General features: G+C 47.5%; 1 protein-coding gene across 2 annotated transcripts; it reads left to right on the top strand.

Moving 5' to 3' along the window:
- Positions 1 to 30,113: 30,113 nt before the first annotated feature.
- Positions 30,114 to 64,143, top strand: LAPTM5 (lysosomal protein transmembrane 5). Of its 2 annotated transcripts, none has more exons than XM_030539084.1 (8): positions 30,114 to 30,308; positions 41,663 to 41,756; positions 46,821 to 46,897; positions 47,702 to 47,830; positions 50,047 to 50,172; positions 53,232 to 53,327; positions 61,182 to 61,274; positions 63,468 to 64,143. In XM_030539084.1, exons 1-8 carry the CDS (start codon positions 30,231 to 30,233, stop codon positions 63,540 to 63,542), a joined length of 768 nt encoding a protein of 255 aa, XP_030394944.1. In that variant the 5' UTR covers positions 30,114 to 30,230; the 3' UTR covers positions 63,543 to 64,143. The 2 variants fall into 2 exon arrangements, with proteins under 2 accessions (XP_030394944.1, XP_030394945.1); XM_030539085.1 differs by lacking the exon at positions 30,114 to 30,308 and adding an exon at positions 38,667 to 38,882.
- The last annotated feature ends 7,193 nt before the right edge of the window (positions 64,144 to 71,336 follow it).

Genomic DNA, 71,336 nt, shown 5'->3' with positions numbered 1-71,336 from the left:
TCTGCCCAGCTGAGCCCATTTATTCTCAATTCACTCCCTGGCTTTGCAGCCTAATTAGTAGCTTGGACCCACCCATCTGGCCCCTAGGGTTGCCAACTTTCTAATGGCACCAAACCAAACACCCCTTCTCTGCCCCTCCCCTGAGGCCCTGCCCCTTCCCTGCTCACTTCATCCCCCCTCCCTCCATTGCTCGCTCTCTCCCACCCTCATGCACTTTCACCAGGCTGGGGCAGGAGGTTGAGGTGTGGGGGGAGGGTTCTGACTGGGGGTGTGGGCTCTGGGTTGGGCTCAGGGATGAAGGGTTTGGGGTGTAGGACACGGCTCCAGTCTAGGGCAGGGGATTGGGGTGCAGAGGGGTACGGGCTCTGGGCTGGGGATGAAGGCTCTGGGTGGGGCCAGAAATGAGGGGCTCGGGTGTGGGAGAGGGCGCTGGGCTGGGGCAGGGGGCTGGAGGTTCATGAGGGCATGAGGACTCTGGCCAGGGTGCTGGTCCTGGGGTGGGGCCGGAGCTGAGGGGTTTTGGGTGAAGGAGGGGACCCAGGGCTGATGCAGGGGGTTGGGATGCAGGAGGGGGTGCGGGGTCCTAGTGGTGCTTACCACGGCTCCCAGGAAGCAGCCATCAGGTCCCTGTTGCCTCTAGGCCCATGGGCAGCCAGGGATGCTCCATGCGCTGCCCTCGTGCCTGTAGGCACCACCCCCACAACTCCCATTAGTTGTGGTTCCTGGCCAATGGGAGCTGTGGAGCCAGCACTCGGGGTGAGGACAGCATGCGGAGCCTCCCTGGCCACCTATGTGCCTAGGGACTGCAAGGATCTGGCTGCCATTTTCTAGAGCCATGCAGAGCTAGGGCAGGCATGGAACCTGCCTTAGCCGCAGGCCCTTGCTGACCTGCCTGATCAGCAGAGCCATCAGGTCCCTTTTCAACTGGGCATTCTGGTTCCAGACCAGACACTTGGCAACCCTAGGCTCCACCCAGCTCTTGCCAGGCCATCACAGGCCTCTAGGGGAGGACAGAAAAGAGAAGTGGTGACTCAGAGGTGGCTGAGGTCACCCCATCCATGCATAGATAGCTGCAGGAGGGAGGGAATCAGGCTCTGGGCATGTGTGACTCTAAGAACCCCTCAGTGCCAACTAATGAAGGGTTCACTGTTCTGTGACAGGCCTGACAAACTCATTACACCCAACACACTGATTTCACAGTATTTATCCAAAAAGGGTCAAGTGAGATATCTAACAACAGCTTGTGTCAGACTGAGCCTCATAATCACCGCGAGATGTTCGGACTGTTGATATTTAAGGCCTGGCATCTATGTATTGAAAATAAGTTTTAAAAAGTTTGTCTGTAAGGCAGAGCTGAGAAACAGACTTTGGGTCACACAAACAACATCCTTTGTTGATCCTGTTGTTCTGTTGATGAAACGTTGCAAGCCAACACAATGGAAGCTCTGTTTACATTTGAAATCAACAGGGGATGGGAAACCAACAAGGAGGAAAGACACTGGGGACTGAACTGAAACATGGGGGCTCATTCAGTCTCTGAGGAAAAAACAGTGTACTTGTGGGGTAAGAGGAGAAGGCAAAAGGGTGCCTCTTTATCCTGAACTGTCAAAGCAAAAGCGGGATCTCGGCCATGGAGACACTGGGAGATTGCTTGAGGTGAGATAAACTACTTCTGACAAGGGGTTAGGGTGTTAAAATTAAGTTTAGACTCTAGGTAGCATGTTATATCTTTTATTTTATATGTAACCGTTCCTGTTTCCATTGTTATCCTTACTCACTATTTCTTAAACTTAGCATTTGACAATAAAAATATGATTGTTTTCACTATAGATATATCTCAGTGCTGTGATGTTACATTGGAGCTGACCCTCAGTTGACCCAAACAAGCTAGTGTGTTCACTATTTCTTTGGGGACAACTTGCCTGGTAATTTCTGAGAGTGTCCAGTGCTTAAGGGCTGGACTCTGCAGGGGAACACTTCAAAGGGGCTCTGAGATTGGGGTGCACCTATTTTTAACTTGCAAAGCAAAATATGGGCTGGCAGAGCCCTGAGGATGGAGTGGCCTTATCCACCTCTGAGTCTCTATCTCCCCTTTTTGGACCTCCCTGGGTGCCTAGGACTGAGTCACTTTGTTATCCTCTGCCTCCTGCAAGAAGACTTGCTGGTGCTTAGCTGGACATCAACTTCTTGACAACATAGAATCATAGAATACCAGGGTTGGAAAGGACCTCAGGAGGTCATCTAGTCCAACCCCCTGCTCAAAGCCGGACCAATCCTCAACTAAATCAGGGCTTTGTCAACCTGACCTTAAAAACTTCTAAGGAAGGAGATTCCACCACCTCCCTAGGTAACCCATTCCAGAGCTTCACCACCCTCCTAGAGAAAAAGTTTTTCCTAATATTCAACTTAAACCTCCCCCACTGCAACTTGAGACCATTGTTCCTTGTTCTGTCATCTGGTACCACTGAGAAGTCTAGACCCATCCTCTTTGGAACCCCCTTTCAGGTAGTTAAAAGCAGCTATCAAATCCCCCTCATTCTCTTCTGCAGACTAAACAATCCCAGTTCCCTCGGCCTCTCCTCATAAGTCATGTGCTCCAGCACCCTAATCATTTCTGTTGCCCTCTGCTGGACTCTTTCCAATTTTTCCACATCCTTCTTGTAGTGTGGGGCCGAAAACTGGACACAGTACTCCAGATGAGGCCTCACCAATGCCGAATAGAGGAGAACTATCACATCCCTTGATCCCTTTTAGCTATATAAACAATCAGGATTTGGTCCAATATGAAAAACCATTGTATATTTCAGCACAAAAGCTGTTGTGCCCTTCATGCCAGGGTCAGAGTCATAATCTGCTTTAATCTCTGCTTGTGCTCCCATACCCTAAACCTCTGCTGGCATCTTTGCAGAAGAGAAATACAGTCATTCCTGTTGTAGGCAGGGGGAAAAAAAAAAAGAATGAATGAAAAGCCTTGAAAGCCACTACACAAACACATCTCATAAGGGTGCCTTTATCTGAAAAGGGACTGGGAAAAGGAATAGTATTTCGAGGAGGAGGAACTCACAAGGGAGTCTGCAGTGAATTCTCAGAACACCATATATTAGAACACCAGGGTCTATGTTACCGGGCCCAGGGGAACTTCTGTGAGACATGTCTGAAGAAAATCATTATGTTTTAAAGAAAGCATGCATTCTCGATTTATGGCATTTCGTGTATGTGTGCCTTAGCATTCATCCTGCTATGAAGTAGGTCTTGTTTTTCATAGGGTTGCAGTATAATTGGAACACTGCAGACAGAGGAGAGAGATACTAAATTCCGTAAGAGTGTTTTAAGATTCTTAGATTTCCAGAACAAAATGATAATCAAAGAGGCCAATCAAACACTGACAACCAGTTAATCAGTGCTCAGAGAGAGTCTCTACTTTATCCCATCAACTAGTGGGTCAGATGGTGACACAAAATACACCATATTAAATCAGCTATTTCAAGATACCCCCATATTTAGCAGGATGACATGATATTGGAAACAACAGGAATCATTCAATTGCAGTAGCCTAGGGCAGAAAGATGAAAGCATTCTAAATGTAGCAGGATGGAGGATGCCAAGAAAAGTTCAAGAAATGTTAACTTTTGTATCACCTTGGTGGCTGGTTGGGACTGGTCAAAAATGTTCTGTCAAAACTGTTTTTTGGTGGGAAATTGGGTTTTTGATTAAATGACATTATTCACAAAAAGTGTTTGCCTTCCACCAAAAATTTTTCAACCTGAAGTCAAATACCTAGGTTCCCTGGCTGATGCACCTTGTCCAAGGACAGCAGTGTGTCTCTTCTCCCAGGAGGGAGAATGTGATGCATTATGGGAGATAGAATTTGATTAGGGACCCCTCACCCCATGGAGAAGAGAGCATAAGGCATCCAAACTACAACTCCCATGAGACACCGTGGCAGCATTTCTAAATGAAAATATTTTGATTTTCTGCTAAAATATTTTGATATTTGGATTTTCAACAAATAATCAACATTGTCTGTGGATTTTTTTTTCACTGAATTTTTCCACAGGGGTGTGTGTGTGGGGGGAGGTTGGAGGGAATCTTTTTCTGACCAGCTTTGCTTCTGGTGACTTTAAGGAGCAGATTTTTCAGGTGCTCTACACTCGAGGCTAATTGAAAGTTCCTAAAAAAATATTTTTGGGTTGCTAAAACAGGAACATTTAACAAATACAGCAGAACCTCAGAGGTACAAACACCTTGGGAATAGAGGTTGTCTTAACTCTGAAATGTTCGTAACTGCACAAAACGTTCTGGTTGTTCTTGCAGAAGTTTACAACTGAATATTGACTTAATACAGCTTTGAAACTTTACTATGCAAATGAAAAATGCTTCTTTTAAGTAATTTAATTAAAACAAAACAACTACAGAAACAGTTTCCTTAGCTTATCAAACTGTTTCATTCCCCTTTACTTTTATAGCAGCTTACATTTAACACAGTACTATACTGTACAGTGTTTGGTTTTTTTGGTCTCTACTGTCTGATTAAGCACTTCCAATTCCAAATTAGGTGAGTGTTTGACTGGTCGGTTTGTAACTCTGGTGTCTGTAACTCCTGAGGTTCTACCGTAGCATCCATTTTTGTGGAAAATTTTTCCATTTTTATTGTTTTACGAAACCCTGAGAAATTTGCACACAAATGAAAAATGTCCAGTTTTGTCTCAATTTTTTCTTGAGGGCAAAATCATTTTCTAGTCAGCTATGCTTGGCACCGATAGTTGGGGCAAGATTTTCCAAAGAGCACTGCAAAAGTTGGCAAGAGGTATCCTGGTGGGTGCTGAACATTTTTGAAAATCTGGCCTCAGTGGTGGACGCAGAGCAATTGAAGACCTGGCCGTGCATAGGCAGAACTGTTTTCACATAACTTTTTTTTTCATGTGATGCTGTAGGTTTTTAAATGGCTAAAAAAATCCTTAAAACAGCAAAAGTAGTAACAGAGCTTTTCACATGTAGAGTACGTCCTCACTGCAGCGTTAACTTGGGTGACCAGTACCCCGTTGTCAACACCTGGGTGTGAGCAGCCACACTACAAAACCAGGCCTGCGTTGCTGGGTCCCCACTGGTGCTGCACTCCCCTGTGTGGTTGCTAGGGTTTGTGGGGACATGTCCCATGTGTCTTTGTGCTGCTGTAAACTGAGCCACCGTATTATTCTTTCCCAGTCAATTGTGGGAGAACTTGTCTGTCTTTTTGGACACCTGGGGGGAATTGTGGGAAGGCATTGGAGGACTATCAGCACTCCCAAGGTTTAGCCTGCGTTCTCACTGCAAAATGGGCACGTTACCAGCTCAAGTGAAAGCATCACTGTGTCTCTCATAACCCCCAGCTGGGCTGGGGTGATGTGAGAGGGGTTTTTTTTGTGGATGGGAGGGGCATTAGGGGCAACACACAAATAAGAGCCTGGGTTTACTCTGCAGTGAAGACAACCCCTTTATTTCCCAGGTTGTTAAAGACAAGTACAAAGAAGCAGCCGGTTTTCAATCCTGTGAGGTGCTGAGTGCCCTCAGCTCCCAGGCCCTGCTGTGAGCCCCCCCACGCCCGTCTCGCTCCTTCCTGAGCCCCTGCCCTCGCTCACTCCATCCCTCTCCCTCCATCGCTTGCTCTTCCCCACCCTCGCTCATTATCACCCAGCTGGGCTGGGGGTTGGGGTGTGGGAGGGGGTCAGGGCTCCAGGGTGGGACAGGGGATAGGGTGTAGAAGGGGGGTATGGGCTCTGGGCTGGGAGTGCAGGCTCTGGGTGGGGCCAGAATGAGGGTTTCAGGGTGTCTGGGGGGCTCCGGGCTGGGGTAGGAGGTTGGGATGTGGTGGTGTGTGAGGGTTCTGGATGGGGGCATGGGCTCTGGTGTGGGGCTGGGGCTGAGGGGTTCTGAGTGTGGGAGGGAGTGTGGGCTCTGGGAGGAAGTTTTGGTGTGGGAGGGGCTTAGGGCTGTGTCAGGGGTTTGGGAACATAAGAATGCCCATACTGGGTCTGACCAAAGGTCCATCTAGCGCAGTATCCTGTCTTCTGACAGGTGCCAGGTGCCCCAGAGGGAGTGAATCTAACAGGTAATGATCAAGTGGGAGAGGGTTCGGGGTCCGGGCTCTGGGTAGCACTTATCTCAGGTTGATCTCAGAAGTGGAAGATATTTCCCTCCGGCTCCTAGGCAGAGGTGCAGCCAAAGAATTCTGTGCATTGCCCCTGTCCACAGTCGCCTCCTTCACAGCTCTCATTGGCCATGGCTCACAGCCAATGAGAGATGCGGAGCCAGTGCTCGTGGCGATGGTAGCGCATGGAGCCCCAATGTCCGCGCCTCCACCTAGGAGGGAAATGCTGGCCACATCCGGGAGCTGTGCAGAGCCAAGGCAGGCAGGGAGCCTGCCTTAGCCCTTCTGCACGACCAACCAAACTTTTAACAGGCGTTCTGGTTGAAAATTGGATGCCTGGCAACCCTAACTTAAAGTAGACAGCGCTTTACACTACTGGTGTGGTGTAAAGTGCCTTTAGTGTAAGTGGTCCCCGCTGAAGTCAATGGAGCTGATTCCCATTATACAATAAAACTCTTTTACACAAGTCTTCAATATGAAGTGCCAATGTAATGAGGCCTTAATGTAAAAATGAAAGTCAGGCCTTATGGGAACTAAAAGCAGCAAAGAATCCCTGTGGCACCTTATAGACTAACACACGTTTTGGAGCATGAGCTTTCGTGGGTGAATACCCACTTCATCAGATGCATGTCCGGGTATGCACCCACGAAAGCTCATGCTCCAAAATGTGTGTTAGTCTATAAGGTGCCACAGGATTCTTTGCTGCTTTTACAGATCCAGACTAACACGGCTACCCCTCTGATACATGGGAGCTAAGGGTACTTGGCACTTCCCAGCTGATACTCAGCATCTTGCAGAATCAGGCCTTACAGACATATAGACTTTAGCGCCAGGAGGAACCATTATGATTACCCAGCCTGGCCTCCTACCTAACACAGACCAGAGAACCTCACCCAGGGATTCCTGCAGCCAGCCCATAATTTCCAGCTGAGCTAGAGCCGAGTTTTTAGAAAGAGACCTGCAGACTTGATTTAAAGATTCCAAGCGAGAGGCAGCAGTATAAACAAACAATTAATTGCATTGTTTATTTCCAGCGAATAATTTGACCAGCTGTCATCGGTAAAGTTTTAGATAACACTTACTGTTTAGGGGGCATTAATTAACGTTTGCTAGAAGTTGTGAAGCTAGCAGTGTTAACTAATTTCACTTAGGGCTTCAATCTGCTGCAATTAGCTCAGAAACGTTTATGAAACTGGACCCTTCGAATGGTGTGGTATCTGCCTGAAAGGCAACGTTCTAACATGACACAAAAGCCAACCTGGACAGAGGTGGCACAAGGGCTCTCTTACCTAATGTATCACCCTTTAAACCACACAGAAATGTTACAAATTTACAAGAATGCTAATTACTGGCCACTAAGTAAAACCTCATTGGACGCCTGCGTATTTTCCGTTCTGTTAGATGGTGCAGAATGTTATTTCACCTGTCCATTTTAAAGGAATTGTTTATTTTGGCCAACGTTCTCAGGTTCAGCATGTTCTGCATGTCCGGTTATGAATGGCGCCATGTCCAAATTATCGACTCTTCCAAGTTCTGAGTTCAGAATTGGCACCGTGAGGCTGCATACAGAGATGACAGAGATTCCTACTGTTTGCGTGCTGGAAACTCTGAAAGGAGGATGTGATGGGATGTTCACCCCACACTCACCCTGAAAGGGTTAATGGAGCCCAGGTGGGCCAATTAACCTATTAGACTACAAGCTAGAGGCATAAAGGCTGAGAGGAATTAGGAGAAGCTCACCTGTGTGTGAACAGGTGGGGCTTCAATAAAGCCTGGGAGCTCCTAGCAGAAAAGGGCTGCAGAGAAGGAGTCTTCAGTCACTCCCTGGGAGAAAAGAGGCGTATTTGGGACTACAGAGGCAAGCAGGCTATGGTTGCTCCCCGGAAGGAGGGGGCGGTGAGGCTGGCAAACCCAGAGAGGGAAGGAGAGTCAGACAATAAGGAAAGGGCTCAAGGAAAGGTTGCAAGGTTCAGGAAGGTGCAGACTTTGGCTGCTGAATAGAGGATCCCTGAGCTGGAACCCGTAGTAGAGGGCAGGCTCGGGTTCCCCACCAGCCACTAAAGAATTGGCACTATAAGGGCAGTGAAAGGGGAGACTGCCAGAGACAGCTAGTAAGGAAAGACGTTGATACCCCACAAGGGGGAAACACAGAGTGGCCTGGCTGGCGGGCAAGTCATGAGGAAGGAGCCCCCGGAGTCCCAGGGTATGTCCAGACTACCCGCCGTATCGGCTGGTAGCAATCGATCTTTTCGGGGAATGATATCACGTCTCATCTAGACCCAATATATCGATCCCAGAACACACTCCCGTTGACTCTGGAACTCCACCGGAGTGAGCGCTGGTAGCGGCGTCAACACGGGGAGCCGCGGACATCGATCCCGCGCCGCGAGGACCCGATGTAAATCGATCTAAGATACTTCGACTTCAGCTACGCTATTCATGTAGCTGAAGTTGCGTATCTTAGATCGATACCCTCCTCTAGAGCCCCCAGAGACTGAGATTGGGAACAGCAGTAGGTTGTGCAGCGAGCAGCAGGAGGAGGCCTTGGATTGGAAAGAGCTGTTTTCCCAGTGTGGCCAGGAGGAGGCGCCCACCTGCGGTGAGAGGGCCCCATGACGGAGTAAAACAGGGTGAGAGATAAAGACGGATTGACAGGCTTGGGGAAGCAGAGAAAGAGCAAATGCTCAGTCAAGGCCCATGGCTTGCATTGCTAGCTGGTGTTGATAATTTCATAATTAGAAGTGCCTTTGAACCCAAACCCTGGATCTATATTCTGTATCCAGTACTGGGTATTGTGGGCCAGACTCTGCTCTCACTGATGTAAATCTGTAATAATTGCACTGACCTCAGAGGGAGGCCTCGGTAACACTGCGCCCCATATTCTCCAAAGTGCTAGTATGATGTGAATATAGCATAATTCTGATGTATTTTATGCAAGATGGCTAGTGTCATTGGAAAAGTTATGGTTTGCTGAATATGATTATCCTGTTTGTTTGCATGGATCATTTTTGTATGTAAAGTTATAAATACCGACTATGTATCTGTACTTCTAATGTAGTTACACCTGGGTACCGCCCACTAGTCAAGATGCTTTCAGTCTAGTTAGCTGGTTGGGAAGGACCTATTCAGGGCAACGAACCATTAGGGAAAACAATAGACCATAGGAGAAACTTATCTCCCACCGGGTGAGCCTTCCTGAGAACACTCCAGACAGCCTGTAAGTAATGGCTGCTGTGACCCTACAAGGACATGTGACCAGACCACATGATGCTGGACTCCATCTTGGGCTGTCAGTATTTTTCAGTAGTGGCAGGGAGAGCTGACTCTATCCCCTTCTCTCGAAAGGGAGAAGAACCAAAACTTAGTCCCAAATGGTTCCCAGCTTAGGCGTTTGAAATCTGGATCCAAATTTTTCTCAAACTTCACAGTGCTCAGCTGCAGCCATTTATGAGGGTACCATATGTTTGAGCTGTTTAGATGGATCTATGGGACTAGATCATCAGCCTGTGTACATCAGCAAAGACTGAGGAACTGGACCAGAGCATCATAGAATCATAGAGTAAGAAGGAGCTGCAAGGGTTATCTAGTCTAACCCCCTGCCGAGATGCAGAGTTTGTTGTATCTAAGCCATCCAAGACAGAGGGCTCCAGCCTCCTTTAGAAAACCTCCAGTGAAGGGGATGCAACAACCTCCCGAGGTGTCTGTTCCAATGTCCTATTGTTCTTAAAGTTAGGAAGTTTTTTTCCTGAGTTTTAATCTAAATCTGCTGGGCTGTTGTCTGAACCCATTGCCTCTTACCCTGCCCTCTGTGGCAGCCTTTCAAGTATTTGAATATTGGTATTGTGTCCCCCCTTCATCTCTTTTCCAAATGAAACACACCCAGTTCCTTCAGCCTTTGGTCATAGGGTGTGCATTTCAAACCTTTGATCGCCTTTGTCGCTCGCCTCTGGATCTTTTCCAGTTTCTTTACATCCTTTCTATATATTAGTGACCAAAACTGAGGCCTAACCAGTGCAGAGTAGAGCAGTACTATCACCTTCTGTGACTTGTATGCTATGCCTCTGATAATGCAGCCTAAAATTGCATTTTTTTTTTGCAACAGCATCGCATTGCTGATTTATGTGAGGATGTGATCCACCACAACTCCCAGATCCTTCTCAACAGTGCTGCTGCAAAGGCAATTTTTTTCTTCCCTAAGTGTAGCATCTTACATTTGTCTTTGTTGGATTTCATTTTGTTGTCTATAGCCCAGTTCTCCGAGGCATCAAGATCCCTCTGAATTTTAGCTCTATCCTTCAAAGTGTTTGCAATCGCTTCCCAGCTTTGTGTCTTCTGCAAACTGGATCAGTATGCTCTCTAATCCGATGTCCAGGTAAATTAATAAAGATGTTAAACAGTGGATCTGGAACAGATCCCTATGATACCCTGCTTGAGAACTCCCTCCAATCCGATGACATTCCATTAATGGTTACTCTTTTCTGTGTGGTTATTTAACCAATTATCTATCCACTTAATGGTAGTTCTGCTGAGCCTGCATTTTTCCAATTTTCTTTAACAGAATGTCATGTGGAACTGTGTCAAAAGCCTTGCTGAAGTCCAGGTATAGTATGTCTACTGCATTCCCCCTATCCACCGAATCAGTTACCCTGTCACAGAAGGAAATCAACATGGTTTGGCATAATTTTTTCTTGGCAAGTCCATGCTGGCTGTTCATGATTACCCCTTCATACTCCAGGTATTCATAAATTGAATGTTTTATACATTGATCTAATAGCTCCCAGATATCGAAGTTAGACTGACTGTCCCTTGGGAGGAGACAGGTCTCAGCTTCATTGAAGTTGTAGGACACAGAAAAGAGCCTGGCACAGAAAGATTAACTCAGCTTGCACTGCCTCCTGGCAACACACAGGATTTCTGAAGTTCTGGCCTGGATCATGCCATTCTGACAAGAGCTATTGAATACTTTATAGTATCCAACCACAGAGCTGGACTGATGGATTTTGGTTTAGGTGCATCTCTGCAGTCCAAATGGGTCAGTTAAAATAAGAAACAACATGATTCCCAAGTTAAGGATCAACCCAGTTGGCTGATGGGTTTTGTTATTGTTTCGTTTTGCAGAGTGACGATTCACTGCATGGTTCCAGTTGGGAATGGAAATGGAAGTGGGGAAATAGTTCATGAAAGGTTGTTCTCATAAGAGTTCCCACTCCATTTTGCACATTCAAAAGGTGCAAACAGTTTGGATCAACATCAGAACTGCTGGGGGTTCATCTCAGTTGCTGGATCTTTTCAGGGTCACATGTCACTAATAACAGGTAGAGATGGGCAAACCACAAAGTGTTTGGATTCAGCATCAAAACATTTGGCTGTTTAATGAAGCTGCATCTGAACCAAGACTCATGGAGTTGCAAATCTGCATTGGAAATCTCAGAAGAGCATTTGGTCTAGGTATTTCATCACTTCTGCTTCTGGTCACAGTCGGAAGCAAATGTTACAGAAGCAGTGTAAAAATGAAAAGAAACTAGAAAGAAGTTAGGCAAACTTTTACAAGTGCTAAATATGTGTGATTTTTGTCTGTCTCTAGTGGCTGGTCCAGTAGAGAATAAGGATTTGTGTAATCATAACCGTTCTACTACTTTAACTCTACAGGGATAGTTAAAGCTGTACAACCACTTCCCAAGTCCGGATTCAGTTATACCAGCATAAAAATGCTTATACCAGAATAGATTATTTCCGTAGAAGAAGGGAATCAGCCCTATTGGTGTAAGGTATCTTTCCACTGGTATAACTGCAGCTACATTAGGGGGTGTACTGGTATAACTATATTGGTAAACATTGTATCTCTAACCAGCAGAGCTGTAATGGTATCAATTTTCTGGGGTACACCAGGCCTAAACGTGTGTGATCAGATCCTTTTCTAGGTGCTGGTCAGCTAGAGAATAACATCCTACTGTTGCTGCCAGCTAACAGAGTTATTCCTTAGACTCTAGGAGCAAAGGCTTTTGCTTTGGTGATGAAGGTCCCAGGTTCAAGGTCTTCTGAGAACCCCTCCAGCGGGTTATTAAACAGGGACCACAAGCTCTGGCATGACAAGTTTGTTCTTTCTTGTGGCTTTTTCTGTCTTCTTATAGGCTCCCATCTGAAAACAGAGGGAGTGGATCTCGATAAAGCCATTTCTTCTTTTTTTCATTCTGATGTGAGTTGACCAGACTTTTTTTCAACTTTGAAAAAAGGTTAATTCAGGTTCGTAGAGAAGGGTAAAATTGTTTCTTTATGTTATTCTAAATGGTTTGCCAGTTGCTAATTTCTTCAGTTTAAAATATAAGCAATTCCCAGCCAGGTTATATTGTTAGCTTTGAGTGAGATTTGTACAGCTATACAACAACGTTATAGTTATAAAATTTAAACAGAAGTTTGCAAATTTAAGTTGCTTAGGAATATAAGTGATCATTCATTAGCACTTGTTTATACTCGTATAAATCTAGAATAATTACATCAAGTTGCTCTAGATTTACACTACTGAATTCAGTGGAATTGTTCCAGATTTACACCACTAATTTCCGTGGAATTACCCTGCATTTGCCATGGTGTAAGGAAGCAGAGTTTGGGCATTAAGAAGAGATCCGCAGCTGATGTAAATTGATGCAGCTCTGTTGACTCTGATGGTGCTATGCTGATTTCCACCAGCTAGAGATCTTCTGGCCCTTAATTTGGAAATATCACCTTAGATTCTTCTGCCTGAGGGTAAGGGCTCGGTTCAGGCTGCATGAGCCTCAGGAATGCTGCTGCTGTGCGGACAGAGAGTTCCTGGAATGCTCCAGCTAGAAAGCAGAGCTAGTCTTATGATCCCTGAACGCCCTGAACACTGGGTGTGGGCAGCGAGTACCTGTATAAAAGATGAAGCCAGTTGTGCATAGCACACCCCTGTGGGCATAGTCCAAGACAGGCACTAGGTGGGAACTGTATCTCACTCAGGGCTGCTCTTACCTGCTTTTTAAGGCAGAAAACATTTTTGGCACAGTATCCCCCAAAGACTAAAAGAGCCACCTGCCAAGGTGTGCCCCCCACCCCTGAAGTTAGTACCCATGGTCACTTCCCTGCTTGTCCACCCCTAAAACTGGCCCTTGGGAGAGTGATCTGTTGGCAGCAGCTTGGATTGGCTGTTCTGCCTCAGGGGACGTGCAAGTGAGACAGGCAGCCAATCAGAGGGCTCACATTATCTAGCGAGTTGGAGTTTCTAGCCTCTCCATGACACTGGGTCCAGCCATGGCTGAAATCCTATCCCTTGTGAAAAAAATTGTGAGAGCTGGTACTTCTGCAGGTTCAAATCCTGGCCAGCAGCTGCTGTTCTCATGACCCTCCTACAATAGTCTTGTGGCTCCTTTTTGGGTCAGGATCCTGGAGGTTCGTGAATGGGTGAGGTATGTACTACCAGGGGATGGGAGGCTGCACTGTCTCCTTGTGAAAGATGGAACCAGCCTTCTCCCAGCTCATGCCATCCCACCCCCTCCTCCTGTTCCTCTGGAGGAAAATGTGAGGCCAGCAAGGCAGGTTTCTTACAATGCTGCCAGGAAATGCCTACAGGCCAAGCAAGATTGGGTGCTAGGCAGGGCTGGATGGGAAATGGTTTTCCTGTCCCATGAGAATTTTTGAGATTTTGACTTTTCTTTTCCAAAATCTTGAAAATGATCACAAACACAAACATTGGAAAGCATTCCTATTTGGGTTCATCAAAATATTTAATTTTGATAATTTTTTGAACGTTTTATTTTGATCTTGACCTTTTTCAAACCCTTTTTTTCATATTCACTAGAATTAATAATTGTACAAGGCACTGTACAAAAACATAACACACAGACAGCCCCGTCACAGCTAGCTCACGAGCTAAGATCATTCTTCCTCTCCTAATATCTACATTTATAATAATAAATCACCTGTTCTTGCTGCTTGCTGTAGCTTTCCCCTATAGCTGTCTCATTACTACCACTTGGGCGCCTTCTGTCTCCATCCAAACGTCACTTAAACCACGGAATTGTTGGCAGGGAAACTGAACTGAGATGCTTCTGTTTAGCACAGCAAATGTTACTTTCCACCCATGCCAATGGGAGCCTTATAGGCCATACTTTTTCTCCCCCCTTCACAAGGCCCTTAGCAAGGACTAAGGCTGACATTCATGGTGCGAAACGGGCTCCGTGGCACTGAGCAAATGTGCCGTGTGTTCTGTCATTTCTTGCCTATTGTTCTTGGCGGTGTCTTGCTAATAAAAAATACCAAGCTGTCTAGTGGCTGTAAATGAATTTATCATTTCTGTTTAGGAAGTTGTCAGACAAATGACGCTCACAAGAGATGGCCTCCAAACAGGACTTTGCATATGTGTAAATATTTGAAAGGTCATTCAGTTATTCATACAGTATGTTCTGCCAAGTGCTGATCAGGAAGCACTCACCTTTTCAGTGTCTCCTAATAAATCTTCTTTTGGGGGGGGCAGGGGGGAGGGGTTTGCAAATGTCACAGCTGAGGTTGATTCCTTTCTTAAGCAAAGTGTGTTCTTGTGGGTAAGCAGTTTGGGGTGGGACAATATAGAATGTGGTCTGCATGGGAAAAATTAGTTAACCACCTCAAGGAAAGGTGATGGCAGATACTTGCAATGAGCAACAAGAACAGGCCCTGAACAAATGTGGGGGTGGGAGATTTGGAGAAGGCAAGACTTTAATGTGACACAGTTCCACAAATTCATTATTTTCCCCTTTACTGCAAGCAGGAATGCTGCAGGACAGGTTTTTTTTTTGCTTTGTATCGCACAGCTAATGGCCAGCACTGGGCCACTTTCTAAAGGTTTGTAATGAGTTGGGCCCAGGGGTGACTCTAGGTATTTTGCTGCCCCAAGCATGGCAGGCAGGCTGCCTTTGGCGGCTTGCCTGCGGGAGGTCTGCCGGTCCCGCGAATTCGGCGGCAGCCTGTAGGAGGTACACCGAAGCCGCGGGACCAGCGGACCCTCCGCAGGCATGCTGCTAAAGGCAACCTGTCTGCTCCCCTTGTGGCGACCGGCAGAGCATCCCCCATGGTTTTCCACCCCAGGCACGCGCTTAGCGTGCTGGTGCCTGGAGCTGCCCCTGATTGGGCCTAAAGCCACCATCCTGGCTAGAGAAACCCCTCAAAATAAAGGGAACTTTGGTTTTAGACTTGTACTTCCCAGAAGGACCTTGCCTTTATAATGGGCTGAACCACCCCAGTATGCTGGGAAAATCCAGCGGTTGATCAGAATAGACCTGGGGAACATTTTCAAAAGTGCGTATGTGATTTAGAAACCACAGGGTGCTGCAACTGTGCCAGTCTAGCACCATAGTATAATTACTTGCTACAGTGATGGAAGGCGTTTTTCCACTCCTGTAGTTAATCCACCTTATGATGAAGTGTTGATCCCACACCAGTCCTGAAGGGGTTAAGGCCGGCTAGATCAATAATGCTTAATGGGGGATGACACTCACCTGGACAGGAACAGGTGGGGCTGCTATAAAGCTAAAAGGCTCAGAACAGCAGGGGGCTTCGGAGGAAGTTATCTGCAGTCACCCCCCAGACAGCAGGGAGATGCCTTGGAGATTATGGGGTCTGACAAGAAGCCAAAGGGGGAAGTAGCCAGGGGGAGTGGAGGCAGCTCGGCTGGGTGGCAAACCCAGAGGATAGAAGCAGGAACAGAGCCTGGGGAAATAACAAACAGATCTGGAAGTAGGCAGACCATAGTTGCGGAGCTTAACATCCCTGGACTAGAACTGGAGTAGAAGGCAGGCCTGAGTTCCCCTACCAGCCACTGGGGAAATGGCACTGTCTGAGCACTGAATGGAAAGACTGCCTGAAACAGTCTGTATAGAGAGACTTTGATACCCTAGAAGGGGGAAATGCACGGTGCCCTGGTTGCAGGGCCAAGGTATGAAGAGAGAACACCCTGAGTCGCAGAGAGAGAGATGGCAGGGTGTGCAAATGAGCTGCAGAAGGGAACGGCTGACCTGGCAAGAGCTAATCCCCAGAGTGGCCAGGAGGAGGTGGCCTAGCAGTGAGAGGACCCTGTGACACATCTCCTGCAGTGGTGGGAACTAGGCTGATGGAAGAAGTCTTCCGTTGACCTACGGTGTCTACAGTGGGGCTTAGATCGGCTTAGCTATGTCTCTGAAGGGTGCAAATTGCTCATAGTCCTGCGCCAGCTTGACCTACGTTTTAGCTGTAGACCAGGCCTCAGTCTCATTGACTTTCAGTGAAACTTCAGCTCCTTAGACTGAGCTCCTCACGGTACTTAGGCAGTCAATTCCCATTGAAATCAATGAAGGTCGGCGCTTAAATACTTTTGAGGATCTGCACCTAAGTCACTTCTGAAACTGGGACATGGGGTCCTTAGTCACTTAGGTGCTTTTGAAAGTTTAATACTTGGTCAAAAATGCCACTTAATTTTTTGTGAGAATTTTTTTGAAAAATGATCTTTTTGTTTTTACATTTTCCATGAAATGTTTTCAATTTTCAGACAACCTCCCTCCCCTAAAAACCAGATCCTTAATGTTGCCTCTTTTTGGCCCCCTGCACCAGGGTGAGGATCACCCAGGCTGATTTGCTCAAGGCCACAGCAGCTTTCCTAGCCAGAGATCCCAGATACTTTTCCTGTGTTCTAATGTTTCAACCATCTGAAAAATGGGCTTATAATAATAATTCTGAGGGCTGGGCAGGAGAGCGCCGGTGTGGGAATCAGGATGCCTGGGTTGTATTCCCACCACTGACACTGTTCTGTTCTTTGCCACTGTTTCTTCTCCTACCCTGAGTTTATTTAGTTTGTCAGCTCTTCCTGGAAAGGTACTTCATGTTCCTCTGTGTGTGTATACAGCGCACAGCACTGATCTTGGATAGAGCCTCCCTGGGTACTGTAGTAACATGAGGCCCTGAAACATAAAATCTTGTATCAGAGAACCAGTTTGAGGTCTGAGACCTAAACTAGAGTAATAGTCAAGACATTGTTAAGCCAAGCAGGGCTGTGAGCCAGAGGCAGGTCCCACTCACAGAAGTTGGCAAGAAGAAGGCTGCTAGAAGCATGTATGAAACATATAAGAACTAATAAGATGAACATGTGCCAGAGCAGCACCAGAACAGCTGGGTGTGAACACATCCCACACAGATAACAAGGAACAGGCAGACCCAGCCTAAAGACAGTAGAAAAGGACAATATAATGGATAGACGATGAATAGACAATATGAAAGGACAATACGATGGATAGACAGCACGATGGCCAGAAAATACGATGGATAGATTTGTTTGAACCAAACTGTGAGAAAGCAACCAACGAATCCGTGAGAAAGGAGAGGGGCTGTACCTCAGTACGTTTAATGATGCGTGACCTGTTTGTACCTGTGTATAATAACGCATCAATGAATGGACATCTTGGTCCAGCCTAGAGGGCAGGGGAAAGTCCTGCCACTGACTGAGCTGTGTCCATTGTCAGGGAGCACATATGTGCTAACTGACCCGTCGATATCTAATCCGGCGAGCTAGAGACTGTGTTTCTTTTCGACAATCAATCTGGCCGGGTGCCTTCATACCTTATCGGAGTCTGTGGTCATTGGGGGTTCTCTCGGGGTCTGCTGTGCTAGCGACCTGCAGAGCCGGGACAGCACACAGAGGGAACACACCCACGCAGCCGACTGTTATCAACATGGAACAGAGCAGAGCACCATACCGGTAGCGTCTGACAACAGGTACTATAATATAAAAAATCACTTAGTTACCTCACTGTGGGAGCGGCTGGGGATGACTGCCCTCCTTTGTCTTTCCATTTCGCTAATCCCCTCTTAACTAACCGCCACGCTAAGAATTAAAAAAACAAAGTCATGGAATTAACATGACATTTGCAAACCATCCCTCTGTCCCTCTGTTTGTGTGTTCTCGCCCTTTTCCCCAACATGTGCCTGCTTCATGTAGTTGGATTGTTAGCACTTGGGGGCTGGGACTATGCACTATTTTGTGTTTGTGCAGTGCCTTGCACAAGGGAGCCGGCCTCATTTTCAGTGGTCCACCCAGCACTATGGAACGACAAATAATAAATAAACAGGAATCATGATTCATTCATTTCTCCTTATAAAGCAGTTGCAAGATGAAAACGCTGCCTTCTCTAAAGGCAAATTATGTGATGGTTCTGGGATTGCTTTAGAAGCATAAGCTTACACGGCACCTTCTTGCACTCTGGCTGGCTTAAAACAATAGAGTCACTTTTGTGAGCACTTATATACATGCAGGGAACTTTTCTGCAGCTAGTTAAAGCATAAAGCATGTAAAACAAGGTATAAAATATAGTGAGGCACATAGAAAGCGCAGCTATGTGGACGTGAAGCATAGCGAAATTGATATAAAATATAATGAAAAGAATGAAGCAGGTAAGAGGATGGACATAAATCCTAGTGAGATGAATAAAGCATGTCACATAATGGAGATAAAAAAAAAAGGAGCAAATGGCAAAACACACATCAGCATAGACATAAAGCATAATGAACTGATGGATGAAACTCACAGTAATAGATAGATCACTCTTGTCACATACAGTAACTGAGGCAATCATCTTTGTCTTCTGTGCCTTTCGTGGGCTCATTGGCATGCAAAGCTGAGGCGAGAGGTTTCTGGTTTTGTTGCGCTGAAACTAATATTCTGACACTTTCAAATATCTTTCACTAAAAGTTATTGTTGGGTTTAAAACCCTTGTTGGTGAGCTCAGCTAGCATTTTAGCAAGAAAGGAAGAGATGGGGAATATAAGGCTTGGTCTACATTATGAACTAACCCTGGTGTAGACAGTGCCCCATCGACATCATTACCGCCTCTCAGGGAGGTGGAGTACCAACACCAAGGGGATAACTGCCTCCATTAGCGTAAGTAGCATCTTCACTAAGCACTTCAGTGGCACAGCAGCAGCACCACAAGTGTAGACAAGCCGTAAGATTAATAGGGAAGCTCAGATGTAGTGACCTTAGCTGCTTGAACACCAGAGAGGAAAGAATGGGTTCAGAGAATGCGGTGGGGTGAGGGGATTTGGTTTCAGGAGAAGAAATCTGGAGGAATTAATAATGCTAGTTATTATTTATTATGGATATTGAAGTACCACTGAGAAGCCTCAGTCTTGTACGGACACTGAAAAAAGAGATGATCCATGCCTCAGAGTTTACAGTCTAGTGGGGAATGTGCACCAAGAGGAGGTATTCAAAAGTGCCAGTGTGGAGCTGGGTAGGAAAGCACTGAAGCAGGGCTGGCTCCAGCTATTCTGCCACCCCAAGCAGTGAAGAAAAAAAAAAAGAAAAGAAAAACCCGACTGAGCTGCCGCCGAAGAGGAAGAGAGGGAGTGAAAGACCTGCTGCCGAATTGCTGCTGAAGGCTAAACTGGAGCTCTTGAGCTGCTGCCGAAGACCCGGACGTGTTGCCCCTTTCCATTGGCTGCCCCAGGCACCTGCTTCCTTCGCTGGTGCCTGGAGCCAGCCCTACACTGAAGACAGGATGTGGGGGATGGTCCGAGGGCATGTGGGGTTAGTAATGGCAGCATGGGGAGGCTGGGACACCAGGACAAGTAGGGCAACAGGGTGGGGGAAGGGAAGCTCAGTGGTTTGAGCATTGGCCTACTAAACTAAGGGTTGTTAGTTCAATCCTTGAGGGGGTCACTTAGGGATGTGGGGCAAAAATCAGTACCTGGTCCTGCTAGTGAAAGTGGGGGACTGGACTCAATGACCTTTCAAGGTCCCTTCCAGTTCTAGGAGATTGGTATATCTCCAATTATTAACAAACGAGCTATCTCATCCATTTTGCTTACATGCTATTTGGCTGCACTGGACGCTTGTTGGTTTCTGCCTGGAGTTTAAGATGTTAGGCACATCCCAGACCACTCAGGCTATGTGGGACATGATCCCTATATCTATGGGACACCCTGATAGCTGATATCAGCAGAGGGTTCTCTGTATGGAGCTCCCTCGGTATCAGAGTGAGGGAGCTGCTGGCAGCATGACTGGGGCCTTTCAAGAATTTCCCTGGTCATCATTAAAGCTCCATTTTTCTACCTTAACTTCATCTGAATGTCACCTTGGTCTGGGAATATGACAAAAAGTGTGGGGCTCCTCCATATACATATTCCTGCACATTTTCTACGGTAATGATTATTGCAGGCTGGGATATGTACCCCGCACCTCAGATGGTTATTAGTGTGGCCTGGTGAATGGAGCCCTGGGCTTGCGCTCATGAAATCTGGGTTCTTGTGGTGGCTCTGTCACTGACTTGTTGTGTGACATTGGTCAAGTCACTTTGCCTCCATTTTCTCTCCCACCCTTTGTCTGTTTCAATTGTTAGCTCTTTGGGGAAGGGAGGGTCTCGCACGATGGGTTTGTGCAGTGCTCGTGACCTGGGTTGAGGCACTTAGTAATAGTCCTCAGACCTCAGTCAGTTCCTCAGATTCAACTCAGCCCTGCATTATGTTGGCTTCCTATGTTTTTGTTCTGTGTTTGTACAGCCCCTAGCGCAATGGTCATGACTAGGATTCCTAGGCACTGTGATGATATAAATAATAAATAATAATCATAACCTCAGCTATAAGTGAAAAATTGCCCTTCTTTGCCAGGGAAGAGTCTGAATGTTAAAATGGCTTCCACTGCTATAGAACCGGGCCAGTGTGAACTGTGATCTGGTCCAGCAAGGATGAAGAGATCTCTTCATAGCTGCAGGCGTCTCTCATTTCTGCTCAATCCTTGGATAGTTGCATTTTCCCGAGCTGCCCTTGCTCACTGTATGTGAATGGAAAATGCATTTATCTTTCTAATTCAAAGAATGTATGGGCAGGAGTCATTTGCTGGTTTTCGGTTAACCAAACCCTCATCCATTCCCAGCAATAGATGAGGCTTAAGCCTGACTCACTTCAAATGGAATTTAGAATGGCAGAGCCGAGTGCCAGCATCTGACTGAGATTTATTGCTCTCCTGGCATGGCAAGGTGCTTCTTTGGCTCCTGCTGTCACATTGTTATTTGGCTGCCTCAAAATGCACCTACATCAGTCACTGCTGTGGAACAAGCCAGTCAGGAGCTATGGAAGACACTTTTCTGATTGGCTGGGATCACGCACTGGAACTGAACATGATCAGGGTCAAGTGGAAATTAAGTGACCCTTACAAGAAGGGTGTCTAGAGGCCGCATAATTAAGTCACTGTACTAAGACTCAAGAGGCTTGGGTTCAAGTGACCTTGGGCATGTGGTTTAATTCCTCTGTGCTTTATTTCCTCCTCTGAAAAGTCAGGATCGTAAGCCTCGCTTTTGTCTCGTGACACTTTAAACGCTTGCCAGAAGATCTCCTGCATTCTTCAGTGATTTACCTCAGAGAGCGGTGCAGCCATGTGACTATTTGTGAAAGACGCATATAAATGTAAGCAGGGGAAAAAAATAAGCTCAAGGCACTGTGGCTGTTCTGGCCTCCTCCCAGGGTTTGGCCCCGGTTCCACGCTCAGCTTCGCTGGTGTGAATCCAGAAGAGCTCTGCTGAACTCAGGGATTAATCTTCCCTTTTGCCACGGCTTTCACCTAAGAATTCTGCCATTGGGTTCTCACCAAGGGTCTGATGTAGGGTGACCAGATGTCCCGATTTTATAGGGACAGTCCTGATTTTGGGGGCTTTTTCTTATATAGGCACCCATTACTCCTCACCTCCTGTCCCGATTTTTCACACTTGCTATCTGGTCATCCTAGCCTGATGGGAAAAACTCCCGTTGACTTCAAGGGTGAGTTGGATCTGTTTAGATTTTGGTGAGGGGCTGTCTCAGGGCTGAGGCTTTGCTAATTCAAACTCTGTCCAACAGCCTCCTTTGCTTGAGAGAGGCCATCTTGAGTTGAATTTCTTCCAGGGAGAAGCCGGTAACAGGGCCCCCAAAGAGAGTACAAAATGTATATCCTTAGTGCTACAAAACCAGAGCTGTGTTTCCTCTGCGCACGCTGACTTCCTACCGCACTGATCTTCCAGCAAAATGTCCCTATTTGTCGCTCCAGATGTCGGAAGGCCTCGGAATGCAGACCGCTGAAAGGGGCCCCTTGGGATAATACCATTCCCGGGATCCATAGTCCAAATACTCAGTGGCTTTCTGTCAGCGCTGGACTATTTGAAGCCAATGGCTCAGCCTGGGCCGCACTTTCTATTTGTTTTTACACGTTGTGAGCTAAGTTTGGTTACAGTATGTCCGAGCGTGGTGCAGCACACAAGCAGGCCTCTGTCTGCCTCTAAAAGTCCAAGGGGGTTTTCAAAAGGAAAACATACTTTCCCAGGGACGCCAGGTTCACATAATGAATAAGCTTTTTATTTGATCAGCAACTACTTGATCTTCTTGAACCTGCATTCATATGGGCCCAGAAACTGGTCTGTAGGAAGGCATGGGGAAGGAATCTCGACAAAAAATAGGCGGCCTCGAATGGAGGAAGAAACATAAAATCTCCATTTGCAACTAAATTTTAAATGGAAGAAGTTTAATAAGATCAACACTTTAAAAAAAAAAAGACAAACAAGCACAGAATATATCCACAGAGACACTTCAGCCATTACTGTGGCTTGGCTTAAATCTACCAGGCCTTGTTATCTTAAAAGTTAGTAGAATCGGGCCCTACCCTCAAAGTTAGGATTTGGATCAGAACTTTCCTGCAGTTTAAAAGAGTTTGGATTCTGTGTTCTAGTATGGATCTATTGCTAAGTCTTTGTAGCTGCGGGGTTGTCCCATAGTACATTGAGCCTCAGACAATCAAGGTTCTATTTCCTACTTGGCTCCTGGCTTGATGGGTGACCTTGAACAAGTCATTTCATCATTTTGTGCCTCAGTTTCCCTGTCTCAAATGGGAATGATGGTGCTGACCTACCTAAAATCAATGGATGAAAAGTGTTTTCTATGAATGTTCCAAAGTTACTAGTGGTTTTAGGGACCTCAATTTCTAGCGGTCCAACTTGAAACATATTAAAGGGGCCTGATTCTCAGGCAGCACAGAGCATACACCCCCAAACTGAGGCATCTGAAATTATTAGTTACTGTGGAATATTAGTCACTTGGGAACTGGTTCCTACCAAATAAGAATGGACCCAAGCTTCCAATGGAACTTGGACAAAACCTAGTTGATTTCAGTGGAGCCAGGATTTCACCTCTGTTTTGTTTTTAATGAGCGAGGAAATGCTTAATATGCATTCTCTAGTCAGAGTTCTGGCATTGGCTTTGGTGAAAACAAGCAGCATTAGGTTCACTGTAACACAATACGAAAAAACCGCTGAATGTAGAATTTATCTACCCTCGCAGAGTGGAGGCAAACTAGGTAGGATCCTTAAAGATTTGCAATAAGGGAGAGATCAAAAGACGTCTTTAATCTAGTGATATGCAACAGCTGCCTCTTGAAACTGGAAGCTATTCAAACCTCGGGCAGTTTTGTATTTGAATCTAGGAACAGAAAGACACCAAAACTGTAACCGCAGGGTCCATTTACTTTCTGTTGAGCCTTGAAATGAGTGTGCGGTGATGGGTGGAGCACTGGACTTGGAGTGTGATGTATTTATTTTTGGTGAACAGACATTTCACCAACAAATTCAGTGTTAAGGGCTTCGAAACTATTCTGAAATTTGGATGGCATTTGATGAATAATTGCAGCCAAAAAACACCCCCCAAAATTGAAAAATCAAAATGTTGGGTTTTATCCATTTTGAAACATTTCATTTTGACTTTTTCATTTCAAAACAGCATTTTGTTTTCAAATATGGCCAGGCTGTTTTAAAACTCGTATCCCTTTCCCGACCCAAAGAAGGGGGTGAAAATACCTGAAAATAGTTGGAAAAAAAAAATGAGAGTCGAATTGGCTTTGTCTAGAATGTCACCAGATTTTTTTTCTGTTCCCCCCCACCCCGATTTGGCCCCGAATAAAAAAAAAATCCATTATTTGCTCAGCATAGTCAGCTTGTGACCAATGGTGTGACCTTGGGCAAGTCAGTTCACCTTTTTGTGCCTCAGTTTCCCCATTTGTAAAATGGGGATACTCCCTTTCCTTTGTGACGCTCTGTGGATGAAAAGCCTTGGAAAAGAATGAAATGAAGCTGTTTTTTTACATCTGGATAGGCACACATTCCTGCATGCTGAGTTGGGGGTCTCATTTGAGTTTTTTTAATGAAACTTCCAAGTGGAATTGAATGCCATGGATCTACATGAAACATACCAAACCAGAGAGAGCAAGAAAAGGCAGACGTAGGCAGGAGGCAAAGCAAGGAGAGACTGCCTGATTGGAGAGCAGAGACTAGGGTTCCCACCTCTGAGATACAAAAACTTGGCACATCCGGGATGATCCTGAGCCCCTAAAACGGGCCCGCTAGCTGTGTGCCCTGAGCACCCTGACAGATTTACCAAGATGGTGCCTAAAAAAAGGATGATCCAGGAAAAATCCAGACAGGTGGCAACCCTAGCAGAGGTGACTGCAGCTCCCCACCAGGGACATCAGCAACGTCTGGCTTCTATTGAGCTGGAGTCACCCTACAGTTAACTAAATTCAGCAGGAAAGTGTATGTTAGTGCAATTTCCACCTTCTTCCAGGGCTCTCAGGCATCAAGAATCTCTTTACACTTACTCTGACACCCTTATTTAGATTCCTCTCCACCCACCAACACATATCTTCCAGGGCTCGTGCAGATTGTCCTAATACATATGGAACCCCAGTACATTTTAAGCAACAGGCATTTACAAGGGAGAACAGAGCCCAGCTATAAATCAATGACTTCTATATTTTTGTCTCTGGCCAGACACGGCTCCCACTCATGGAACTTTCAATACAGCACAGAGACACCTGATGGTGGTGTGGCATAGCTGCAAGGAAAGATCATCTCACAGATCACTGCAGAGTTTGGCCCCCCTGCATTATAAATTGGGGTATGTTACACACGAAATCGAGGCAAAAATTAATGTAGCCCCCAGATTAATTTAATTTACATCTTCTCCCCTTTTATCACAGTACCTGAGCACTTCACAACCTGTAATGCACCTGTCCTCACCATGCCCTGTGAGGCAGGGAAGTTCGATCACCCTCATTTTACAGATTGGGAACTGAGGCCAGATCCTCACTGTAACCAATGGGAGTTAGGCACTGCAACACCTTTCAGGATGTGGGTCAGAGAGAGCGTGTCTACACTGCAATAAAACACCCGCGGCTGGCCCGGGTCAGCTGGCTCACAGGGCTATAAAATTGCTGTATGGACATTCGGACTGGAGCCTGGGCTCTGGGACCCCATGAAGGTGGAGGGTCCCAGATCCCAGGTTCCAACCTGAGCCCAAATGTCGACACTGAAATATTGTAGCCCCACAACCTCAGCCCCAGGCAATTGCGGGTGTTATGCTGTAGTATAACCACACCCTGAGATTAAGTGAGCTGCCCTAAGGACACTCAAAGAGTCTGTAGCACCACAGAGACTGGACCATAGGTCTCCTGAGTACTAAACTGACACCTAAGGGGAAACGCGTAGCTGAACTGAGACACGCTTATATACCAGTTGTGAGTTCAATCTTTGAGGGAGCCATTTAGGGAACTGGGGTAAAAATCTATCTGGAGATTGATCCTGCTTTGAGCAGAGGGTTGGACTAGATACCTCCTGAGGTCTCTTCCAACCTGGATATTCTATGATTCTATCCTCAATAAATGAGTGTCTCTAGCGCTAAGGGCGTCTAAGTGAGAATCCTTAGATCTGAAGGCCAGAAGGGGCCATGTCATCTGACCTACTGTATAACACACAGGCTAACATGCACTTTCTTCTCCACTTTCGCCCCAGGATTTGAACCAGAAGCCAAAACCATCCCAAGACCAATAGGCTGGCTCTAAAGGGAGCTAAGCCACACCTCCTCTCCTCATGTGTCTCCTCTGAACATGGCCCAACGCAGTTGTGGTTCCTGCCATTTACTGCACTTGCTCCCTGGTACAATCAGAGTTTGCGCTGTGTTTTGGGAAAGTGTGCGTGAATGAAGCCTGGGTAAATCAATCTTTGGACTCCCAAGGGCTCCCAGCTCTGCATGGGGTGGGTGCAAGCAGCTGCCCCCAGCGTTTGTGCATCTGCACAGAAGGCTGGGCACAGCTCGGCTTCTGGTGCTCCAACTGTGTGAGGAGAGAAGGAGATTAGCACTACCCATGCTGCAAGACCCTGCCCTCCTCCCACCCAGCAGAGCGAGGCCAGAGCAGGAAGGGGTATTGTTAATGGATGTAACAGCAGGTGAGATCACCAGTGCACCCCAAATCCTGACCCTGCACGCTATCTTAATTTGTGCCCGTCTGCCCAAAGCCCCTGTGTGCCCTGTGGGAGCCAGGGAAATGCAGGGACATGTGACCAGTACTGCCAACCCCAGCTATTCAAAATTCATAAGTAAGGTCTCCCAAAATGAGATCAGCTTAAAAATAATGATAAATGTTGGGTTATTTGTCTCCTGTTCCCCCTCAGGTCTTTTCCAGTTTTGCTCTGCAACCAAGAGGCCTGGAATCTTTCTTTGTTTTTTAAAACAAAGCAGCGATTCTATGAAAATCACAAGACTCCAAGAGCTGGAGCTTTGAGAAAAACACCAAATATTGCGAGACTCACAATAAGATAGCCAGGAGAGTTGGCCACTCTGCAGGGCTATACTGGCCATGTCCCCTCCCAGCCCCCAGGCACCCTTGACATGCCCTGGAAAGGCCTTGGCTGCTGCAGAGATCCCCACACTGGAGGTGTTTTCTGTTGGCATTGAGCATATGGCTGATTTACACCCAGGTTATTCTGGCACAGGTAGGGTGACCAGGAACCAAGTTTTCAACTGGAAAGTCTGATCAAAAAGGGGACCTGGCAGCAGGTCCTCTCAGAGGTCCAGAGAAGCCCGGGCCACTTCCAGCTTTTGAGATCCCTAACCATGATAAAAATAAAAAATGATGCCACATGAAAACAAAATAAAGCACCAAAAAAAAGAGTGAGACATAATTTGATTTTTTTTTTATTTAACAAATGTTTTTCTAGCATTTTTCTGTGCAAATGAACTAATTATTGGGGGAAAATCTAGCTTTTGTGCAATGTCACATTTGATATTAAGCATGGTGAGCCCATTCAAACACTCTTGTCCCATAGTTGAATGGTGCTAGATCTTTACCTGCTTCAACATGTTGAAGGTATGTTCACCTGAAGCCCCTGATGCAGGGAAACTGACAAAAATACGCAATGCAATTGTGGTATTAGGAAACACCCCAGAAAGTCCAAGAAGTTTGAATTCACACACATAAATAATTCCTTAGTGTGGAAGTAGAATGAATTATATTGTACAAATAGAATGGATTAAAGAAATGCTGTATGTTCCTTTAAGCAGAAATAAGGAATGTTGAAATATAGTTGTCAGGAAGAGAAACATTAAGGCACGAAACAATGGATACACTTAAGCAAAGGGTGGGACATTAACAGGAGATCGTAATAGTTAGGAAATTAGATATGCATGTCTAGCCCAGGTAAACGTATCAGATTCTGTTATCTTGTTAAGTTCGAGCCCTTTTATCAGTATAAGTAAGAGAGTTTGACTGGGTGTATTAGCAGAGCACTTTGCTAATAAACAGAGTGGTCTGATAAATTGTGAGTCCTGAATCTGACTTTGACGTTAGTCAACTAAACATAAAAACTATAAAGACACTAAAATGTACAATTCTCTACCTTTCCACACGCACTTAATCCAGCACCAGCCACTAACCATGGTTTGTTTATATAATCAGCTGATTTGAGAGGACACGTTCATCAGGGTCTACTCTTGGGCCATCAGAAACGATATATTTGTATTAATATTTATGAACCTTTTAAACTCTTTAATATGACAAAATCTGTATCAGTTAACAAAAAAATTACATCTTTTACCAAATCACATAGACTCATAGACTTTAAGGTCAGAAGGGACCATTATGACCATCTAGTCTGACCTCCTGCACAATGCAGGCCACAGAATCTCACCCATCCACTCCTGTAACAAACCCCTGACCTATGTCTGAGTTATTGAAGTCCTCAAATTGTGGTTTGAAGACCTCAAGCTGCAGAGAATCCTCCAGCAAGTGACCCATGCCCCACGCTGCAGAGGAAGGTGAAAAACCTCCAGGGTCTCTGCCAATCTGCCCTGGAGGAAAATTCCTTCCCGATCCCAAGTATGGTGATCAGTTAATCCCTGAGCATGTGGGCAAGACTCACCAGCCAGGGCCCAGGAAAGAATTCTCTGTAGTAACTCAGATTCCACCCCATCTAACATCCCATCAAAGGCCATTGGGCATATTTACCTGCTAATAATCAAAGATCAATTAATTGTCAAAATTAGGCTATCCCATCATACCATCCCCTCCATAAACTTATCAAGCTTAGTCTTGAAGCCAGATATGTCTTTTGCCCCACTACTCCCCTTGGAAGGCTGTCCCAGAACTTCACTCCTCTAATGGTTAGAAACCTTTGTCTAATTTCAAGTCTAAATTTCCTAGTGTCCAGTTTATATCCATTTGTTCTTGTGTCCACCTCTTATTTGCTGAAATTTGCAGCTCTAAGCTGAGTGGGTCACATTTTGGTCCCATAGGGATGCGCAAAAACACAAGTTGCAAAACTTATTAAATGCCAGAAAATTAGCGTGTCTAAATTTGAGGCCCCCTTTGAGCTTGAGGCCCAGGTCAAATGGCCCTCCTGTGCCCCCCCCCAATTGGCCCTGCCTGACAGTGTCTGGTCAGATCTATTGACCAGACACACAAGTGCGGTTACTGCAGTCAGGGGAGGTCACAAGTCATCATTCACACCTGCCCTTACTCCCCCAGGGCTGCCTCCTATCTGCATTGTCAGCTGCAGTTCCCAGCCCCAGCTCTGCTGGTGAGTCCCTCCTGACCCGAGGGGGTAGGAGTGGAGTGGAAGTGGAAAAGCAGTGAGTGACAGGGGGAGGTGGGAAGAGGAGTACACGGGGGTGGGGCCTCAGGGGAGGAGGCGGGGCAGGGCTTTGGGGAGAAGAGGCAGGGAATGGGAGGTTCCAGCACTCCTGCTGGAATGTCTGGTTTTTAAATATTATCAAATTGACAACACAAGGGTGATCTAGGGCAGCCATGAACTGGGCCCATTTTTCGTGCGCTGATGATAGAAAACCCCCTTCTCACCCTCTCTCCCAGCCGTGGCCCAAAGCCACAAGATTGCCCTAAAGCCCACATGAGATTATGGCACATGCATACTGAGGGTAGGGTTTGTGTAGGATGATGGCTTATAATATACCCAGCAGCGGCTACCTGGGTGCACTGTGCTGTACGTGGGTTAGGTCAATTACAAAACTACCATGATGAGGCTCAGAGAATCTCATTTTCAAGGATGATCACAATGCACAAATCATGTGCAAGATGGCTAATTGTGTGTGAGAGCATATGTGTGTGTGTGCTCCTCCAATTTCTGTGTAAAAATGTCCAGGCACCTGCAGGGTGGGTGGAATGGATGTTTTGTTATTGCTGTTGTCTTTACTCTGAATCCTTCAATAACAGATTTTGTTTTAAGGGCCAAGGTTTGCAAATGTGGGGGCCTCAAATTTGCCTCCTAAATCCATAGTTAATCACTTAAAGGCTGGTATTTTACAAATGTGCTGGGCACCCAGTGGCTTCAGTGGAATTCATGCAATGCTCAGCATATCTGAAAATTAGGCTATTAATTCTGGAGCCTAACTGTGAGCTTAGGTGAGTAACTTTTGGTTGAAAATCTTAGCTCCTGCTTTCATTTTTGGTAATTTTACAGGACGATTTTGGCTTCATGCTTAACACGACATAAACACTCCATGCTGTGCAGGCAAAGGACTCTGGCTTCAAGCAGTAGCATTTGCTGATATACTTGCAACCTGGGACAGGGCAATGTTTAGGGATCAGTCGCTTTCAGCCTGATTTTGTTTTCTCTTGGGTTTGGAAATCTCAAAGACCCCATGTGATGTTGGAGATGACTTGACACATTTCTAGTCCAGGAAGGAAGTTGAGCAACAAGATGTTACATTGCATTGCTTGGTCGCTTTAGTGCAGCTGCCTCCGATTCAGCAGCTGTAGCTCCATAACAGTCGAAAGGGATCAAAAATGTCTCCCCAGACGCCTCCGAAATGTTGCTGCTTCAACGTCAAGACTGGAACAGTCACTCTTGGCATCTACCACATGGTAAGTTACAAAAGAAATGTACAGGTGGCTGTAAACTGGGAAATCAAACAGCTCCCAAAGTGTTGATTTTTCTGTGTTCCTGAGAGGTGAAGGGGTGAGGGGTGGGGGGGAAGAAGGCCGATGATTTAAGAGCAGTGGACAAGAGAGGGGGGAAAAGAAACCTACTGTGCTGATAGTTTTCTGAACTAGATTCTTCTGCCAGAGCCGATGGAAATACACTGTACTTCCTGTTTTAACTCTGCCGCTCAAGTGTGAGCCTTTGCAAATGCAGTCGGTGTTGTGAATCATACAACCTTTCAGTATAGACAGGCGGATCCATTTGTTACAGATTGTGCAGTGGGATGACAACGCAAAGGGTTGTGTAAAAGTTAAGGTTAGGAATCTGTACTGAGGTGTGAGTGTGCGTGTGTGTAAGGAACAGAGCTATAAACAGTATCTAGGTAAAATTGTGAATGTCTTTAATTTCTCTGAAAAAACAACAAGGAGTCCTGTGGCACCTTAAAGACTAACAGATTTATTTGGGCATAAGCTTTCGCAGGTAAAAAACATTGGCATCTGAAGAGGTGAGGTTTTTTACCCATGAAATCTTTTGCCCAAATAAATCTGTTAGTCTTTAAGGTGCCACCGGACTCCTTGTTGTTTTTGCGGATACAGACTAACACGGCTCCTCTAATTTCTCGAACAGCTTTTAGACATTGTACCCAGCACCCAGTTGGTTTCTCTGTGAATAGTATGTCTCTGTAAAGTTGCTATGGCTGTCCTGGGAGGATTATCGCTGTAGGGGGTAGGGGGTAGAAGAAACAGAGTGTGGATGGGGTGGCCTCTGCACCTCAGTGAACCCCAGCTATTGTAAGTGCTGCTTGGGGGCATAGTTTGAGTATCTTTCGGGTGGATGTAATACACGCTGAGGCTATGACATGTTGCACAGTCAGCCCAGGATTGGAGGAGTATGAGAATGGCTTCAAATCACCTCCCCAGTGGCCCTGCACTTTTTTATCACAACCAAGGAGTGGGGCCTCAAGACATCGCCCTGTAGGCGGTGAGACACTGTGGTTTTTAGGCCACTTGTTGCCCTGGGAAGGGGTGGGGTGGTTGCACTGCAGTGAGTGTCCTGGTTCCTCCTCTGGAGACGTGGTGTCGCCATCCATTGGAAGAGTGCAGCATGCACTCCCCTCTGGGCTGCCCGTGAGCACGGCATGTGTTGGCTGGCTTGCCAGACTCCCCAGTGAGCTGCAGCTGTGTCACCCCTCCCACCACAAAGCCATGGCTTAAAATCAACACACAGGTCCACAGTGTATCTACGGAGTCATCCCAGTATTAGGCTAGATGCTCAGCTGGTGTAAATCGGTGTCGCTCCATTCATTTCAGTGGAACTGCGCTGAACTGCACCAGCTGAGATCTGACCCACGTTTAATGAGAAATCAGTGCGGAGGCCTGAATTGCCCTGGTCACTAGGATTCCATTTATAGCTGGATTATAAAGGGTTAATACGTGAGCAATAGATTTTCCAAGCATGCTATAAAAAGGAGTAGTGTGTTATAAGCTCACCAGTAGAAGGTGACGTTGTTGATTATAAGCAACCTAGCGCGCTGTCGGATTCTGTAGCACCATTGCCAAAGCCAAATGTTCATAGACAATGCATCAGGCCCCAAAAGACCCTGAGATTGGTTTAAAAATCCTGAGATTTTAAAACATAATCAAGTTTGTTTAATGGAATCTTAGTGACCGGGGCAATTCAGGCTTCCACACTGATTGGTTTCTTTACCTTCAAGTTGTTGGGCCTTTAGAGTACGTACCCATCACGCTTTTCTCCGCTATTATGAGGGTGCTTAAAAAAAAAAGAAAAGAAAAAGCTGAGATTGATACAATTCATGAATCCAGGAGGTATCAAAATTTGTGTGACCATTTACCCCTTTCCCAAGAGGTCAGTGAACATAGGGTCTTACCCTAAGGCAACTGAAGCCAGTGGGAAGCTTCCATTGCGATTTCAGTGAAGCCCAAAGTCATTTCAGGGGAACGTTTTAAGATTACAATGAAGTCCATATTTATTTGCTTGTTTGTAAAGCTGTGATCAGTGGTCCTGATGGTGGGCACAAAACAGTAATTGTGGCACAGTGCAAGGCGCTGATCCACCCTGCTGTGGTCACTTGGAAAAATGAATTACTAGGGGAGGCAGCATGGCCTAGTGACTGGAGTACTGGCCTGGCACTCAGGAAAACTGGTTTCTGGTCCTGGATCTGCTGCTGGTTGACTTTAAGCAAGTCACTTTGCTATCCCGTGCCTCAGTTTCTCCATCTGTAAAATGGGGATAATGATATTGACCTCCTTTGTAAAGCTTGTTGGCTCTTCATCAGTCAATCTCAGATATTGTTATTCGATGATGAAAAAAAGCCATTTTTAGAGAATAGTTCCATAGTTGATGCTCTGAGTGTCAAGTTTGAGGTAAAACAATTGAGCGTCTCACCGAATACCAATAAAAGGACCAAGGGCGCTGACAATGTTGCAGCCTACCCAGGCCTCTGGGTGGAGGTGGGGTTCCGGGTGGGATTTGGCCTGCCTGCATGCAGGGGAGTCAGGGGGAATAAATCACCCCTCTCTGCCATGCATAGGCCACCCGCATCATCAAACCCTCCATGATGGGGTAGGCTGCTGCTCTTTCTCCCATACAGGTGGATGAGGAGTGGGCTGGGCGGGCTGTGGCACTCCCCACCTTCCTTGTGCTAGCTGTTGTGGAGGAGGAAGTCAGCTGTGCTGGGGAACAGCTGGTGCAGTTTACTTCCCGCTTGGTGCCAGGAAGCAGGGACTGAATTGTGATTGTGAGACTGTCGCACTGGCGTGTAGGGGCCTGCAGTTCTGAAGCCACAGACCTTGCTTTATGCATGCCAATTAACCAGTCACCAGGGTGCCCCTGTGCACTGCAGAGGCGGGGCAATGGGCAAGCCTCTGGACCTAGGCTGCTTCGGCTTGCAAGCCTCTCCTGTAATTTTCTCTCTTGCAGATTAAATTAATGGGTCCTTTTCAAGGATGATTTTAACAAACCAACAAACATATTTTCATAGCTAGCGGGAAGTTTGGCTCTTGTGTGAGGGACAGAACAGCCCCCTGCAAAGCTGCATTGACACAAAAAACTGCCCAATACAGAGTATGGAAAACATGCTTGTTTTTCTAACAGTGCTTCTCCCTGCATACTTCTTTTTTCACAAACTCTGTGGCTTTTTCTTCTCTCTCTCTCTCTCTCTCTCTTTCTCTCTCCATCGCCATACACATCTATCTATCTATCTATCTATCTATCTATCTATCTATCTATCTATCTTTTCCTTCTTCACACCTGAGCAATAGCTCTGTGAAATTCAAAAGCTTTTTCCTTTCACCAACAAAGCTGGTCCAATAAAACATATTTCCACCCCCACCTTGTCTGTCTAGCAATGCTCATCCATCTATTTCTCTATCTGTGGTTGCTTATAGGGTGCCAATCAGTCCACAACATAAGAGTACACAGCACAGTGATCCCATCCCATCCCTGCTCTGTCTGCAGCGACAGTGCTGGCATGGTGTGTCTCTTTCACACTGAACGCTGTCTCACTGCAGAGAAGGGTGTCTGGCATCAGCACTTTAAAAGGTAAAATATGAGCGCAGATTTTCTTTTCTTTCCCATGTTTTTCATCGTTTGTCTGCAGCCGGGCACAGGAACAAGGGAAAGCGGATTTATAGCCCGGCAGGTACTTGGATGATTTGCTGCATCAATACTCTTCATTTGTATCAGGAAAAATTATTGCTGTGGATCCCCGTGATGAATCCCAGTGATGCTTGGCACCATCAAACAGCAGCGCTGAGGCTTTGTGGCAGTGTCTTGTACTCCCGTAAATTAGATTTGTCTCATTGCTGAGCTCTCCACAGACTATGGGAATAAATCATGGATGTTCTCCAACGAATGGGAAGATGGAGGGAATGTGAGACAGAGCCCAGGCCAGGATTAACACCTGCTGAACAGGGGCCGTGGTGCTTAGCACAGAAATTCACGGGTTGTTTTAAAAAGAATCAGGGATGTGTTAATTCCCTGGGAAGAGCTCATGAGTCAGGCATACCAGTGCTTTCTACCCACTGCCCGAGCAGAGCAGCTGGGATCCAGGTCCCTATGCACTGCCTGAGCAGAGCAGCTGGAATTCATGTTCCATTAGCCCTCGGCTGGCGCTGAAGGAGGGCACTAAATGGGCACCTGGCCCCCTGCATGTCAGTCTGTGGAGGAAGGTTTTTCATTTCCCCCTTGAACAGGGTGTGTGTGTGTGGACGGGGGGTCAGGGTGATGGGGAAGTTGGGCTAGTGGGAAGAAACATTGCCCAGGTTCTGTCAAGGAGGGAAGGATGGACCCGTGATTAAGGCAAGGCTGCCCAGAGGATTCAGGGGGCCAGGGGCAAAGCAACTTTGGGGGCCCCTTCCATAAAAAAAAGTTGCAATACTATAGAATACCACATTCTCATAGGGGCCCCTGTGGGGCCCAGGACCTGGGGCAAATTGCCTCACTTGCCCCTCCTTCTGGGCGGCCTTGGATTAAGGAGCGAGCCTGGGACTCTGGAGATGTGGATGTTCAAGACTCTGGCACAGATTTCCTATGGGCAAGTCACTCGCTCTCTCTGCCCCAATTCCCCCGCTGTACAGTGGAGATAACAGTACTGCTCTGCCTCCTGGGGCCGGGGGTGGTTTGTGAGACACTCAAGATGCGACAGGGATGGGGGCCATGGAAGCACCTTAGCTCGACATTATCAAGGGAGCCTTCACCCTTAAAACTGCACTGAGGAACTGGAAGTTAAAACCAAATCACTTCAGCAACCTCCCTCCCTCTAAAGCACTCCAACCCTCTCATCAGCTGCGGATTCCCCTTTCCTCTCCAAACTGTCTTCCAACCCCCATCCCCAGCCAGAATAATTCCTGCTGCTGGCGCCCCTTCTATCTGCAGGACCTGCGTCCCCACCGCCAGAAACTGACCCCTCCAGCACAAACTGGGTGGGCACTCCGTGCAGGCAGGCACTCGATCTAGATTTGCTGGTAGCTCCCACTGCTGTAGCAGGGATGGGTCGTTGTTCCAGATAAAGGTCCCTCTGGCTGCTGGAAACCATTCATGGCCCTCATCTCCAGCTTCCATCCATTCAACCTTCCAGCTTCTAGTTGTCCTCCATGGCGGAAGCTGCTGCATTCCCTGAAAGCTAAAGCCGGTCCATATGAAATGGAAGGTCACAAGCTGCCTTCATGGCTTATTTACTCCAAGAGTAATTAATGAAGGAGAAGCAAAGCCTAGAGCAGAAGGTTGGGCTTGTGGTTAACGTACTGATCTCCACTGGAGGTGATCTTGATTTAGTGCCTAGCTTTGGTACTGACGTCTTAGCTAAAACCCTTAATTTTTCTCTGTCCCTAATCCCAGTGGCTAAAATAGGGAACTCTTTAAGGTCAGAACTGTTTCCTACAATGTGTTCGCACAGCAAGTAACACATGGGGGGCCTATCAGGGAAACCATAATAATAGGACATTTATTTATTCTTCGGGGTCTTTGCTGATTCCTCCCCAGCATAGGCTTCATGTGGCTCTTTCTCCTCTTCTTTAATTTTTGTAACAATTTTCTCAATGTTTCGCAGCTTGTCTGAGGTGTCCCCCCGCCCCCGACCCTCCCATGCACATGCTGTTGCAATGCAGTGAGAATAGGCAGTGTGACACCCCACCAATACAGCGGTTTCAGCTGCCTCTCTTACAGATGCTTCCTTATTCCCTACGGCTTTTGCATGTGAAATCTCACCACCCGCTTTGTCATGAGTGCTGCTTCTCGAAATTGCTGATGTAGAAACGCTGACGGATGCTAGAAACATGAGCAGAGTGGAGCTCATAGAAGACACAGCTGAGTACAGGCCTGGGAGGCAGGTCCTCTGTCTATCTAGATTCTCCAATAACACCCTTCACTGTGGTGTTTGGTGCACCTAAGCCGTGGGTTCTGGACCATGTGCTGCAGAGCAATATGCTGGGTCTACCTCCAGTGACTCTACCCACCTGCTCCTTGAGGGAGTTCTTTAGCTCAAGGATCAGCGACATCGCTTTTTGGTGCCTACATTTCCCAGATTCAGTCCCTGCCTATGGCTATGGTTCTCATAGGCATGGGGTTGTGGCTCATTAGATATTAGAGCAAGCGTGACCGTATCTATGTGCAGATCCAAATGCAGGACCCACTTCTTGCAGAAAACTTGCCCAACTCCCCCAGCAGTGATGTCTCTGTCCAACCAACTCACAAGGGGGAAATAAGAAGGGAATAAAGCAGGTGGTTTCAACATCAGGGGTACACTACGTATCACAGTTCTTGGGCTATAGGAGACTCATGCCTCACTAAACGGAAGGATTAGGGGCTTGACTCTCATGACATTAAGGTAGCAGTTCTCAAACTGTGGATAGGGACCCCAAAGTGGGTCATGACCCCATTGGCTGGCTTAGACTTGCTGGGGCCAAAGGCCAGAGCCAAAGCCTGAGCCCCACCACCCGGTGCCGAAACTGAAGCCCAGGCCCCACCACCAGGGCAACAGTGCTCAAGTTACAGGCTCTCTTCTGGAGCTGAAGCCCAAGGGATTCGGCTTTGGACTCCCTGCCTGGGGCGGTGGGGCTCAGGCTTTGGCTCCCCCATTCAGTGCAGTGGGGATCGGGCTTTGGTCCAGGCTTTGTTCCTCCCTCCAGGGGTCATGTAGCAATTTTTGTTGTTAGAAGGGGGTCACGGTGCAGTGATGTTTGAGAACCGCTGCATTAAGGCCACTTCAGACTTCCAGAGCAGGGTAAAGGGGCCTGAGTATAAACTGCAAAGCCTGAAGGGACCATTGTGATCATCTAGGATAGCTCCAGACTAGATGGCCACAATGGATCCCTTCTGGGCTTGGAATCCATGAAACTGTATTCAGCCCGCTTTGTGCTGCTGTGGCAGCATAAATAGGCTTTAAAGTAATGAGAAACAAGCCCTTAATCTTTCAGTTTAGCAAGGCAGGATTCTCCTCTGACATGCACTTGGCCTTACACCAATATACCTTCAGCTACATCAGCAGTTACTCCTGATTCTTACCATTGAGAATGAGAGGACAACCTGGACCTCTTACTGCAGAATTCCCCCTTTTTATAGGAATGAGCGATGAGCCTGCATTGTGAAGTTCAGATCCAGATCGTGATTCCATTTGGAATCCAACTGGGAACTACCCTAGAGTTCACAGCCATTTGGATTTGATGGCAGTTTCAGCCTATTTGCAAAATTCAGTTCTGCATCCAAAAGTGAATTCCCCTACTGTTCAGCAGGCTCAGATCCACTGTTTCACTTGAAGAACAGGAGTACTTGTGGCACCTAACAAATTTATTTGAGCATAAGCTTTTGTGGGCTACAGTCCACTTCTTTGGATGCATCCGAAGAAGTGGACTATAGTCCACGAAAGCTTATGCTCAAATAAATGTGTTAGTCTCTAAGGTGCTACAAGTACTCCTGTTCTTTTTGTGGATAAAGACTAACACGGCTGCTACTCTGAAACCTGTTTCACTTGAGTTCCTCTTGCACGGAAATCTTAAAGAGTCATTTCCTCTTCTGTTCCCCACAATAACCCTTTAGGCATTGACCTCACAGCAGCCCCAAGGGAAGAGAAAGCTCTGAGCACTCTTCGGGCCTCAAACACCTCCCAACAAAGTTGCAAAGCTCATTCCCGCACAGAAAAAGTAGCATGTAACGTTAGCACTTCAGGGGTATTGCACAGTACAAGTGGATATATCTATGTGATAGAATCCTCTACACAGGATTCTTTCTTCCATGTATAATTATATATCCTGCTTTTCTTGCATTCACACCAGTTGAGACTCAGGGAACGTGAGATCAATTCCCGTCTCTGTCACAGGCTTCTTGTGTGATCTTGGGGTCTCTTTGAGCCTCCGTTCCCCATTTCTAAAGTGGAGACAGTTATCCTCCTTTTCTCCCACTCTTTGCCTGGTGTATTTCGATTGTGAGCTCTTCAGGGCAGGAATCGTCTCTTACTATACACAGCACAGCGCAAAACAGGGTCCTGGGCTTGTTTGGAGTCTCCAGGCGCTATCACACTACGGATCAGAGTAAGTTTTCTTCTGTTCAGTTAAACGCACAGCTCTAGGCTTGATCACTTCTCTCTCTGCTACTTTCAGTGTTGTTTCCTGTATGCACCCATTACAAACACAAGTAAAACCACAGCTCTTCCTGTCTGTCATCTTCTACATCATTTTTCAGGCTACTGTCTCAAAATACTCTGAGAAGCTGTTTGAGCCAGATAGAACGTACGCAATTATTTATCTTGGTGGGGGATATGATCATGCTTCCTATGCCTGTCAGAGGGTCTATTATCTCATGGTCAACTCTGCAGAGAAATCTGTGAAGTCTGGCTGAGCTCATGGCCTGTTCATCTGCTTCTTCTTGACAACACTTCAGCACTTGCTGACGCCTTGTGAAGCTAGTGGTTTAAGCAGGATGTCCCTCCAGAGCTGCCTTCGGCACCAGGAGCATCCCAGAACATTGGCGCTTCTGGGGAACACCGCCGCGTCCTGCTATGGGTAGGAATGGTCAGGAATTTTTTGACAAAATGTTTTTTCCATCTGATTCATCAAAACCGAAACATTTTGTGGGATCGGGTCAATTTGAACAAAACTTTCTCCAATGAGGGATGGAATTTTCTGGTCAAAACCAGAGAGTGCCCCCACAAATTGCTAATTGTTTGGCAGCCTATGGGTCTGACACGGCATAGAGATGACCTGGATTCAGTTTTCTGCACTGCCTGATTTGGGGCAGGGGCTTGAATCCAGGTGTACCACACCTCCGGTGAGTGCTTGACCGAGAGAGTCAGTCTCTGTCTTGCTTTCTCAAGATCTCCTGTTAGAGACGTTCCACAGTATGCAGTGGGCCAGAGATTCTTTAGTTCAGTGGTTAAGGTGCTCACTGGGTCTGTGAAAGAGCAGGGTGCAAGTTTCTCCCTCCGAATGCTGGACTTGACTTCGGCCTCTCACGTTCCAAGTGACTGCCCCACCCACAAAGTCTTTCTGGGGAGGATCTCTTGCTCTCTCTGTTTCCCTGCCATTTTTGGAAAGGTCTCTGTTTTGTCCCGGTGCAGAATGGGGAAGTCTTCGAAATCTCAAGTAGTTTTTTCAGATGAGCAGAGCAGCTGCAGGGAGGGCCAGTAACAAAGGAGCTGGGAGGGTAATAGCAAGATGGCTACAGAGAAACAGGAGGTAATTTATTAACCAGAATCCATAATATACAGGCTTAGTATGCAATGTACGCTCATGGCATATAACGCAATGTACATGCGTGTCCCACAATGTCCACATACGACATGCACCAGGGTTTGTACATGTATGGGCCACAGGCTGAATCCTACTCATGCTGCGTATTCAAATTCTGCCGAATCTAAATGTCTATTTTAAGAAAGCCCAGCCCCCTCACCCATTTACTCACCCTGACGAAGGTGAAGAAAACCTTCCAAGGGTAAGCAATGCGGCACTTCCTTCCTGAGTCTGCAGACAGCCTGAAACCATGGCTCTGTGAGCTGCCAACCCGACTGCTCCCCCATTGGGTGTTATCTCTGAAAGCTAATGATGGCACTTTAAATGTCACCCAAGCTATGTCCTGCCTGACCTTTTGGCAACGGGGTGGGGAAAGGGCAGGGCAGTGAAAGCTGCATGGGCTGGGTGTTGTTGCAGAGAAGGAAATGCAGAGGGAAGAAAGAAGGAGAGATACAATGACAGGACGGGGGGAGAGAAACAAAGGAAGGAAGAGAAACAAAAGGCAGGAAGAGCAGTGGGCTGAAAGGGGAGCCTATTTTCCCACCCAGTGATGTTGAAAGTTACAATAAAGCACCAAACAAGTAAGAATTAAGGGTGCTTTATTTATGCTTTATTGGCTGGAGCTCTGCCGTGGTCCTCATTTTATGATACTGCCAGCCCAAAAGTAAAAATACTGCCTCCTTCCCAGAGGGAGTTTGATATCCCAGACCCTTGTTGTACATAATGCACAGGCACGGCCCAGGACATCCAGCATACGAGCACAGCATACCTGTGGTGGGATGTAGCTCTGAACTGACTTGCGGGACATTAACTCTCTGCTACACCAGGAGTAAGAAGGGGCTGGCACCACGGCTTCATTTATTCCCATATAGTTTCCTCTTGCAGTTTGCAATGGCTGCTTTCAGGCTGAGCATCCCTTGGGATGGGGAGGACCCCAGTCCAGTTCCCTGCACTGAGTGATTTGAAGCCAGAACTCAGACCTGCCGCTCCCACATCCCAGCTGAGTGCCTCACCCATCAGGCTATTCTAGGGGTTGTCTCACCTATGTTTTTTCATGCCAGAATCCCAAAGGCTTGATTTTTGCTCCACATTGGAACAAAAATTCCAAAGCCTCCAATTTTTTAACCAAACAGACTTCTTGTTCTCTGGGCAACAGCCATCGCTCAGAGGGTACTATCAAAAGTTCTCCACCTCCAGCCACTCCCATAATGATTAGGGTTACTATCTGGTCAATACTTGACCAGCCTGGCTGGGTTTTTTTTTTTGTATAGATTTGCCAGTCGCTGGAAAAATGATTTAATCTGACGGGAATTTTTTTACGTGGGTCTAAAGATTTGCATTGTTATCACAGTGTTGTTATCTAATGTTAAAAGTGTCCATGTCCAGCGTTCCCACTAACGCAGTTTAAGCCATAACAGATCAAAACTGTTGAAAATACAGCAGCTGTCTGTCCAGCACCACGCACCCGTGTGTGAGTCACAGGACAATGTGGAGATGTGCGATGTTGTCAGTCTTAGGTATATGTGTTATCTCTCTAGATACTGTAAGTGGCTGTTGAAGGGGTGGGGGTTGAAGAGTTGCCTGGGGGTGGGGGATGGGGATGTGTTGGGTTTTTTGCATTTCAAAGGTGGTAACCCTAAACTGAGCTGAGCTCTTTGGAAAATCCACCCACTTCTCTTTAGGCCTACATGAGCCCCAAGCTCTTCTGAACATCAACAACCTTTAATGTTTGAAATAAATTCCTCACCGCAGAGCCTACAAAGGAGTTGAGGAAAAAGCAGAGTGTTATGGTGAAAGCCCAGGACTGGAGCTGACTGAGTTTTTTCCTTCCCTCTCCCGCAAATTCTATCTGTGATCACAAATTCACTCAGTGCCTTGGTTTCCCCTCAGTCTCTCACAGAGCAGTTTCAAACCATTCATGTTTGCATGGCACTTGGAGACTCTGAGGTGGGTTGTGCAGTAGGCATTCCAAGCAGTAGTGATCTCTGGAAACTGGTTGATAAGAAATTGGCAGGCAGCCTGCATAACTATCTCCTCTGTTTTTGCCCTTGTAGGTCATGAGCGTACTGCTCTTGATTGAGTACTCGATGGAGGTGGCTACTGGGAAAGGCTACTGCAAAGTCCTGGACAAGGATTACTACATTATTGGTAGGTTCAGTAGCTGGAAGAGAATCCAGAGGAGAAGCTGAGAGGGCTGCGTTTGAGAGGGTGCATTCAATCCGAAGTTGTTTCTTCTCCAAATCTTCTTTAAACCAGTTGTCAGATGGTGGAGCTTAGAACTGAGGATCATGAGCTGAAAACTTCAGACCCAGATCCGACCTAATACAGATACATAAATTAGGGAGTAAATAGTAATCAAGCCTGACCTTAAAAACCTCTAAGGAAGGAGATTCCACCACCTCCCCAGGGAACCCATTTCAGTGCTTCACCACCCTCCCAGTGAAATAGTGTTTCCTAATAGCCAGCCTAGACCTCCCCCACTGCAACTTGAGAACATAACTCCTTGTTCTGTTCTTGTAATAATCCCATACTTTTTTTTGTGTATTGGGAGAAAGCTTTCCAACCACAAATCTCAAAGCCCTGGCTAATATTAATTGATTAAATCTCATAACAGCCCTAAGGTGGTTGAAATTTTTCTGAATTTCAAGTTTTCAATGATGTTTTTTCTGTAAAAATGCAATTTTTGACCAAAACAAGACCAATTTTTGCTGATTTTTTATGAGTTTTTTATTAGCTACAGAGCTGATTGAAATTTTTCAATTATCAAAATGTTTTTTTTTCAAAATTTGTAATGTTAACATTTCGGGGGGGGGGAATGAAATTTGAAAAACTAATAGAAAACTCCTACAATTTTGTTTTTATTTTTTTGCAACTAGTGCTACCTGTCATGTCTATAGGCATTGTTGTACACATAAATGTATATTCTGCTGAACAAAATTGTTTGAACCACTATCAAATGGAATATAAAATGTTCCCACAAATAGTGATGTATAAAAATGAGAGTTTGTTTCCAAAATTTTTTTTGTTTTAATTCATTCAGTAACAATACATTTCACAGTTTACAAACCCTGAATTAAATGGCCAGTTTTAGCAGGGGAGACTGAGATATCAAATTTTCATGAAGCTTCCATACAGAAAGAAATTGTTATCCAAGGGCTTGTCTACATCACAAAGTTGCAGCGCTGGTGAGGGGGTTACAGCGCTGCAACTTAGGAGGTGTACACATCTGCAGGGCATCACCAGCGCTGCAACTCCCTGTTTGCAGCACTGGCCGTACTCCCGTTTTGTCTCGGGTGTAGAGGATCCAGCGCTGGTGATCCAGCGCTGGTAATCAAGTGTAGACACTTACCAGCGTTTTTCTTGACCTCCGTGGAATAAGCAGGTATCCCAGCATACCTGAGGAAGCCTCTGGTAATCAAGCAGGTCTCCTTCCCCGGTTTGCTCTCGCGTTCCCCGAACCTCCATGCAAGCAGGTCTCCTTCCCTGTGGTTTGCAGGGGGGTTCGGGGAACGCGAGAGCAAACCGCGGCGAAGCTGGTCTCCTTCCCCGGTTTGCTCTCGCGTTCCCCGAACCCCCGTGCAAGCAGGTCTCCTTCCCTGCGGTTTGCTCTCGCGTTCCCCGAACCCCTGAGCAAGCAGATCTCCTTCCCTGCGGTTTGCTTTCGCGTTCTCCGAATCCCCGAGCAAGCAGGTCTCCTTCCCTGCGGTTTGCAGGGGGGTTCAGGGAACGCGAGAGCAAACCGCGGCGAAGCTGGTCTCCTTCCCCGGTTTGCTCTCGCGTTCCCCGAACCCCCGTGCAAGCAGGTCTCCTTCCCTGCGGTTTGCTCTCGCGTTCCCCGAACCCCCGTGCAAGCAGGTCTCCTTCCCTGCGGTTTGCTCTCGCGTTCCCCGAACCCCCGAGCAAGCAGATCTCCTTCCCTGCGGTTTGCTTTCGCGTTCTCCGAATCCCCGAGCAAGCAGGTCTCCTTCCCTGCGGTTTGCAGGGGGGTTCGGGGAACGCGAGAGCAAACCGCGGCGAAGCTGGTCTCCTTCCCCGGTTTGCTCTCGCGTTCCCCGAACCCCCGTGCAAGCAGGTCTCCTTCCCTGCGGTTTGCAGGGGGGTTCAGGGAACGCGAGAGCAAACCGCGGCGAAGCTGGTCTCCTTCCCCGGTTTGCTCTCGCGTTCCCCGAACCCCCGTGCAAGCAGGTCTCCTTCCCTGCGGTTTGCTCTCGTGTTCCCCGATTCCCCGAGCAAGCAGGTCTCCTTCCCTGCAGTTTGCAGGGGAGTTCGGGGAACGCGAGAGCAAACCACGGCGAAGCTGGTCTCCTTCCCTGGTTTGCTCTCGCGTTCCCCGAATCCCCCTTGAAGCCGCCCAACAGCGCTGCAGTGTGGCCACATCTAACACCACTTGCAGCGCTGGTTGCTGTAAGTGTGGCCACTCTGCAGCGCTGGCCCTATACAGCTGTACTAATACAGCTGTAACAACCAGCGCTGCAAAATTGTAGATGTAGATATACCCCAAGCTAGACATTGAGTTTCACAAACCTTGAGATTTCTGCTTTAAAACAGAATGATTTTGTGCGAAAACTGCTATTTTTTAACCAAACGAAATAAAAAAAGTCACATTTGGCATATATTCCCTCCACTCACTCCTCTCCCAAAGTTGCAGTAATTTGCAATGAAATCTCAAACACTTGCATTTCAAGGTGCATCACAAATATTTCACAGAGCTCTACTCATGAAATTTCTGGCATTTCTTTTTCTGGTCAGACTGGAAATACTACAAAGAACAATCTTTATAGTTCCAGAAACTATAAGTGAAAACAATGTGTCTAAACACTGCACAATGCTCAGCCCGAATTCAAATACAGAAATGGAAGAAGATTTGGGAGAATCATTCCCTCCCCCGCTCCCCAAAATAGTTCTGTCACTTGTCCTCAACTCCTGCTGTTCTGTGCGTACATTGCACCAGAGTGGAGTGTGTTAACAATACCCTAGAATGTTGTGAAACTCTACCATTTCCTGGGAGTCAATTTCACACCTTTTCAACTTTTTCTTTCTCATGCAAATTAACTAACGATCTAACCCCAAAAAGTGCACACATCTGTATTTAAATTTTTAATTTCATTATCGTTTTCAAAAGCTCTGCAGCAACCATTTGTATATTTCTAATATGTGAAATCATACACTACAGAAATGTAAAACAAACAATAGTGGAAGAGAAGAGCTTTACCCGTACAGGGAAGATTTTCGAAGGCGTTAGGTGTCCAAATCTCATTGACTTTCAGTGGGAGTTGCATCCTTATTTGGCCTCTGTGCCTCTTGGGAAGGCCAGATCTCTAACACATCTTAATTCAATTTGTGGTGGTTAATTTCCTTTGTTTTTGTTTTAATTAATATATCAACATTTATCACTGTGGTAATAATGACAGGGAGTTGTCATCACAGTCTTGATGGAATCATCCAGGGGAAGTAGCAGAGCTATACAGGAAACCAGTGTGCATGCAGCTTTTGTCATATGGACCAAAACCACCTGCACTGGAGGCAGAACACCCCTGAAGTACCGTTAGGTTGAATTCTCTTGCCAAGCCTGCCCTGCCTTTGAACCCAGCTATTCAGAAGCAGCACTCTGCAGTGTATCAGCAGCCCAACAACCTAAATATCCATCCCCAGCAATCAGCAAATGTGACTATTAAAACCACAGTTTATGAGTCCTTCCTGCATTCCCCTGGCCAGTTTATTGGGCCATAAAACAGAAACAGGCCTCTTTGCATTCAAGGGGAACATTAGGAGTCATTCAAAGTCCCTTCTAGCTGCATTCAGCACACTAACTCTGATGTGGCCAGAAGTTAATCAAAATACACATTTGGCAAATAAAACCTGCTTTTTTATTAGTCCCCTCGCTATGGTTGCAAAGGCCCCGTGTAGGCTTCATTGGACCACCATGGTGTACACTGTTTATACCACATTTGTAATGAGAGAGGACTTTTATTTCATAACATACTTCTCCCTGCTCATGAAATTCCTGGGTATCTCTGGAAGACTCGAGCAAGCAGTGATACATAGAAACAGAGAGAGCGAGACCCATACAGCATTTTTATTCATTCGCTGGCACGTGTGTTTGTATAAATCACGGACTGGGAAAATCTCATGAGATACACACCCAAATTTGGGGAAGCTTTCTCCAGCAGCAGCGAAATCCCCAAGCGAAGTGGAAAGGCTGGGATTGAGGGGAGGGGGGATATCATCTTCAGATAAGCACAGAGGTCTTCTATGGTAGCTTAGAGCATGAGTTTGGGGCTGGGATTGGGCAGCATGTCTAGTGGGAAGCATGTCTACTGCTTCTGTGACTACACACCAGCCAAATTCCCCCATGTGAGTGGGAGGCAGGATCCAAAAGCCGAAACCCCTATAAAGGAAAAGGGGTGGGGGGCATTGTTGTTACTGTTGCACACCGTGGGCTGTTGTAGCACCTGCAGTGGTGCTCCCTGCCCTGGGGAGTGGAAGGCAGAATTCTGCAGATAGCAGCTCAGGTCTGGAATTCAGGTCTGGCACTGTGGATCCAGATTTGATCCTTCATGTGAGGGTGTTTGGGAGCAAAAGAGACATGACTCCATCCATCAAGCCCCCTGCAATACAAACCACAGGTGCAGGGTGCTGAGCGAGTCTAGGGAAGAACAGATAGAGCAATGCCCAAGAATGAGTCTCAGTTGATAGAATCACAGAAGTTGGACATGGAAAGATTGTATTAAGATTTTCCCTTATAGTCTATTCTCCAGTGCTTCATCCACCCCAGAAGTAAATGTCCCACATGATGGGAATTCTGCTACTTCCTTTGGGAGACAATTTGCCCAGCTTAACAGCCCTTGCAAAATATTTATCTTCCACTGACAACATATCTTTGTATAATTCCCTGGTTAACTGTGTCATGTCCCTGGCTAGCAGCTGCTCCCTATAGAGGGTAAGAGCCTACTACTGGTTGCATCTAGCAGAAGTGCTTTTTTAGTTTATGGGATGCAGGCAACTGGATTTAGCAGTGAAGGTTCTGCATTCAATTCCACAAGAGGATAAGTCATTATGTTGAAGTAAAAGCTTTGACTTATGGGACCAAATCCTCCACTCCTTAACTCAATTCAATTTTCCATTGTGCAGCGATTGACTAAGTAGATTTGGCCCATGGTTTGAAATGCTTCTGTGTTGCACTGGGATCTTAATATTATTATTATTTATTAGCGGACATCACCACCAGCTTCCTGTTGATCTTCATGCTGTTTATCATCAGCTTCTACCTTCTCTATGGAGTGATGAAGGTATGTCCTTTTAAAATAACTTTCAGTCTTGTTTTTGTAGGGATGGGGGGGGGAAGGTTATTTACAATTTCAAACCCATTGAACTGGTCACTCACAAACTTGCTCGAAGTCTAGATGTGCCTACTAGCGCTAGGGGGAAATTTTCCATCAAAATTATTTTTGAGGGAAATTGGGTTTTCAGTTAATGATTTTTTCATGCCGAGAGTCTGACAATTAAGATTTTTTTGAAATATTTTAGGCAAAACCAAAACTATCCTGATTTGAAAATGCTGTCCTGGTGTGTAATGGCAGTTGTTCGCCTATATAGGCTGGTCAGACTACATGTCCCATAATGCACCATAGTCAGCAACTTCCATGATGCAACTGTCCCACCTCTCCAATAAGAGAAACCATGGGGGTTCATGGGAGATATAGTCTGATCAGGGTACTTAGCCTATAGAGGAGAACAGCAGCTTGAGGCCCTCTAACTACAATTCCCATGAGGCAAAGTGGCAGAATTTCCAAATTGAAATATTTCAATTTTCAAATTGTCATAAAAAAAATCTAAATTTTTCATGGCAAAAAAAACAAAAAACAAAACCCATTTTTTGATCAGCTCTTATGCTTATAGGTAGATTTCTAACACACCTGTCTCACTAATATCTAGAGTTAGGTGTGGAATTTCTTGCCGGGGTGTGTGTATGTGTAAATTTTTCTAGTTATAACAGCGCAATAGCACCATATTAGCTCTTTGTAATCAATCACACTTGAATAGAAATAATCAGTTGCCTGCTCTCTTTCTCTCTCTCTCACATACACACACAGAACAGGGAACGCCACTTGATTCCATTCCTGGCTTTGCAAATCATGGATTTTCTCCTCACCCTCTTCACGGTCTTCAGTTCCTACATTCAGGTCCCTGAAATGCTGTCTTTTGCATCCATTAGCCATGTGGTAAGTAAGAAGCATGAGCCCACTTTTCAGGCTGCCGGGGCGCAGATATATAGCACAATACGTGATGGAGACTCTGGACATAAGCATCCTACAAGGTTAGCTTCATTTATGGAGTGGTTTTTCCCTCCTTGGACATCGCACAGTGGGCCATACCTGAAGGCAGGATACTGAACTTGATGGACTAGACAAAGGCCCCAGAGAAGCTGGAAGGCTAATCCAGTAGTTAGGCTTGTCACCAGGGTCTTTGGAGACTTAGGTACAAGTCTCTGCTCTGCCACAGACTTCCTTTGTCACCTTGGGCAAGTCAATTAGTTTCTCTGTGCCTCAGCTCCCCACCTGTACCATGGGGGCTGCTCGTACTTCCTTCCCTCACAGAATAACTACATGATGAAGTGCTCCAATGATACTGTGATAGGGCTATATAAATACCTAAGGCAGATAGGCCAGTGATCTATGCTGACATAGGACCCCAAGCAAGATACGTGGTGCGCTATATGAATGAGGGGTGAATGTCTGGCCCCACTGAACTCCATGGGTGTTTTGCCATTGATTTAAATGGGGCCAGGATTTCACCCCCAAAGTCCACTGCTAGTCTTACAACCCTCTGTAACTAGACTCTCTGCCCCACTGCAGGAATCATTCATTTAATATTCATCACATTTCCTATAACCTCACTTGCCTGATTCATCATACTTGATGTAATTTATTTACAGTGATAAAACCAAAGCGACAGCAGGTTGAGGGTTGGCCAGGGGAACATTTGTGTCTAAGATGATGGACCGTTGAGAGGTCTGACGGTGGAACTAGCCAGTACTTTAAAGGGAAACCATAGTGATGAATTCTCCTAAACAATAAGCATCAAACATGATATTTAGTCATCAAAATCAGCAGCAATTTTCAGAAACTGGCGTTGAAAACCAGCAGCTCCCATCAACAGGAGCCCAGAAACTCTGAAAATTGGGTTTTTGCATGAAACTCAGCCAGTTTATTGGGTGCCCTAACATTAGCCCCTCCCACTTCCCTGAGTCCGAAACATTTTGGCCTGCGTATATACTACACTTTCTAGGCTGTTTTTTGGAAAACTTTTCTGGATGACAGGCCTGATTCACCATTGCCTTTCCCCTCTTGCCGTCAGGTGCCCTAGTGCAAAATGGGGGTAAAACTTCACCTTTTACATCCACTTTGCACAGAGGTTAACAATCATACAGGGGACCTGCTTTTCATTGGCAGTCAGAGTCTGTTTTACCAGCAGTCAGAGGTGTGACAGACACATGTGCAGACATACCTGAGCTAGCTTTGTTCTAGCTAGTTCCACTAAAAATACTGTGGAAGCTGCGGCAGCATGGGCTCGCTGATCCAGGGTCCCAGGGATGGGGGATGTTGTACAGCCCATGCTGACACACATGCAGGGCCGTCCCTACTCATACGCAAACTATGCAGCTGCGTAGGGCACCAGGAAATTTAGGGCGCCAAATTGCCCCAAATTTCCTGGTGCCCTACACAGCTGCATGCTGCATCCAGCTCCAGCAGCCAGCTCGATCCCCCGGATGGCTGAGCCGGCCTCTCATGGGCTGCGCACAGTAGGGCCCAGGAAAGCTGCCTCTGCCCCTGCCCCACTCCTTCCCCTCTGCCCCTTCCCCCCCCAAACCCTGTCCCCTGAGCTATGCGTCCTGGGGGACTGCAGCAGGGGTCAGGGTTGGACCCGCTCTGCACTCACCAGGAGGTGGAAAGTGGAGCAACCTGGCCCTGGCCTGCTACACTACCCCAGTTCCCACCCTTCCCCCAAGCCTGGGAGCCGGGGGAACAGAGTGTGAGTGTGGGGGTGGGCCCGACCCCTGCTGCATTCCTGCATTAGCTACTCCTGCCACCCAAAGCCCATGGGTGCAGCCCACCCCCACGGAGGCCAGGGGCACCTCCCCCTCAGCGGGGGCTGAGTAGGCACCACAATCTCTAGGGATGGCCCTGCACACATGCTGCTGTGGCTTCACAGCTGTTACCCAAGATATCTAGATGAAAGCCAGCATGGGAGTCCACTTGAAGGTCTATTTACACTGTCAGAGTGGCCTAAAGGGGCTATGGCATAAAAGAGAGTAAGACCCAAGTGCAGGACAAAGGAAAATCAGGCCCTTTGTAGCTAAGGAAATACCCACAAATCTGGCTCTTTCATTTAACCAGAAAATAAAGCCTTGATCACGCTGACATTTTTGTCTCTGTAGAAAGCACACACGAAGGTTCCCTTCCTGGCCGTGCAGTTACTGGATTTCTGTCTGAGCATCTTAACTCTTTGTAGTTCCTACATGGAGGCCCCGGCCTACCTCAACTTCCACTCGGCGAACCAAGAGGTAGGTCATAAATGAATGACAACCATGAGCCTGAACAAGAGTGTCCTGTTGTGCGTTAGCCTGTCAGGGAAACCAGCAAAATCGTCATCCTGTTTTTTTTCTGTTATGAAAAACGTTTCTTTAATACTTGCTGTTAGAGCAGCACCCTCAGCTCTGCTCCACTCAGTGCCAAAGGTCATCTCTAGGCAGGGGTGAAAGTAACTTAAGGGACTTACCGGTACATAGGACAGCGAGGGTCCTGAGTTGGGGGGCTCAACCAGAAGGGGCAGAGCCTCTGGTGGGAGGGGCGGGGCTGGGGGCAGACTCCTCCAGTCAGTCCTTCTGTGCAGCCTGGTGGTGATTTAAAGGGCCTGGGGCGCCCAGCCACTGCTGCCAGCACTACCCTGGGGCTCCAGCAGCGATTTAAAGGACCGCAGCCCAGGACCCATTAAATAGCTGCCAGAGTCCTGGGGCTCCCGGCTGCTGCCACTACCCTGGGGCTCTGGCAGCAATTTAAAGGGCCCGGGATAGTGGTGGCCCCAAGCCCTGGGCCCTTTTAAATTGCCGGGCCCTGGGGAAGCTGTCCCCTGCCGGTACGGTTGGCTGTGTACCGTCTGTTTCCGGTATACCATACCGGGCCGTACCGGCTTACTTTCACCTCTGTCTGTAGGACTTTCTAATCAGCATAACTGTGCCCTTCCCTGGCAGTTTGCTTGTGCAGTCATCATTTCTTAAAAGCACAACTCATTTTGCTGCGGCAAATGTTGTGGGTGCAAATTAGATTGGCAAAACTGGGAAGCTGGGAATCAGCCTCCCTGAGGACACAGCTTGACTATAGCTCTCATGCAGCAAAGCACCAAAGCTAGGGTTGTCAACTTTCTACTTGCACAAAACCTAACACCCTTGCTCCGCCCCTTCTCTGAGGCTCCACCCCTGCCCCGCCCATTCTCTGAGGCCATGGTCCCTGCTCACTCCACTCCCCCCTCCCCTGTCTCTTGCTTTCCCCACCCTGACTCACTTGCTCATTGTCACTAGGCTGGCTCAGAGGGTTGGGGTGCAGGAGGGAGTGAAGGCTCTGATTGAGGGGGCAGGATCCAGGGTGGGACCAGAAATGAGGAGTTCAAGGTGCGGGAGGGGGTTCTGGGCTGGGAAAGGGGGTTGGGGTGTGGGAGGGGGTTGGGGGTGGGGCAAAGGAGTTTGGAGTATGGGAGTGGGATCCGGGATGAGGCAGGGGGTTGGAGTGGGAAGTGGTAAGCACTCTGGGCTGGGGGTGTGAATTCCAGGGTGGGTCCAGAAATGAGGGGTTTAGGGTGCATGAAGGGACTCTGGACTGGAACAGGGAATTCAGGTATTTGGGGTGTTTGGGCTCCAGCTGCGGGTGCAGGATCTGGAGTGGGACCAGGGATAAGGGATTTGGGATACAGGATGGGGATCCAGGTGGGACCAAGGGGTTCAGAGGGCAGGATGGGGATCAGGGCTGCGTCAGGAGCCTGAGGCTCAGGGGGGATGAGGGATCCAGATGGGGGTGTGGGCTCTGGGATGGGGCTGGAGATGAGGGCTTTGGGGTGCAGGAGGGTGCTCCAGGCTGGGATCAAGGGGTTCAGAGGGCGGGAGGGGTTCAGGACTAAGGCACAAGAGAGGATTGGGGTGCAGGCTCCGGGCCATGCTTACCTCAAGCAGCTCCCAGAAGCAGCGGCATGTTCCCGGTCTGGCTCCTATAAGGAGATGCAGCTAGGTGGCTCTGCGTGCTTCCCCATTTGCAGGTGCTCCCCCCACAGCTCCCATTGGCTGAGGTTCCCAGCCAATGGGAGCTGCGGAGCCAGTGCTTGAGGTGGCGACAGCGTGCTGAGCCCCCTGGCTACACCTACATGTAGGAGCCAGAGCGGGGACAGACCACTGCTTCCGGGAGCCGCAGGGAGTCATGGTAGGCAGGAAGCCTGCCTTAGCCCCGCTGCACTGCCAACCAAACTTTTAACGGTCTGGTCAGCGATACTGACCAGAGCCACCAGGGTCCCTTTTCAACCGGGTGTATCAGTCAAAAACCAGACACCTGACGGCCCTAACCTAAGCATGTACCAAGTCCAGGCCTGCTCAGCAAACCAATTCAACATGCTTAACTTTAGCCACAAGCTTAAGTGCCATTAACTTCAATGGGTTGGGATCAGGCTTTTAGGTAACAAATTAATGAGTTAACATTAAGTGAAAATATTTGGGCCAGTTCCATCAGAACTGTTTTTCTGTGGAAAACTGAGGTCTTGGTGAAACTAGAACTTTCATGAAAAGTGTCTGCTTTCTCCAGAAATGTTTTTGTTCAAAAAGAGAGCATCTGAAAACTGGCATTTTGTCAAAAAGAGAAATACTTCAACCAAAAATGGAAATACTGCTGATGCAAAAAGAGGACAGCATGGTGCATCATGGGAGATGTAGTCTGACCAGGGATCCTGGCCTATTGAAGAGAATGGGAGCATGAGGCACCTGAACTATAGCTCCCAGGAGGCACTGCAGCAGGATTTCAGAATCAAACTATATGTTTTTGGTCAAAATATTTTATTTTTTTGCCTAAATATGTTGAGGGTTGATCCCCTCCCCCACAAAAAAAACTTGAATTTTTCCATTTAAAATGTAGATTTTGTTAGTTTCTTTCTTTCATTTTTGTTGATATTTTCTGTTTGGGGTGGGAGGGACATTCTGACCAGCTCGAGATCTGCATTTGCTGATCAGAGCAAGGCATTTTGCCCATAGACCTGCCATTACCCATACCCCTATCAGAGTGGGTGCAATTAAAGGTGGGGGCTAGATCTAGGCAGGGTTAATGAAAGCCCCGATACAGGCCTCAAAGCATCAGCAGACACCTGGTTATCAACAGGAAATGAAAAACTGTTCCCTATGGATTACTACTCTCCCACTTCAGCGGAACCAGAATGCTTGGTCCTTTAAGCCATGAAAGCTTTCCCTGGTAACTGGGAAAGCAAGGAACGTGTCTCCAAGGAATCAAACCAAAACTGTCAACTGATTTCATCTGGCCCTTGATGTTGGAATAAAGACATATGACTATCATGGGCACTTCCCTTTCCTTTCAGAGCTTCCTGCCCAGCCAGGAGAAATTGTCTTCCGAGGAGTATGCCAAAGTGATGATCACCTTCACCATCACATTCATTGCTGTCCTCCTGCTAAAGGTAACCCGCCATATCGCCTAGTGTCCCAGGAAGGTTGAGCAAAAGTTTGCTGCCCCTTGAGACATGAGGAATTTGCTCCTCCTCTCCGGTCCTGCTGTTAAAGGCACTTACTAAGCTCAACAGGAGCTGTGCATGTAAAGCAGAGCTTAGATACTGGAGACAAGTGTAGGAGAGAGGTCTGAGATTCAGATGATTCTGTTCCCTACCTCTGCAAACTGCAAACATGAAACAAAATCTCTCCAAGGCTCCCTCTCTCCCCACTCTTTATAGATGACACTGGTGCATCAACATCATGAGCTGGGAACAAAAGATAAGGGGCTGTTCGGTTGGTGTGTGCCAAAATAAATCAGGTCAGGACACAGTGGGTCAGATTCTTGGCTGGTTAAAATCGGTGTAGTTGCACTGACGCCAGTGGAATTTACTCCAGTTCACAGTAGGGTGACCAGATGTCCCGATTTTATAGAGACAGTCCTGATTTTGGGGTCTTTTTCTTATATAGGCTCCTATTACCTCCCACCCCCTGTCCCTATTTTTCACATTTGCTGTCTAGTCACCCTAAGTTCACACCGGCTGCGCTGCGGGGCTGGTGCTACCCCTAAAATGTAATTAAAAGCACACCAGCTCCTAACTCCCCCTTATCTTTTAGAAAATCCTTTTGTGATGGAGTTTTCTATTCATCTCTTAATGGCTCAGAGAACAGGTTTTTCATTGACTAGTTTCAGACCACTTCAGAAAACCCCAGACATCTCCAGCTAGTTCAGCAGATGCTGCCTGAATGAAAATGCTATTTGTCAAGTGGAGATTTATTTTTAAATTAAGATTCTTCCCAGGCAGCCAGACTAGCCAATATGAAAGACAATGTCTTATCTGATTGCACTCCTGACATGACTTCATCATATCTTTCAATATTAGCAGAGCAGGGAGTGGGGCCTGGGGGCAGTGTAGAATCGGACTGGTAGGACTGGCATAGTACTAGGCGCATTCCAGGAGAGGGCTTAGCGCCCCTGGCAAATAGAACCCAGCTTGAATTTACTACATGTTTAGCTAGATAGGTATGTAACATATCATGGATTTTCACCACAAAGCTTTCCTCCTCATATGCTGGAGACAATAGATAGAAGGGTGTGTGAATGTAACTCAACTCCTCTGAGATGGAAAATGTGCCGTGGCAGTATAATGCCCGTGTGTGTGTGTGTGTTACACCAGTAAAATCCAGACGTCAATGGAGCTATGCCAGTCTGCACCAGGTGAGGATCTGGCCCATATTGGCATGAATAACTCTTACGTTGTGCAAGGCTAGGGCTGTGTGGTGTTTAGATGTTGCTTAAGCAGCAAAGAATCCTGTGGCACCTTACAGACTAACAGACGTTTTGGAGCATGAGCTTTCGTGGGTGAATACCCACTTTGTCAGATGTTGCTTGTAATTATTGGAACTGGGAGCACTGATTGTTGGGAGTCTGAAAGGAGAGGAAACAGGAAGGCGGGAGGAGGAGTTAAGGAGGCTGAGTGAGAGTTACAGAGGGTGCAGCAGCAGCTTGGTAAAGAGGTTTCCACTGTAAATAAAGTCTTGTTGAAGCTTGTTAATACCTTGCCTGCTTGATACAACAGGCTGGTGCCCAGTGAGTAGCTGATTTCTTTGCTGGGGGATGTGATAGTAGCAACTGACTTCAACATGGTGACTTGCTCCACGAGGCATTGTGCACAAGAGGAGTCGAAATGCCCTGAGGTTGAACCTCAGCTGGTGCAAATCAAGATTAACTTCAGTGGAGTCTGTAGAGTTACCCTGGTGCTAGTGAGAGGAGACGTGGGCCTACAAGGGGGGTAGGGTCACAGGTTTCAGTGATGTGTGCCGGAATGCCTTTTGTTTATGGCCATATGAGGGGGAATCCTGAAACTTTTGTCTGTTGTAATATGGGGTCACTGCATGTAAGAGGTTGAGAAAGATTGGCATCATCACCACCATGTGGCATGTAGGGGTACATTGTGCTAGGTGCTGTATAAAGAACCAAAAGATAGTTCCTGGCCCCAAAAGTTTACAATCGTAGACAAGAGACAACAGATGGGCACAGAGGGGGTACGACAAGGACCTAAGAGATGGGGCTTTTATCTCATCCCTGTGAGGTTCTCTCACCGCCTGACTGATCTTGCTGTTAGGAAGTAACTCCTGCTTCTCAGATTAAATTCACCTTTGACGGGGCTCTTGGTCGCCATGGCAATGACAGGTGAATCTCAGCTACTCCTGACTGACAGCAGAATGCAACTCTGCTCCCTGAAATTGACAAAGACACATCACCTAGAGCTCCATGAGCCAGATGCTGTGATATTCCCTTCACTTTCCTCTGGTGCATAATGACACTGAGGGCTGGATGCAGAGGCAGCTGTGGCTATTCAAATAAGGGACAAGTTCCAAGCGATAGAGTTTTCATGAGGACCATGGTTACAAATGGAAACAGATCTATAAAGCCATTTGGTCCATTTAGGCTCATCAGTTTCAGTTCACTGTCCCTCCCCCTGGCCCCCTCCCAGGAGAGCATCTCAAGGCCCACTGGGCCAACCCAGTATCTTTTTGCCTCAATTGCCTTGCCTAATGGCCCATTGCAAACATTTATTGTCTCTCCATTCCAACATCATCGTTCCTGTATATCTGGTGCCATCTGTTCGCCTTCTAACTTGACATTACTGCCCCATAACTCTGTCCTCTACACTCCACTCCAAAACAGAGCACAGCGTGCAGGAGGGCAAGCTATTGATGAGAGAAGAGGGGGTCATGACTGGGGCCCTGCCAAATTCACAGTCCATTTGATCAATTTCATGGCCAGAGGGTTTTAAAATTGGTCAATTGCACATTTTCTACTGTTTACATCTAAAATTTCACAGTGTTGTAAAGATGGGGGTCCCAACCCCAAAGGTACCCAGAAGTGGGTCTGGTCTCCCGCTTTTCCTCCCACAACTGCCATATAAGGGAAGGACAAGTCCTATCCCTCCTGAGTCCGGCAGGGACTTGCAGCTAGGAGCCCCCTGGATGGGGCGCCGCCAGCAGAAAGGAGGAGATGAGATTTAATGGGGAAGGGCTTATTTCATGGTCTGTGACACGTTTTTCACAGGCATGAAATTAGTAGGGCCCTGGTCATGACACATGGGTTTTAGTCCCCTGTATGCCACTAACTTCCTGGGTGACCTGTAGCAAGTTGCTTAACCACTCTGTGCCTTGTGTTTCCCATGTGCAAAGTGAGCCAGACGGCCCAGTGGTGAGGGCACTAGCCTACAATGTAAACGACGTGGGTGCAGTTCCCTGCTCTGTCATAGATTTCCTGTGTGATGTTGAGCCAGTCAGATAGCCTCTCTGTGCCTCAGTTACCCATCTGTGAAATGGAGCATGGGAGGCTAAATATATTATAGATGGGCAGTGCTTTGCAATCTACAGATGAAAAGTGCTAGGTGTTATACTCATCTATCCCTTGGGGTAGGGAGAGGCGATTGTTATCAAGCGCTTTGAGATCCTCAGATGAAGAAAGCTTTAGAGATATAAAGTGTTATCAGTATTATTGCAATTATTACCTATTGTTCAAGTGATGCTATACAAGCTTTCCTGGAGATTACAGGTGTACGGGAGAGGAGGAAAACAGAGGGCCAGAATTGCAGAGCATACCCTTCCAGAGCTGTATGTTTCCTCCCCAGCCACGTACACTAATGGGTACCCGGGTCTGATGAAGACTTAAATATGCTGTATCGTAAAGGTAACTAACTTCCCCTCCACCACTCACAGGAAAAAGGGCAGAGGAGCTATCAGAAACTAATCTGCAGGCATGGTGGGGAATGGGAGGCAAGTGGGGATTTTTAACGTACTTTAGCAATCAATTGTCAGTGTCATTTTCTTATGACGATTAGTTCTTTATTAGCATGAGACCAGGCCTGGGCACTTCAGCACCCCACGAGCCTATTGCCAGATTGCTAGCAATGAGAATGACATGGCAGACATTCACTCCAATTGCCATGCGCCTGGCACGTCTTCCCTTCAATTCAGTCCAATGCCATCTGAGCATGGTGGCTTAGGGCCATGTCCCATTACATCTAACGGCACCTTGGCAGCCCCAAACCGCCCCGGTGCTTGCTCTGTATTATTTCTCTCTACGGCTGGTGCCGTGCAGCTGGATGGGTCGAAGAGACTGGGTAACCAACCGGGACTGTCAGCCTCGTGCTAACTTCACTGCCCAGTGGAGCTACAAGTGGCAGTGAAGGAAATGAGCCGCAGAGCCATTTCTCTTTGGCATCCATGCTCTGGGCACCCAGGGGGTCTGCGAATCAGAGCAGGGGTCTATAAACACGATGCAGACAGCTATGCTTAGAATGCAGCCTGGGTTTTAAGATTAAATGCAGGTAACTCCCTGCAACTTTAGCAAGAGTCAGAGCTGAATGAAGTGCTGAAGTGACTGTGTTTGGGCCTTCTAAACATCCCGGTAAGGTCATGAGCAGTATTTGATACAGCCAGGGGAGAGATACCAGAGAGCTTGTGTCATATCTCCTGTGGAATCCACCTGAAAAACCTCTGGTGTGTCTGGGTGAGAGAGGACATTTGCTTTGATTCTGAAGCTCTAGAGGCCTAGACTGTAGAGATTTCACAGGTTCAGGGCCTGCTCTTATCAGCAATCCAGGTCCTCAGTCCCCATCTTTTCCTGAGCTCCTTCCTACTCTTCAGCCTTCTCTATGTTTTCTTGCCTGCTTCTGGGTTTGCCATGGCAGCCTACCCTACTCCCATGGTGCCGTCACTCCCTCCTAGCCTAGTGTCAGACCCTTTACTCCAGAACAGGATCCTGGTGCTTCCTCTCCTGCCTAGGCTTGCTCTGGGTGACCTCCCTCCTCCCGGGGAGTAGCTACAGGCTCCTGTCTTTGCAGGTCTCTTGCTCCTTTCAGTGTTCTGGCTTTATCTTGTAACCCAGCCCTTCCCCTGCTGGCCTTCACTCTCAGTTAACACTGGCCCTCCCTTTCACAGGTGATACTAGGTAACCTAATTGGCCTCTCAGGCCCTCGTTAACCCTGTCAGGGCTGGGGGGGGGGCACACCCCATCACACCATCCAGTTCATCCTCCTCCCATCCAGCGCTCACAACTTCGTGAGTCCCACAGCTCCTAGGACAAGCTTCCCAACCCTCAGCCAAACTGCCCAACAGCCACCAGCACCCTCCAGTTGGACCCTCACCCACAATGCAAAGGAGCTTTTAGACTGGGATTTCATAAGTCACCTAAGAGAATTAGGTGCCCAAGTACCACTGAATTTGTGCCTAACTCCCTTTGGCCTGGCCTGAATGGCTTATATTCAGTCATCCTGCTGTTAGGCTGAAAGATGATTTTAACTGAGTTTCTAACAAGCAATAAACTTGCCTTTTCCCACACTGAAATTACAAGAGGTAGGTGGCTGCAGGCCTGAATTTAAAGGCTCACACTTGGCATTTGGGCTCCATATTGGTTGATCCCTTTTTTGGACTCCATTTCCAAGGACATAGTGGCAGGCCTCGAATTTTGCTTCCTTCTTTATTTGCAAACCGATATTCCCCTGAGTGATCCTAAGAACAGATGATCCCGAATTCAGAGCCTAACCTGGGCATACTTGATATTTTTCAGACACAGTCAGCTTTTTTAGGGGAAGATTCTGCTGTCACTGAAACTGGCTGAAATTCAGGCAAATTCCATCATCACCTTCAGTGCAGATATCCCAGCGGAGGCTAATATCATGGATGGCAGGCTCTGTCCAATAGGCTGAGATTTGCAACGGAATCTAAGAGATTTAGACACCCAAGTCCCTCCGAATTTCAATGGAGTCTCTCTCTCATCCTCTCTATTTCAGAGTATTGTATTTCCACCCATTACCATGGCACATTCTATGTAAAATCAATAGCAAAGTTCTTAATGGAATTTGTGGTCCTGCTTTGAGCAGGGAGTTGGACTAGATGACCTCTTGAGGTCCCTTCCAACCCTGAGATTCTATGCTTCTGTCTGGCACATTTCTCTTTTTGGGGTAAAAATTCTGCTTGGGGTGGGATCTATGTGTGTGTGTGTGGTTGATTGATTTGTTTCAGGGTAATTGTTTTGGTTGGTTGGTTGGGCGGGCGTATTGGGTTGAAAGGGTATCAGTGTTGGGGTTTATGAGCAGGAGGAGGGACAGGGTTGTGAAGTGTCATTGTTATAGCACAAAGGCCTTTCCAAGAACAGGGTTTTGCAGCGTTTCCAAAATATGTTGAGGCTCTGGATTCACCTGATCTCCTTTGGAAGTTTGTACCACAGTTGGATCCCCTTGACTGAGAATGTTTGGTCGCAGCTCCCATGTGCTTTGGCCTCAGCCAGGGCCGGTGCTTCCATTTAGGCGACCTAGGCAGTTGCCTAAAGTGCTAGGATTTGGGGGGCTGGCATTTTGCCACCGTTGGTGGCAATTTGGCGGTGGGGGATCCTTCTGCGCTCCGGGTCTTCGGCGGCAATTCTGCGGCGGGTCCTTCACTTGCTCTGGACCCGCCGCCAAAGTGCCCCAAGGACTGGGAGCCACAGAAGGACCCGCCCTTCGCAGAATTGCCGCCAACGACCAGGAGCACTGCAGGACCCCTGCCTAGGGCGCCAAAAACCCTGGCGCTGCTCCTGGCCTCAGCTTTGTGTTCTGCGTTGTCCCAGAAAAGAGCATTTATCTCAGTGGTTTATGATTTGGGCATCTAACTCCCTTAGGCTCATTTGAAAATCCGATCCTTAGTCTTTTGCTGACACTCTGTTTGGGGTTTATTTCAAAGCACATTCCAAAGTGCATTTGAAAGCACATGCCAATAAAAATAAGAGATGCATGACTTCGCCTCGCTGCCCATAGTAAAGCAAATGTTTATTTAATATGTTAGGTTGTCTTGGGCCGCGGTCTGTCAATTGATCCATTTTCCTAGAAAAACTATTTTTTCCATCTTGTAAAACTCTCCAAGGCCAGAGGCTATTTTACCTGAAAAGTGGAACTAATGAAAGTATAACAAATTGAATAGGCAAAACTTTCAGGTCCATTCCTGTTGGAAAGTATCCTTCGTGTTTCTCCTGGAGGGCTGAGGTGCAAAGGTTATGGCCCACGGTGCTTTTTCTGGGCGATTGCCTCACTCAGAAAAAAAAAAAATCAAAGCAAAATACATTGACCTTCCACCCAATTTTGGGCTCAGTTCTGCTGGCCAATCTTGTCCTTGATCCATCAAAGCCTGAAAGCACTTGCTAAACTTTAACCACATCACCTTGCAAAATCAAGACCTCTGTGGCAGGGGCACCAGAATAGGTGGTTCCAGGGGGCCATGGTCCCATCACTTTTCACCGGCTGTAAGGGCCAGTGACAGGGGACGGGGCAGAGAGGAGTGAGTGGAGGATGGGCTCCTTGGGGGAAGAGGTAGGGTGGAGGCGGGGCCCGAAGGGATGGAGCAGTGCAAGGGCAAGGCTCCGGGACAAGGAGCAGTGCGAGGGCGGGACCTTGGGGGTATGGACGATGTGATGGTGGGGGCTTGGGGATCAGGGAGAAGGGGCGGTGTGGGGGTGGGGCCTCAGGGGAAAGGGCAGTGCAGGGGGCGTGACCAGGGTTCAGGCACCAGTGCCCCCCCAACACTTTTAGGGCACTTCCGGCACTCTTTGGGCCACTCAGAGGTGGGCATTCAACAGGGCAGATCTTCTATGTCCCAGGTGAAGGACCCATGGTGAGACAGCTGCGTCAGGGCCCCAGGGAGTGTGGTGGACAGTACTTAAGGGCCTCCAATTCACAGGAATGGCAGCAGTACAATGGCAGATCTAGGACAGCGTAGCAGTGACTCAAAAACAGTAACACAATGACAGACTCCTTTTCCCTTTTGATTTTCAGGCCTACATGTTCAAATGCGTCTTGAGATGCTACAAGTACATTAAAGCCAGCAAGAGAGAGGAGGTGAAAGTCCTGCCAGAATTTGCTGAGAAGGTGAGAAGTCCCGAACGCCAGCTCCTGGTGTCCCTCACAAAAAAGGCAGGGTGTGGATGGAAATGGGGCACACCGGCCCAGATTACTTAATGCAGAATTGAAGCTTCCATTAACCTCTATTAGAGGTCTGATGCACCCCCACGTTACTCCAATTTTAATGTGGTGTAAAACGATTTAAACTAGTGGAGTTACACTGGGATACATGAAAAACTGGAGTAATGTAGTGCTGAATCAAGGCTTCTCTATTGCAGGAGATAGAATCATAGAATATCAGGGTTGGAAGAGACCTCAGGAGGTCATCTAGTCCAACCCCCTGCTCAAAGCAGGACCAATTCCCAACTAAATCATCCCAGCCAGGGTTTTGTCAAGCCGGGCCTTAGAAACTTCTAAGGATGGAGATTCCACCACCTCCCTACGTAACCCTTCCAGTGCTTCACCACCCTCCCAGTGAAATAGTGTTTCCTAATATCCAACCTAGACCTCCCCCACTGCAACTTGAGACCATTACTCCTTGTTCTGTCGTTTGCCACCATGGAGAACAGTCTAGCTCCATTCTCTTTGGAACCTCCCTTCAGGTAGTTGAAAGCAGCTATCAAATCCTCCCTCATTCTTCTTTTCTGCAGACTAAATAACCCCAGTTCCCTCAGCCTCTCCTCGTAAATCATGATCCCCAGCCCTCTCCCCTGATCATTTTCCTGCCGTCCACTGGACTCTCTCCAATTTGTCCACATCCCTTCTTTAGTTGGGGGACCAAAGCTGGACACAATACTCCAGGTGTGGCCTCACCAGTGCCGAATAGAGGGAAATAATCACTGCCCTCGATCTGTTGGCAATGCTTTTCCTAATGCAGCCCAAAATGTCATTGGCCTTCTTGGCAAGAAGAGCACACTGCTGACTCATATCCAGCTTCTCGTCCACTGTAATCCCTGGGTCCTTTTCTGCAGAACTGCTGCCTAGCCACTCGGTCCCTAGTCTGTAGCAGTGCCTGGGATTCTCCTTTCCTAAGTGCCGGACTCTGCACTTGTTCTTGTTGAACCACATCAGATTTCTTGCATGATACTTGGGGTCTGTCTACATTACCTGCTGAACTGGCAAGCAGCGATCGATCCAGCAGGGGTCAATTTATTGCACCAAGTCTAGAAGCAATAAATCAACCCCTGAGCACTCTCCCATCAACTCCTGTACTCCACCACCATGAGAGGCACAGGCAGAGTCGACGAGGGAGTGACAGCAGTCGACTCACCACAGTGAAGATACCGTGCTGAGTATGTCTAAGTACGTCGACTTCAGCTACGTTATTTATGTAGCTGAAGTTGCGTAACTTAGATTGACACCCCCCCCAGCGTAAGCCAGGCCTTGGATGCTTGAATGTGAACCAATGCAGAGCTGTCTTGCTGAATATACGGGTAGCCTGAATCAGGTGTTCTAAGGCTTTGCCCTAGAAAAACACTTAAGCAAGTGCTGAACTTTGAGAATCTAAGCAGGTCGCTGAAGTCAATAGGACTATGCTTAAATTCAAAGGTTAGTTCTTTGCTGGACTGGCATCTAAGCGAGCTGCGATACATCCTCATTCATTTCAATGGGGTGTGAATGCTGAAGGCCAGCTGGAATATTTTTAGCTATTTCACTGCTGACCATTTTAGCAGAAACTGCTCTGCGATTGTGCGTGTAGCTGCTGAAAGGCCATTCCAAAAAACATAAGGACACCCCATACAAATAGATTGATAATCAAGATGGTTGAAAAGCAGTAACTCCCCCCCCAATAAAAACACCCCTCAAAAAAACAGATGTGAAAAACTGAATTGAAACATTTTTTGTTGTTTTTGTATCTCAAATCGGAAATTTCAACCAATTCTAATAACTGTCCAGCCGGGAGAGTGGGGAGCCCAAACACTGTGGGTCTGACTCTTGTGGCTGGACTATATAGAAGCTTATGAATTTGCTACTGTTGTTGCACTAGCAATCTGGGTCATCTGGCTTAGGCTGTAGCATTTTCTGTCTTTTGATTCAGAGGTTCTGTGTTCAGGCTTTACCACAGGCTTTCATTTGCCAGTCCTCCCTCCTTCATAAGCCATGTCGCTCCCTTCCCACTCTTTTGCCCTGGGGAAAGAAACACATATGAGGGAAAATCCAATTGAAACATTTTCCTGTTTCCAGAGCAAGGCCGGGGCTGTAATGATTTCTTCCTTCCAGGTCATGCTGCCGTCATATGAGGAAGCCGTAGAACTGCCCCCTAAGGAGTCACCACCACCCTACTCAGGAGTTTAAGCCCCAGCCACTGAGATGGGACAACGTCTCTGCTGCTGTGAATGCCTCTTAGCTTTTGTGCCTCAACTGGCCAATGCTCAGCCTCCCTGAATAATGCCTCTGTTCTGGGGAGAGCGTGCTCTGGTTCATTGGACTTGGAGTTCATAACGATTTCAGTTTCTGCTGTGAAAATAGAAGTGTCAGGTCTGATTCTTCTCTCATGCTGGTTTCATCCCAGCACAGCTCAGTTTGCTTCCAAGGAGCTACTGCTGATTTACACCTCTCTCACTGAGAGACGAATAGGACCCGCAGAGTAGGAAATAGAACCTAAAAAAGCTTTTTGCTGAGCGAGCCCAATTCTGAAATATGCTCGGTTACCCAGCAGCTTTTAATGAAGTCCTAAGGAGGAAGGACCAGCAAAAGGCAGATGATTCCACGTGAACAGCGGTGCAGCGCTCAGCCTGCCTGTCTATGCTACTGAGTAGGAGCGTGTGATCTGGCTGTCGGAAGTGCTGGGATCCTTACAATATTGCCCTGCTGTTTTGCACCTCCTCGTTTTTGTGGTTTTGCTTTTTGTGTGTGATTTGAAAAAATGAGTTTCAATAAAAGCTAATGGCGTCAATCCCTGGCTCTGTGGCTTCGGTAGAGCGCTGTCCTTGCAGGCGGAGGAATATAGCAAATGAGCAGCTTTCCTTTTAAAAGCGACTCTGTTGAAAATGCCATTGTGGGGTTTTAGGTTTATTTTCACTCACTGACTCCAGATCAGATCGGCATCATTTGCAAGTAAAAAGACTAATTGCCAGCCCTGCAAACTCTTACTGTGAGGCTTCCTCCCACTCCCAGTTGGAGGGAGGCCACTCAGGCTAGTCTGATGGGGTCAGGACCAGAGTCTGTAAGACAGGCAAATAGTTAATACGGTGCTTTAACCTGGACTGGGTCACCTCAGGTAGTCAGCCCTCACCTACAGTCTGTCAGGGCTGGCTGGGCCTAGCAAATAGTCTTTCAGGGGCTGGCTTTAGTGGGAGTGGAGCTCAGGCAGCCAGCAAACACACAGTCTCTAAGGTGACTGGTGAAGGAGCTCCTATTCTGGGCTAGAGCCTCCTTGCACCGGGTATGGGGTCCGCCACCCAGGGTAGAGTGGTAGGGGGATTTGGGCCCACCCTACTCCGCTGCGTCCCAGCCCAAGGCCCTGCAGGGGCAGGATTGGCTGCCTCTGTGTCCGCGGGGATCCGGCCGCAACACGCCGACTGAGCCGCGCCGGGCTCTGCAGCTGGCTGGTCCCTGGGCTACTTCCTGCCTCCCCAGGGTTTAGTACCTGCAGCCTCCAGGCCTCTTCCGGCTCTTCAGGGTAAACCACAACGGGTACTATGGGCCAGTCCTCATCCACGCCAGGGGGATCGGGAACAGCCAGGCGCAGGTTCCTCTCGGGGCCTTTGGAGAACAGGCCGAGCATCCTCATCCATTGCAGGCTCTCCCCCAACTGAGCTGCTGGGCCAGCCTTTTATACTTCCATCCCCACTCCGGTACTTCTGGTGAGGGGGGCGGGGCGATCTAGGCTCCGCCCCCCAAAGGGCATCAAATGCTCCCTCTCACTCCTGATCAGAGGGAGGCCACTCAGGCTTTCTACACCTATACAATCTGAGAGTCTAGCTGGATTCTTTCCTTCCTGCCCATCATTTCCAGGGATAAAGATCCGGCCAGCCAAACTGTGCTTTTTGTTACACTTTAGCAATCAATTAAAATTGCAGATGAAGAAACTGACCAGAATGCATTACCCAGTGCTGCTGATGATGCACAAAACGGAAATAGACTCTTGCTTGTACTCCCAGAGCAGTGTTAGCTCTGCAGAGCTAAGGGGAGTAAAAATCAGTTAAAATTTGATTTTCCCCCTCAAGTCAGCAAAATATAGAGAGAAGATTCCCCAGGTAATAAGATTCCAACGTTTGCAAGTAGGACCACAAGCAAGTAATAAAGGAATAAAGTAGCTAGACCTGGGTGAATAAACGCATAGTTTATTTCTCCGAAAAATGGAGTTTTGGGCTACCCAACACTATGTGCAAGTTTGACACAAAGAGTTTGGACCATTCCCAAATCAGGCAGAGGAGGAGGAAGAAGTGGTCGTGGTGCTGCTTGCTTTCCCTCCCGTCCCCCATACAGTCTTTAGTCTGGGGGTTAGGGAGACTCAGGCTGGAATCCCCAATCCAAACACAAAATGGATTTCTTCCATTCACCGGACAGTCTAGATTGCTTTGACCTGCACCTTTTCCCCACCACACTAAAAAATCAACCATTTGCCCAGCTGTACAAATGACACTACAAACCGTGCTCATCTCATCTGTGCATTTCCATGGGGAACGTAGAGTCAAAAGATTCCCAATCGGCTCTGCCACTGTGTGACCGGGGGCAAGAGTCACTTCAACTTCACTTCCCTTCCCAACTTTTGACTTTCTTAGCTATTGAGATTTCAAGCTCTTTGTGGCAGGGTCTGTCTCTTGCTATGTGTTTGTACAGCATCTAGCTTGAGGAAGCCCCGGTCTTCTAGGTGATTGTAGACGAGCGGACTCATCTCTGCAGCGCCTCCTGCTGGTGTCTTCCAGGAATTAGCTCAATTCAGCTCTGGAGCACCCTCTGCAGGCCAGTGATCCACCTGTCATCTGGCCCCCATGTCCCTCCTGGACCCAGTGCCTTTTTACGTGGGGTGCTGCCTCCTAGCAGTAACCCCTTTCTCTCAGGGTCTCCCCTCCCTGGGGAACCCCCACCCTCTATCCCCACCTTGCCTCAGTATATGGGTGCTGCCAGTCACTGTCTAGCCCCACGTCCTAGGGCAGACTACAGTATTAGCCACTCATCATTGGCAAGGAGGGTTTGGACCTGCTGCCTTGGCCTACCCCTGGGCTGCCCTCTGTAATCCCCAGTACCTATTAGCCCAATGCTAGGCCACAGCCTGGGGCTTTCCAGGCTGGAGGTCCTCAGCTTCTCAACCTTTCCCCAGCCCTGCTCCACTCAGATACCTTATGTCCAGCTCCCTGCAGCCAGACCCATCTCCTTTTATAGCTAGAGAGAGACTGTTTGTGCCTGGCTTCCCTGGCCTCTTTATACAGGCCAGCTGTGGCCTGATTAGGGTGTGGCCCAGCTGCAGCCACTTCCCAATCAGCCCAGCTTAGTAGCTCCCAGCCACAACCTTCCCCCAGGGCTGTTTTAAGCCCTTCAGGGCAGGAGCAGGGGACCACCCTGCTAAAGCGATATTTTAATACTATGGCTAATAACATCATCAAGGCATCAGCTACAGACAATGGGGTTGCCCATATGTTGGCAGGGGCCCAGTTTGTCCCACAGAGTTCATCACTGGTGAGGATGCATGAGATGGAACAAACCCAGCTTAACTCAAACATCCCAGGAGAACTTTGCAGGGTGGGATTTTCAAAGCACCTTAGGTGAGCAAATCTCATTGGATTTAAATGACAACCCCCCAAATTTATGAGTCAAATTCAACCAGCTGCACACGTTTCTGAAAGCAGAATTTAGTCCTCGAACTCAGCAGAGGGGAGGTTCTGGCTCTCCTAGCAATCTGCACGTGGATTGCTGCTTGTTCATGCCCTCCCCTGAAAACTAGATGCCAGTGGGGCTGAAAGCGTTCCTTCAGCAGATGTCTATTTGAACTGGCAGGGAATGAATGATTGGCGTGAGGCGTATGCCGTCTTCTGTATCAGGGAATTGGCCTGGTCTCCTGGATCAAAAAGGCTCGCTAATGAACCAAGCTCTGCAACTGCCAAAGACAAACAGGAAGGAGCTCAGAGGAAAGCAACAAACATGATATAATGCTTCAAAATATCAGCTTTAATATTCAGGGCAAGGTGGGAGAACAGAGCAGGTTCAGGCTAGCTGATAATGCCTTATACGATTGGGTCTCAGCCAGGGGTACGTGTGCCCCTGGAGATACACAGAGCTCTTACAGAGCGTCCATCAGCTCATCTAGAGATTTGCCTCGTTTACAACAGGCTACATAAAAAGTCAGTACGAACTAAAATTTCATCCAGACAATGACTTGTTTACACTGCTCTAGGAACAATACCCTAAAATGTAAGTACAATATTTATAAAAACAATGAGGAGTCTAAAGTCTAACAGATTTATTTGGGCATAAGCATTCATGGGTAAATAACCCACTTCTTCAGATGCAGGACTCCTCATTGTTTTTGTGGCTACAGATGAACACGGCTACCCCTCTGATACTTGATACAATATTTATAGTCCAATTGATTTATCTGATAATTATATGGTCAAATTGAGAAAGGCCACAGTTTTTCAGTTATAGTGGGGCTGTGACACTTTCATATTTCTATATCTCATTTTGTAAGCAAGTAGTTTTTAAGTGAGGTGAAACTCGGGAGTACACAAGACAAATCAGACTCCTGAAAGGGGTGCAGTAGGCTGGACAGGTTGAGAGCCACTGCTCTACACAAATACAGGGAAAGACATTTATACTCATCATACCTAGGCTGGGAGATGAGTCTTTGTCCTGCCTGAGGAGGGGCTATTGTGCAGAAAAGGCGATAGACAATATTGCAGCTGTGCATTGGGAGAGCAGGTCCTTTAGCTCGAGCACTATTATGTGTATTACAGTAGCCACTAGCAGTCCCAGGACCTCACTGTGCTTTGCAAACACAGCCCCAAAAGACAGTCCTTGCCCCAAAGAGCTTCCATCAGTGTAAACGGTCTAGTACTTAAACACCACAGTAGGTTTGGTTTGCACTGTTATTGGCCCTAGATAGCAAAACTAAACTGTCTTCCCATCTATCAGAGGGTTAAAAAATTAAGCAGGTCTGTTAGAGAATGCACTGTATGATGGACTTTCTGGGCCTCAAGTTTCCCCACCTGTCCAAGGGAATAACACCACTTTGTTCCGTTGCTGAAGTGGCTGCAGGTTAACACCACTGTTGATGTAGAGTAAAATATCCTGCAGTGCCTAAGGGTCAGAGTGTGGAAGGGCTTTAGGCTCCTAACGCTGCAGATTGGCACCTACTGCAATTGGAAAAAGCGCCTGAGTGGTGATTGAAAAGGCAGTTAGGCACCTAAGCTGCTTAAGGGCTTTTGACAATCCTACTAGCTGCCTATCTACATGTGCAGGTGCCTAAATCCCTTTGACAATCTGGCCATAAGTGGCTTAGGCATCTAAGTCACTTAAGGGCTTTTGACATTACCCAGAGTGTTCTATGCACCTCGCCTGGAGACCCATAACTACCGTAACGACATGACCTGTTGCTAGGCCGTGCCCCAATGGAGGTTGTCACCGTTCCATGAAGTTTCTGGATGTCCCTTTCATTTCTTGCTGGGGAACTGCTTGCTTGTTGGCTGTCACATAACTGATCCTGTAATAACCCTCCTGCTATCGTCTACAGTACATGGGCTGCGTCCTGAAGGCCATGCTGACATTTCACTCTGGCCTCGCACAGGCACAAACTCCCATTGGCTACAACTGGAGCTCTGCCAAAGCAAAAGTGGAATACAGCTAGTAAGTGTTGGTCATCTATGTTTTCACCAGTGCAATACTTATGGGGCAGGCTGGGATCATGGTTAAGGCCATGGCAGGGCCGGTGCAACCATTTAGGTGACATAGGCAGTTGCCTAGGGCGCTGGCATATGGGGGGCGCCATTTTCTTCAGCAGCCACCGTGATGGCTAGATCTTTGGCTGCCCCGGTGGCCGCCGGCATTTAGGCAGAGGGAGCTGGGGCAGAGGAGCACGGGGAGGGCCGCCTGCAGCAAGTAAGGTGGGAGGGTGGCACGCAGGGGAACTCCTCGCTCCAGCTCACCCCTGCCCCGCCTCCTCCCCAATGGCCATGTCACTTCTCCCACCTCCCAGGCTTGTGGCACCTAAGCTGATTGGCGCCGCAAGCCTGGGAGGTGGGAGAAGTGAAGCAGCGACGGCGTGCTCGGGGTGCTTGAGCTCGTGCATGGAGCAGGGGTGAGCTGGATTGGGGGGGTGCCTCAGTGTGGAGGGTGGGGAGCTGCCCTGGGGGGGTGCGTCTCAGGGTGGAGCGGGGGAGCTGCCCCAGGGAGGGCGCAAGGTGCAAGTTTCCCCTAGAGCACGAAACATCCTTGCACCGGCCCTGGCCCCTGGCCCCTGGCCTGGGCCAGAAGCTAGAAATTGGAGTACAGCTCCCAGTTCTAGTATAGACTGGGGTGAAACTATCTCCCTAAGCATCATTCCAATCTGTCCAATGGAGCTAATAATACTTCTTTGGCCCGTTCATATGATAAGTGCTTTAGGACAGGGATTGTCTCTTATCATATGTTTGTACAGCTCCTAGCACAATGGCGCCCTGGTTTGAGGTCAGGAATCTAGTGGTTAAAGTAAAACAAATAATAGAATTCCCCATCTAAATGTATGTTCCCCTCCATGCCAGCTGATCTGACCCCTTTTTGCCATTACCGGGTCCTCTCGTACTCACACTCTGTGGCTAAAGCCGGCAAGAAACACCAGGTGTCCTGGTTTAATCATTTGTATTTTCCTGCAATCATAAAGACAAACCAGCACAACAACAGCAAAGCTGGCAGCCACTCCCATGCCAGGAAGGTAAATAATCACCAGAAAGGTAAACAGTACCCCAGTCTGGAGCCAACATCAGGGCAGCTGAGAAATAAAACCCTATTCTGTAGCAGCTGGGACTCAAGGGGTCTTTGTGCAATGGACTGACATGGGGACGGGGATGGGACAGGCTCAAAACACTGAGACTCAGTGAATACTTTGGGAAATGGGCCCTGGTTGGGACTTTGGCTAGCTAAACGAAGGCTATTAGGAGTTGAAGGTCTTACAGTCTAGCTAACATGTCAAACTAACGAGAAGCTGGATATGAGTCAGCAGTGTGCCCTTGTTGCCAAGAAGGCTAATGGCATTTTGGGCTGTATAAGTAGGGGCATTGCCAGCAGATCGAGGGATGTGATCATTCCCCTCTATTCAACCTTGGTGTGGCCTCATCTGGAGTACTGTGTCCAGTTTTGGGCCCCACACTACAAGAAGGATGTGGAAAAATTGGAAAGAGTCCAGTGGAGGGCAACAAAAATGATTAGGGGGCTGGAGCACATGACTTATGAGGAGAGGCTGAGGGAACTGGGATTGTTTAGTCTGCAGAAGAGAAGAATGAGGGGGGATTTGATCACTGCTTTCAACTACCTGAAAGGGGGTTCCAAAGAGGATGGATCTAGACTGTTCTCAGTGGTACCTGATGACAGAAGAAGGAGTAATGGTCTCAAGTTGAAGTGGGAGAGGTTTAGGTTGGATATTAGGAAAACCTTTTTCACTAGGAGGGTGGTGAAGCACTGGACTGGATTACCTGGGGAGGTGGTTGAATATCCTTCCTTAGAGGTTTTTAAGGCCAGGCTTGACAAAGCCCTGGCTGGGATGATTTATTTGGGGATTGGTCCTGCTTTGAGTAGGGGGTTGGACTAGATGACCTCCTGAGCTCCCTTCCAACCCTGATATTCTGTGATTCTATGATAATCTCTAAGTGTAACTTGGCGCATATGTTAAGGACCTTCCTTCCCCCTTGTGGGCCCCAGGCATGTGGCAATCTTTGTGCCTTAACTGTACAATGTGCCTTCCTAACACGCTGAGCTGGTGTGGGGAGAGTAGTCATTTACCACTTATATCGGAACCTGGGGAGGTGCTGTGACCCAGAGCAGTGTCTCTGAAGCACAATGCTTCCCAGGACTACTCTGAGGGTGATGCAGCTTATACACTGCCCCAGGCTCCGGGCTGCACCTAAAGGCACAATCTAGCCCTAATGCAACCACCCATCATCATATGAGTATAGGGTT

This window comes from Gopherus evgoodei, chromosome 20 (genome assembly GCF_007399415.2).
Source record: "Gopherus evgoodei ecotype Sinaloan lineage chromosome 20, rGopEvg1_v1.p, whole genome shotgun sequence".
Classification (NCBI taxonomy): domain Eukaryota; kingdom Metazoa; phylum Chordata; order Testudines; family Testudinidae; genus Gopherus; species Gopherus evgoodei.
This window is presented reverse-complemented; position numbering and strand designations above follow the sequence as displayed.

Excerpts from the sequence above, each read along its gene's own strand:
- LAPTM5 (XM_030539084.1), top strand. The coding sequence starts at position 30,231 with ATGTCTCCCCAGACGCCTCCGAAATGTTGCTGCTTCAACGTCAAGACT. Across the intron at positions 53,328-61,181 it reads TTGCTGTCCTCCTGCTAAAG|GCCTACATGTTCAAATGCGT; the intron begins GTAACCCGCCAT and ends TTTGATTTTCAG. Across the intron at positions 61,275-63,467 it reads TGCCAGAATTTGCTGAGAAG|GTCATGCTGCCGTCATATGA; the intron begins GTGAGAAGTCCC and ends TCTTCCTTCCAG.